The sequence below is a fragment of the Argopecten irradians genome, chromosome 16 (genome assembly GCF_041381155.1).
Source record: "Argopecten irradians isolate NY chromosome 16, Ai_NY, whole genome shotgun sequence".
Taxonomy (NCBI): Eukaryota; Metazoa; Mollusca; class Bivalvia; order Pectinida; family Pectinidae; genus Argopecten; species Argopecten irradians.
In genome coordinates, this window is record NC_091149.1 from 3,400,316 (window position 1) to 3,472,404 (window position 72,089).

Genomic DNA, 72,089 nt, shown 5'->3' on the forward strand with positions numbered 1-72,089 from the left:
GCCCTATAATCTCAGACACATCAACAGGTCCCAATGTTGGGATTTCCAGACCTTCAAACTTGACAAGAAGCTTGGTTAACTGATTAATTGGTTATTTTGCCCATGCGACCATCCCATTGAAGGTCAAGGTTATCTTATAAAATTACAAACTTGGTACCTGTTGTATCAAACGCTACAGCGATAAATATTAGGTCTCTAGAACCTTTCTATGAACTTCATAAATAAAGTCCCGTTTGAAGATCTTGTGTTTTTTTGGATCCTGTGAGTGAGTTTAATTTTTAGTGTCCACCAAAAACATCATATTCCTAGAAAGATCGATGAACAAAGAAATATCAAATGCATGCTTATTTAACTTTTTAAAAATCAAATTATGGCTTTGCTTTTCACAGCTTTTTCACCAATCTTATGGTTTTCAATCAATTAACGAAGTAAAAATAACATGTCAAAATTTTCGCTCAGTTCCGGGACACACAAGTTTAATTTATTTAGTCACCAAAAACAACATATTCTTAAAAGGATAGAGCTACAAAGAAAATATAAAATAATTTCTAATGAACTTTTGATAAATCAATATGACCGGGATAAAGAGTGTATTTATGTTTCTGATTTAGGGTATAAATAATGATGGTCAAGGTCATTCATATAAAACAACTTGATAGCCCTACATCTCAACATGCTATATGTTCAATATCAGGTCTTTAGATCTTCCAGAACTTGACAAGAAGCTGTTTTATGAAATAAGGTTATTTTTGCCTATATGACCTTGGATAATGGTCGAGGTCATTCATATTAACTAATTTTAACTTGGTAGCCCTATATCTCAGCACACTACAGGTCCAATGTTGGATTTCGAGACCTTCCAGAACTTGACAATAAGCTGTTTAATGATTAATTGTTATTTTGCCCATGCGACCTTCAATGAAGGTCAAGGTTATCTATACTAACAAACTTGGTAGCCTTTTATATTAGAACGCTACAGGGCTAATATTAGGTCTCTAGACCTTCTAGAACTTCATAATAAGTCGTTTGAAGATTTTGTGTTTTTTTGATCCTGTGACCTTGAATGAAAGTCAAAATCATTAATTCATATTAACAAACTTGATAGCCATTTATTTCGTTATGCCACACCCTTAATAACAGCTAGGTATCCAGGCCTTTCAGAACTTCGCCCTTGTGACCTTGAATGTAAGTTAAGGTCATTCATATTAACAAACTTGGTATCTATTTATCTCAGCATGTTACATGCTCAATAACAGATCTGTGTCTTCCAGAACTTGAGAATATCTTTTATGATTTTTTGTTTTCGAAAAAATTGCACTTTTAAACTTTTACCCTAATTTGCAACCAGAAGTTGACGTTTTACAGAAACGTTTTACATTAGTTGTTTATTCCATTTTTTAATCTAGTCATAACATATTCAAAAATGAAAGAAATTCATCAAGCCGTTCACGAGATATTGCTTTAAAATAGACGTGAGGACGTAGCGGCCAAATTGGATTTTTTACCAACATAAAAATGTTACTGTCACACCTTCACCTTACAATATGGTGTCACGCACATTGGCATATCTCTTATCATTTTGGATATTCTTTGAATACAACTTTGAATGCAGAAGAATAATAAAAAAAAAACAGAACAAAAACAATAGGTCTTTTCACCAAGTACTAGCACGATATATCAACAAATGCAATTTTTGCAAATTTCACTATACTATATATAATACGAAAGTTAAAGTTGTCACACCGTTAACGGTTGACACACATTTAAGTCAGTCTAGTGAAATTGTCCTCGTTACAAAGCGATATTAATACAATGTCGTGTGGTTATTCCGTATTTGCATATTACAGAGTTATCTACCCTTGCGGGTAGCTATTGATTGTGACGTCTTGTGTTTGCGAGCGTAACGTCATATTTTTCGGAGAAAACGACATGAATTGCGCTCGCAAAATAATGACGTAACAATCGATACCTACCCACAAGGGAGCTAACTCTGTAATATGCAAAGACGGAATATGTCTTTACTGGGATCACATCCCGATCACAAGGAAAATTAATGTGAATTCTTTTGTTCATGCTCGATCTATTGGGGGCGCTTGGGCTGTGTGGAAAATATACCAATTATGTAATATTTTGCAACTTCGTAAATAATTATAATCAGGATAATTCATATTCTAACCATCGTACATGGTCATGTATACTACCCAGAGTAACGATCTTTTCACTAGTATGGTTTTCCAAAAATAGCAGTAAAGATTATGCCCCCGTGTTAGGTGCGGTGATTTTTTCGTTGTGGCTATATGTGATTACAAAATATGAATTATATAGGTATAACGTAAATGACACAATTGTCTTCAATTTGAAATATTACAAACTCCCTCTAACATTTTTTGTGAAGAGATAATATACAGTACGATTTAAAGCCAGACGAATGTTTATCTGGACCTTGCCCCAAACACGGTCAGGCCGTCTTGACCACGGGTGACCAGCCCGTTGTTTACGACCATTGAGATAACGGGATGTCAAGGTCATGCTTGTTATTTTGTTTGTTTGGTGGTTTGACACATAACAAAGGCGAATTCACCTGTATATCAATAACTTCAAATAATAGATGTACGTGTACGCATTATTTCTAAACAGATTATGAAGTTCAAATTCAAAGTTCAAACCCATTTTCCATGCCAATAAAGGAAAACGGGCTGTGTGGTCAAACTGGTTCAAACCAGAGAAGGGGAACCTGTTTTATGTTGGGTTAATTGTGTATCGGGACATATGTCGCCATTTGTAAACTGGTTATAGGACACGATCGTCATTTGTAATCATGGTTCTGATTGGTTGTAGGACAATGTCACCATTTGTAAGCATGCTTCTGATTGCTTGTACTTTGTAGGTCCATGTCACATTTGTAATCATGCTTCGCTTGGTTGTAGGACAATGTCACTATTTGTAAGCATGATTCTAATTGGATGTTAAAAAAGATCATTTGAAAGCATAATTCTGTTATCCGGCAAGGTCGTCATTTGTAAGCATGATACTGATTGGGTGTTATATAAGGAGGCCATTTGCAACCATGGTATACTGGTTTGTTTCCGGGCGAAGTCACCAATTTTAAGCACGAATCTGATTGTTTTTGGACAAGATCACCATTTCTAGGCATGACACTGATTGGTTATCTGGCTTGCAAAGTTATCACTTAGAAGCGATACTGATTGGGCGTTCAACCACAGATTGCCATTTTAAGCATTTGTAATAGGGCCTATGTATGTGGTAGGATGGACGTAGGTATTGATGTCCCTCTAGATCCATATCTTATTCATACAAGATAGTCCATTATCAAAATAAATGTATTGACATATTTGGAATTTCAATTACCCATACGTTTTATAAATTGTCTGCATGGATGTTACATTCTCCTTTTTTTCTAATTTATGAGCCAGACAACATCTGTTTTACGACAGCTCGCGAATCCTATACACGAATCATTCTTCCTCTTCTTCCTGGTTTCTTTTCACTTCCTCTCGTGATTTCTTTTCTTTTTTCGCACACGTGCTTTGTACGATCGTTCCTGATATGTATTTCATTGAATTTATCTTTATAACATAGATATCTAATGTTCCTGTGCAATGTTCTCTTTGTGTCCTAAGAACCTAGAGTAACAAGAATTGGCCTGGTCGCAGTAGTTTTATCTTTATCTGGTTTCCTATCGGTATAGTCATTGTCGTGTATTCTATAAGAATGATATTGATCGGTAGTTGAAAAAGGTCGTCATTTGTAAGAATGATATTGATTGGTTGTTGAAAAAGGTCGTCATTTGTATGAATGATATTGATTGGTTGTTGAGAAAGGTCGTCATTTGTATGAATGATATTGATTGGTTGTTGAGAAAGGTCGTCATTTATATGAATGATATTGATTGGTAGTTGAGATAGGTCGTCATTTATATGAATGATATTGATTGGTAGTTGAGAAAGGTCGTCATTTGTATGAATGATATTGATTGGTTGTTGAGAAAGGTCGTCATTTGTATGAATGATATTGATTGATTGTTGAGAAAGGTCGTCATTTGTATGAATGATATTGATTGGTTGTTGAGAAAGGTCGTCATTTGTATGAATAATATCTATTGGTTGTTGAGAAAGGTCGTCATTTGTATGAATGATATTGATCGGTTGTTGAGAAAGGTCGTCATTTGTATGAATGATATCGATTGGTTGTTGAGAATGGTCGTCCTTTGAAAGAATGATATTGATTGGTTGTTGAGAAAGATCGTCTTTTGTAAAAATGATATTGATTGGTTGTTGAGATAGGTCGTCATTTATAAGAATGATATTGGTTGGTTGTTGGGGCGAAGTCGTTATCTGTATGCATGACTCTGAATATTTGTGGTCGGCAAGATCGTCGTTTGTAAGCAAGATACTGATTGGTTGTTGACCTATTCTGCCATTTGTTAGAATTATATTGATTGGTTGTCCGGCAAGGTCATCATTTGTAAGTTAGATCCTTGTTTGGTGTTGCACATGGTCTGTGATTGGACGTTGATCAAGGTCGTCACTTGTAAGAATGATTCTGATTGGATGTTGGATTAGGTCACCACTTGTAAGAACCGTACTGGTTGGATTTTGGATTAGGTCGCTATTTGGAAGAACGATACTGGATGGTTTTTGGACTAGGTCGCTATTTGGAAGGTCGCTATTTGGAAGAACGATACTGGTTGGATTTTGGATTAGGTCGCCATTTGGAAGAACGATGCTGGTTGGATTTTGGTCTAAGTTGCCATTGGTAAGTTTATAATTTCGGTAACAAAGGAGAAGATATTCACTTAAGGAGGGCATACAAATTGTATCCCTGATTTGTAAATTTAAATGACATTGCATGTCTTAACTGTAAATTCTGATCTCTAACGTAACATTAAAAATCGAGTCTTCTTTAATGGGGAGTAACAATTTAATAAGAAAAAAACATGTTTACTGTTTTCCTAATAAGGACAAAAACAACCTTCTTCAAATTATGGTACTAAGCCTCGCGGGTGGCACATGAGCACGCGGCCGATCAGTACAGAGCGTCATTTGTATGAATGATATTGATCGGTTGTTGAGAACGGTCGTCATTTGTATGAATGATATTGATTGGTTGTTGAGAAAGATCGTCATTTGTATGAATGATATTGATTGGTTGTTGAGAAAGGTCGTCATTTGTATGAATGATTTTGATTGGTTGTTGAGAAAAGTCGTCATTTGTATGAATGATATCGATGGGTTGTTGAGAAAAGTCGTCATTTGTATGAATAATATCGATTGGTTGTTGAGAAAGGTCGTCATTTGTATGAATGATATTGATTGGTTGTTGAGAAAGGTCGTCATTTGTATGAATGATATTGATTGATTGTTGAGAAAGGTCGTCATTTGTATGAATGATATTGATTGGTTGTTGAGAAAGGTCGTCATTTGTATGAATGATATCGATGGGTTGTTGAGAAAAGTCGTCATTTGTATGAATAATATCGATTGGTTGTTGAGAAAGGTCGTCATTTGTATGAATGATATTGATTGGTTGTTGAGAAAGGTCGTCATTTGTATGAATGATATTGATTGATTGTTGAGAAAGGTCGTCATTTGTATGAATGATATTGATTGGTTGTTGAGAAAGGTCGTCATTTGTATGAATAATATCTATTGGTTGTTGAGAAAGGTCGTCATTTGTATGAATGATATTGATCGGTTGTTGAGAAAGGTCGTCATTTGTATGAATGATATCGATTGGTTGTTGAGAATGGTCGTCCTTTGAAAGAATGATATTGATTGGTTGTTGAGAAAGATCGTCTTTTGTAAAAATGATCTTGATTGGTTGTTGAGATAGGTCGTCATTTATAAGAATGATATTGGTTGGTTGTTGGGGCGAAGTCGTTATCTGTATGCATGACTCTGAATATTTGTGGTCGGCAAGATCGTCGTTTGTAAGCAAGATACTGATTGGTTGTTGACCTATTCTGCCATTTGTTAGAATTATATTGATTGGTTGTCCGGCAAGGTCATCATTTGTAAGTTAGATCCTTGTTTGGTGTTGCACATGGTCTGTGATTGGACGTTGATCAAGGTCGTCACTTGTAAGAATGATTCTGATTGGATGTTGGATTAGGTCACCACTTGTAAGAACCGTACTGGTTGGATTTTGGATTATGTCACCACTTGTAAGAACGATACTGGATGGATTTTGGACTAGGTCGCTATTTGGAAGAACGATACTTGTTGGATTTTGGATTATGTCGCTATTTGGAAGAACGATACTGGTTGGATTTTGGACTAGGTCACCACTTGTAAGAACGATACTGGTTGGATTTTGGACTAGGTCACCACTTGTAAGACTGATACTGGTTGGATTTTGGGTTAAGTCACCACTTGTAAAAACGATACTGGTTGGATTTTGGACTAGGTCGCTATTTGGAAGAACGATACTGGTTGGATTTTGGATTAGGTCGCCATTTGGAAGAACGATGCTGGTTGGATTTTGGTCTAAGTTGCCATTGGTAAGTTTATAATTTCGGTAACAAAGGAGAAGATATTCACTTAAGGAGGGCATACAAATTGTATCCCTGATTTGTAAATTTAAATGACATTGCATGCCTTAACTGCGAATTCTGATCTCTAACATGACATTAAAAATCGAAACTTCTTTAATGGGGAGTAACAATTTAATAAGAAAAAAACATGTTTACTGTTTTCCTAATAAGGACAAAAACAACCTTCTTCAAATTATGGTACTAAGCCTCGCGGGTGGCACGTGAGCACGCGGCCGATCAGTACAGAGCCTGACTATCGATCCGGCGGTCAGGCGATGAGTCATAGTTATGACGTAAGCGATTCCTGATAAACAGTGTTGTTGATTACAGTTTCTACTCGACAATTCTTCATTTGTTTTGCTCTCCCGGAATTCAAATCAATCTTTTTGTTACAGAGCATTTTCAACTCCAATAACAAGTCTACTTTGCGAGCGTACTTTCTATTGAAATTTTTAACATAGTAGTTTGAAAAGCATGAAAACAGAAATATCGACCTTATTGACCTAGTTTGTTGCGATGATTTCCCGGCGCTGTCTCTCAATTCCTGCTGTGTAAGCATTTTCAGTTAAATGTGACTTCAACTAGTACTAGTAATAGTAATTGTTTCTCCGTATTGCTGTCGTTATTCTGATTCAAGACTCATTCTGGTTTTTCTGATGAACGAGACTTCATTTTCATCAAAAATATCTATCAAGAAATATACAACGCAGCACTTGAAAATAGTTCACCAAAGAATCGACAATTTTCTTAAAGTTGACATTTTAGAAGCTATTGGTGCCAAATGTGATATGCTGGCATATTGTTTTCGGTCAATTTGAAGCCAATTAATGTTCCTATCGAATAACTGCTAAAAATGTTTGCTAAAAGTTGACACTGCATGCGCTTGTGTCTGATTAAACTTCTTAGTGATACATAGACTGTCAATTATTATATATACTGGCTCAAGTAATTACTCCTGTGTTGGAGACTCTACGTCGATGGTCTTTCTCCGGGTACTCCGGTTTTATTTCATCTCCCTTAGCTTTTAAACCAAACATTTCCTTTAATGAGCCAAGCAGATACGTTTTACAGTTCCCATGTACTGACTTTAGGTCGATGGCCTGTATATGGGTGCTCCGGTTTTATTTCCGCTCCCTTAGCTTATAAACCAAACATGTCCTTTAATGAGCCAAGCAGCTACGTTTTATAGTTCCCAGGTACTGACTTGAGGTCGGTAGTCTTTCTACAGGTACTCCGGTTTTATTTCCTCTCCCTAAGCTTATAAACCAAACATGTCCTTAAATGAGTCAAGCAGCTACGTTTAATAGTTTCCAGGTACTGACTTGAGGTCGGTAGTCTTTCTACAGGTACTCCGGTTTTATTTCCTCTCCATAAGCTTATAAACCAAACATGTCCTTAAATGAGTCAAGCAGCTACGTTTTGTACTTCCCAGGTACTGACTTGAGGTCGATGGTCTGTATATGGGTACTCTGGCTTTTCTTCCTCCTTATAAACCTAGCACGTCCTTATATGAGCAATGTTGTTAATGAGACGTTTAAACAAACAAATCAAGGCAAATATTCAAAAATTATTATCTTAGTCTTGCTGATGTCACCAGAAAAGGCATTATGGCGTCATTTGTGTAACGAGGCGGAACGATAACAGCTGCAGATCGAGCTGTGGCCTTCACCTTGGCGATATTTGTTTACACCTATTTACAAGTGTACATAAATTGATGTATTTGCCGGTTTGTTTGTAGTTCCACCTAAGTTGCACGTGTCTGTTAAATGTATATATATATATATCATCTCACTACTATTACATAACTTGTAGAGTTCATTGATTGATGAACACGACACATGCTATCGACAGATGCGTCGGGGCAGAAACCAGATGACGTCATAGCTAATCCATTTCTGCGACCTCTCTCTGACAGAAGCTCACTCCCACGCGACATTGTTCCTTAGATCTATTGTGACGTAATTAATTACTACCGACATCTACACGACTTTTACTTCGGTATTACCGTGTATATATTACATAACTCAACAGTCGATGTGTAGTGATATCCTCATCGTCTTAATGTACAAACAAATGGATTAGTCAATCATTTGGTCACATCACGTAAACCAAAAGTACAGGTATTTGTGTAGGTACTCTAAGACGTATAATGGCCATACTTACGTTTTTCTGTTCTGCGTCAGAGAGCTGGCTGATTTTAGCATCCGAAGAGTGAAAAACAAACATGGCCATTTTTTTGGAACAAACAATTTTTAGAGTATTTCATCTCAACATACGTCCACTATACTCCAGGGATTAGTATCGCTGTCTTGATATTCATCCCTGAATATTTCATAACAAAACTGAAAGTTTCAGAGAAAAAAAGACCAACCGCAGGCCTACACTTAACAGTGACTTTCTTTTGAAGATGACAGAGACAGTGATGCCCAATTTCAAAGCCACACAGTCAACCAAAATACACATCAAAGTACCAAACTACCTTCTCATCTGTAATCGCAAATGGAATATTCAAGGGGTGGATATAATGCCAGTGATAGTAATCCCTGGAATAAGGAGGATGCCAAACATCTAAGATGTAAAATATGATTGATTGTAATAAAATAATCTCTATTGTATTTTTGGTGAAACTCGTTAGTTCTAATAGGGATTTTTTTGTGTCGAATTTCTAGATAGTAAATTTCCGAACTATAAAAAGAACGCAAAACAAAGTAAAACACTGCCATGGCCTAACGCGCCGAGTGTTCTATCAAACGATTGACTCATCAGAATTTCTTCCCGGTGGAAGTATTGTCATCTAATTTTCGATTATCTCCACAGAAATAGTAATGCACGTGTAAATAATCATCATGCTCATTGTCCTCATGAAGTGAGGTTTAAATAAAACAGGAACATCCATCAAAGAGATTGGAAACTTTGACATTGTGTGTAGATTTTGTCCCATCTATTCCTTTACTGTACAGTTACATATCTGAGGATATGTAATCAAAAGTGTGTTTTTAAGATTAGTTTTGAAAGAAAAAAATTGATGTATAAAAAAACGGACTTCCGGTTTCTAATGCATGATTTAAGAACAACCATGGTGGTATTATGCCAAAAATCACCTTTAAACATCTTAATTGATAAAACTGGAAATATCAAGCCAAAAATAATGTTTAAAGTTAACATTTAAGAAAAAACAGTTTAAAGTGATATTTTAGAAAATTTTACAAAAATACTTGTAAATCGGAAGTCGCTGTACCGTCGGTTGAGTTTCCAATCTCGCTTACAAGCTTAAGAGTTCGCTACCTCCAAGGAATGAATAAACAATGAAATAACAACTAAAAGTACACTTTTAATTTTTTTAATGAGAGACAAAACTTTAATGATTACTCCAATGTTACTCACATTCTCACTCACTCTCATGGAAAACAACAACTTTCACATCCTTCTCTACTCCACATTCCAACGCCATCTTACTACAAAATCCTGGTCACCGAAATGTTTGGCGTCATTGTATTGTAGCGAATAATAACAAACATTCCGATGACCAAGACTAACATTTTTTTTAATTTTTCCCCATCACAATTGTGCGTAGAATTTTAACAAGAAAACATTGAATAACTGTTTCGCCAGAGGTCACTGTTGTCACTATGGTAACACCTTTCTTACGTAAAGTACGAAAATTAACTATATGAATAGACCTCTATACGATATACTCGTAGGCACAGTGGATGCATCTGGAATGAATGCATATACATGTAAAACAGAAGGTAGGGTTATACATATATGTATATATATATAATATATATTTATAATCTATTAATGAAAAATAGCCTCTGCAGCCGAAGTCTGTTAGTTGAACGAGTTAAACATCGTACGCGACCTAAGGGAGGTCAAAACCATAGCTGCACTATATTCGTCGAATCGCGTATCGCCTGTCTTCTCCCTATCAAAGAAATAAAATAAAATAAATAAATTGATTAATAAATTAGTGTAATCAATAAATCAAGACAGTTTTAACGATATAATTTCTAAAATGATAAATGGTAGTGAGTTTATAAAGAGAATATATGTGATTGTTAATACATGTACGAAAGCAACTTATGGATTCAGATGATAATCAAAATGTTTACGACGGGATCGGCAGCTTACATAAAATACGTGTATAGTTGGATAGTTAGTTAGTTACATGTTTATCGCCTAAATGACTCTGTCTATCGCTATGATTTATACAGTATCAATTCTAGTATAAAATGGCAGTGTACGGAGACATGAAACTTTATTATAAACGCATGTTTGACGGTTTTGACGTAGATATACAACGATTTCGGTAGCAGATTACAGTAGATATACACAACGATCTAGGTAGCAGATTACAGTAGATATACACAACGATCTCGCTCGGTAGCAGATTACAGTAGATATACACAACGATCTCGGTAGCAGAGTACAGTAGATATACACAACGATCTCGGTAGCAGAGTACAGTAGATATACACAACGATCTCGGTAGCAGAGTACAGTAGATATACACAACGATCTCGGTAGCAGATTACAGTAGATATACACAACGATCTCGGTAGCAGAGTACAGTAGATATACACAACGATCTCGGTAGCAGATTACAGTAGATATACACAACGATCTCGGTAGCAGAGTACAGTATATATACACAACGATCTCGGTATCAGAATACAGTAGATATACACAACGATCTCGGTAGCAGATTACAGTAGATATACACAACGACCTCGGTAACAGAGTACAGTAGATATACACAACGATCTCGATAGCAGAGTACAGTAGATATACACAACGGTCTCGGTAGCAGAGTACAGTAGATATACACAACGATCTCGGTAGCAGATTACAGTAGATATACACAACGACTCGGTAACAGAGTACAGTAGATATACACAACGATCTCGTAGCAGAGTAGTAGATATACACACATCGTCGGTAGCAGAGTACAGTAGATATACACAACGATCTCGGTAGCAGATTACAGTAGATATACACAACGACCTCGGTAACAGAGTACAGTAGATATACACAACGATCTCGGTAGCAGAGTACAGTAGATATACACAAATATCTCGGTAGCAGAGTACAGTAGATATACACAACGATCTCGGTAGCAGAGTACAGTAGATATACACAACGGTCTCGGTAGCATAGTACAGTAGATATACACAACGGTCTCGGCAGCACAGTACAGTAGATATACACAACGATCTCGTTAGCAGAGTACAGTAGATATACACAACGATCTCGTTAGCAGAGTACAGTAGATATACACAACGATCTCGGTAGCAGGGTACAGTAGATAGACATCAAAGTAAATAACCATATTTTAAATGTCATTTGTAATAACATCTACATTTGTTATTGCGTTAAAAAATGGCGACTGACACCAATTTGAAGTAATTACGTAAATAATCTGTACCTATCTCTAGACAATTACGTCCTATTAAGTCTTAGAATTATCGTTTAATGACCGCAGTTACTGTCAACACCCAAAGTTCATGGCTAGTGCTCCATCTCATTACACAGAATTAACTAACCAGTGAACGCCATTAAATCCTCCTCACGTTTAATACGTTCCACTTTAATGGGGTCGATTAAGGTTCCTTACTTGTCTGTTTGTGTTTGTAAACATGATAAGGTCTAGTCATAATGTCTTGTCATTCAAGGCCTTGTCAGGTTTATGAGGCAGAGGAAAGCCGGAGTATTCGAAAAAAATAGCAACGACCTACAGGTGAAGGATTAGTGGTAATATGTCAGAATCCTTAACTATTCTGGTATTGCGACCCTTGATTTTAATCGAGTCTTATTTAAACGAGGTAGTAGAACCACGAATTTAAACTGCAAAATTCAATTGTGAAAAATTCGTGAACCCGCGAAATTGTAGTCGCCCTAAATATCACTGGGCTTACAGTAAGCTGTACTTTTTTCTGATGGCTTCATTAGTTGAAATTAATTCTTCCAAATCTTATTTTCAAATTTCGTTAATTAAAATGTTTAGATTCGTTAGATACTATTAGAAGACACTTTCAGTGACACTCATCGATCAATTCCGGAAAAAAAGAGTCCTTGGCACACTATCCTACCCGGCAATTAGTTGTAACTAATCGAATTTGATGAGCACTTTCTTTATCTGTACATGTCGTTTTCTAACCACATGTGACGGTTACAGAACTCGTCATTTCCAAAAAAGGTCGTTTTATGAGTGAAAATCGATATTTCTACACTTCGTATTTCCGAGTTCTAAAATTCACAATTCTGTATTTTCGTATTATAGAGTTTGTAAGATTATTTGTAAAGTCATGCTATTTGTGTGAGTGTTACGTATTTTTCATGAAAAATGACATGTTCACCGACAGAATAATGACGTAACAATCGAGTTCTACCAGCAAGGGAGATAACTTTGAAAAACGCAAAGACGGAATAGAAACATATATATTAATTTTTACGAAATATATTATGCCTTGTAGAAAGCGAAGATCTCGTGATTTCTCTGTGCAATACATTTGTAGATATGTCTATTGAATAAAAAAATGAAGAAAAAAAAAACCATTTGTATATATGTTCGAGGCTAATTAATAATGTTGCTTTTCTTGGGTTAATAAATTCATGTATTAACCGAAGCTTAACGCAATAATTGTTTTATTGTTTTTCTTTAATGACAGTACACTTTTTTTCCTTGAAAGCCTACAATAACAAATGCAGAATGTAGAGTCTTCCAAGTTTATTACACTTTCATAGATGGAAATTTAAATGAGGGTTATTGAATATTAAAAAATATAGAAAAACAAACAGACGAACTTCAAACATTACGGACAATAAAATCCTACAACTTTTCGCTGTAATCTTCCATTTTATCACTAAGTTTAGTTCTCTTAACTCTACGGAAGATAACTTATACGTAGTTTAGAAATAAAATTTTAAAGTGTACATTATTATATATTCTAGACTCATGGAAGAAATGGATCTTTTTTTCTGTTTTGATATAATCAGCGAATACAATCAGATTGTACGTTGTCCCTTATCTATACTAGTGCATAGCTAACGGCAGGTGTTTCAAGTCGAATTTAAAATTTAAATTTCATTTGATTTTAACACTCACTCTAAACCCTGCAACTTGAATATGATTTTTAACGTTTAGGAGATACAAATGTTTAAAAAAAACACGTGAAAGACATCTGAAGGTCACACGTGAATGTCAGACACATAAAACAGGTTCGATAGATGTCAGATGAAGGGTATACACAACAGAGGCATTTTGTATTACGTTATAAGAAGTCAAATTCTATGGGACACAATATTTTTAATATTTACGCGTATAACTAATTTTGGTTTGATTTTTTTAACGTTTTACCTTTCTGCTAATCTTTACTTTTATTAATACTTATACAGAAGCGTGAGCCAGTATATGTTTAATGACCCTTGCAGGAACAACAGTTTCAAGACTTCATACCCATCGAAATTATCATTATCTCACCATCATCATACTTCACCCCTAAAAATCTACAATGAACTGGTCTAGTCTCTGATTTAGAATAGTCTAAATGTGTCTTCAGGGGTGACTTGGTCAAGGGATATGTCGGTATCGTAAAATACAGACAAATGTCGGTTCTAATATATGTCATGTCATAACTGTTATCATACGTGTATTGTCATAGATGTAGTTAGTTAGTTCCCAGTTTTATCGTCTACATGACTCCGCCTATTACTGAATTTTATCTCACCGAATAATGTCAGTATTCTGTCATCCTCAATACTGCAGGGGTTACGATCACTAACAATCTCTACACCCCTGGACTATCTTATAGTAAAACTGGAGTTCAACAGAACAAAACAGGTAATTTAGTCCTTTGTTGCACATCATTGTATAACGGTACAATGTGGCTGACTATGTAGCTTTGAAGTTGAGTGCTCTCTCTAGTCTTCAAAGAATATTTTTGCTGGCCTGTGATTGGTTCAAATTCTTTCCTCTGAGTTGCCTTCAATTTTACTATGAGATAGTCCAGGGGTGTAGAGATCGCAAGTGATCTGAACCCCTGGAGTATCGAGGATGATATTCTGTCGGCGTGCCTCGTTATCGAAATCCGAATACTTTTTTGTACCAGCTGTTTCAGAAAACATTTTCTTTGTTTAATTTTCGAATACATACACTGTACACATTATACAAAATCTACAGTGTTATATCCTTATTTTGATTTAGTTGACATACCATGTGTTCCATTTGCAGATTCGTACCAGTTGTATCGATACGAATCTGCTGTATCTCAAATGGAACGCGCCGTACCAGCAGATCTGTACCGGTACAAGTGGTTCGTTTTCAGAAGCATACCATTTGGATTCAAGATGGCGGACTCGAGATTTTTCATTTGTGATCGAAATGATTTCTTTGTTGAAAACAAAACAGGGGATACTTATATTCGATAAAATTACAGGAATTATTTATTTCAATGTATGCCGAAACTATTTAGGAATTACTTTTATACCACTTTTATCGTTAACAACGAACAATTTTTGGCTTTTATATTCGAAGCGTATATTTCATATGGGTGCCGCCATCACGGAAAAATCCAAACGCGTTCCATTTGGCTTTGCCGTATCAAGTTAGTACAACTGGTTAGAATCCGCAAATGGAACGCGCGGTTAATTATCCTGCCGTCTTTTTATATACCATGAAGGCCTGTACACAGCCATTTTGTCTCTCAAGGAAAATCGGATTATGTTGATTTTAAATGTCCTAATTTTGGATAGATTGGGTCTCCGCCTCGGTTACCTCCCTTCGGACATTAGTGTTCGGGGCGCAGTCTGGCGGCGAGCAGAAATCTCAATATCTAACAGAGTTATCAATCTTTTAAACTTCGCACTGAACTCTGGGATAAAATGTCTTACCTAAGATTTGGAAAGGGATGGACGCCACCTAGCGGATATAATAAGTGAAAGGGAGATAACTTTAGTAATTACCTGATGTCTCCAGAAATTCTTCTGCGACGAGCAGCTGCCTCCAGATCGTCGATACCATCTGCGGACACAGTTAAAATAAAAGTTATTCCACCAGCAGCAACAATACATATACATCCACCAATCGCGACATCTCGGAGAAATTTTCGGCAATCCTCGGAGAAATTTCCGACAATCTCCGGAAACAATTTATTTCCGAAGATTGCCGGAAATTTCTCCGAGATGTTGATACCCACATCATCATCATCATCATCATCATACATATAATCATAATCATTTGTTTTTGTTCTTGTAAGAAATGACTTTCAAACATCATAAATGCTTTAATACAATAGTAAAGGTCATATAAGTTATTAAATGGTATTTCTAGTCACGTGATCATAACACTATCCGCGTCACATCAGTACGCCGCCATCTTTAAGTGCTGTCGATCTAATCTCAACTCGTGACGTCACCAGAGCCAAAAATGTCTAGCCCTGATCACTCGCCGGATAACGCCCGTTAACAAGGAACAGTGTCCCATAAAGTGGGTCAACCAGTGACAAACTTCAACAGTCAATTAAGGAAGAAAGAAAGGACAGCTAAGATAGAAAGAAAGAAAGAAAGAAAGAAAGAAAGAATGAAAGAAAGAAAGAAAGAAAGAAAGAAAGAAAGAAAAAGAGAGAAAGAAAGAAAGAAAGAAAAAAGGACAACTAGGAAAGAAAGAAAGAAAGAGAGAAAGAAAAAAAAAAGAAAGAAAGGACAGCTAGGAAAGAAAGAAAGAAAGAAAGAAAGGACAGTTAGGAAAGAAAGAAAGAGAGAAAGAGAGAAAGAAAGAATACTATTAAAAATATTTAAAGACACATTCATGCTTTACATACAAAATCATCTTCCAAATCTCACATTTTTTCATACATTTTTAAATTTTTAAGATTCTAAATATAGCTTATCTCATTTTGAATAACAAACATGCCAATTAATTGTTAATTAAAAAAAATAAACAAAGGGCGAATCCTCATGAATATTCATATTTCCACTGGATAGCTAGATAATACGTGAAAAGTATGCGATATCGTCTATCGATCTGTAGACCCCGGATATAAATAATGGATTTACGAGTCTCGGATGGCATTATATCATTATTTTGTATGATACAGGTCATAAATCGATGACGTCTGATCAGAAAGATTCTAGTGGTACAAGTTTGGACATATATTATGGATAAATTGCCGGGGCAACGAACGAGGCCGGCGACCTGAATACAAAAAAGAGCTGGTTGCTGTCGCAACATGAAACAAGAGGACAATGACCTTAATATCCAAACCGTAGTCCGATATAATGGATAACCAACACAATTATAGATGATACAAGGGGACGTAACCCTAAATAATTCGGCATATTCCCAATATTTTAAAAGGGGATTCAACTCTGATAATAGGACATAATACAAGGGGACGTAACCCTAAATAATACGGCATATAACACGGGGAAGTAATTCTAAATAATCAAACATTTTCAAAGGGCACATAACACTAATAATTCGACGTAATACAAGGCGACGTAACACTAATTAATCCAACAATTTAAAAGGGGGACATAACTCTTATAGTACGACATAATACAAGGGGACGTAACCCTAAATGATTCGGGATATTAAACAGGGACATAACTCTGGGACTATAGTCCTGAACAAATATAAAACAAGGGACTTAACTCTAAAGATAATTTTTCTTACCGTCAAACACTGGTAAATGATGACTTTCGTTCATTGAAACCCCTGATGACGTAGACATTTCTTCGTAATCACGTGACCCGATGGATCCCGAAGGTTTCCGTGACCTTGTTTTGTTAAATGGTGTCATCTCCATGGTATCCAAGCGGTGATTCAACCGCTGGTCCAATCGTTGACCGGCGTTCCTGTTACGATAAGTATCTGAGAGATATCTTTGTAAAATTGTTTGTTTATAGGGTTTATTTTGAGATCCTGTGTCTATTGGAGGTTTCAACTGCGTAAGGCTTGGATAAAACTCCATATGGCCCATTGTCGGGGTTTGAGATCGCGAGGGCACTAACTCTCTGTCGTCATCATCGTCCTGCTCCATTGGCTCTGACGTCATTTCCGATGGATTCGAATGTGACGAATGGAAACGACGGCTTTCATCTGAAACAATAATTGAAATCAATTACCTTAACAGACAAGATAATTTTAACACAGACTAATCAACCCCCATACTTCCGAAAATCCCGCTCTCTTGATACTAGTATGGACCTTTTCCTATCATCATCAGAACCTTTTGCCAATCCCTATTGGATTTGCATTGCCCGGATTGATCAAACCTTTCGCCAATCCCTGTTAGATTCTCTTTACCCAGAATGATCGGAACCTTACGCCAACCCATAATGGATTTGCGTTGCCCGCATTGATTAGGACCTCATGCCAATCCCTATTGGATTTTCTTTGCCCGGATTGATCAGGACCTTATTGCTATCCCTACTGGACATGCTTTGTCCGGATTGATCAGGGCCTTATGGCCATCCCTACTGGACATGCTTTGTCCGGATTGATCAGGACCTTATGACAATCCGTATTGGATTTTCTTTGCCCAGATTGATCAGGACTTGTTCCCATTACTTATAGAAATTCCCGGATCGGAACCATGAGCGAACCCCTATCTTATTGTTTTTGGTGATCATCATCAGAATGGTGTCTTTATTCCACTTACCTCCCCCCTCACCTCTCAAACTACCTCTTACCCCCTCACCTCTCAAACTACCTCTTACCCCCTCACCTCTCAAACTACCTCTTACCCCTCACCTCTCAAACTCTCTTCCTCCTCCCTCCCCTCCCCTACTCTCAACTCCCTCCTACCTCTCAAACTCCCTCTTATCCCTCCTCCCCATCCTCTACTCCCTCCCCCCCCCCCCATCCTCTACTCCCCCCCCTCCCCATCCTCTACTCCCTCCCCTCCCCATCCTCAACTCCCTCTCCTCTCAAACTACCTCTTACCCCTCACCTCTCAAACTACTCTTACCCCCTCACCTCTCAAACTCCTCTTACCCCCTCACCTCTCAAACTACTCTACCCCCTCACCTCTCAAACTACCTCTTACCCCCTCACCTCTCAAACTACCTCTTACCCCCTCACCTCTCAAACTACCTCTTACCCCCTCACCCTCTCAAACTACCTCTTACCCTCTCACCCTCTCAAACTACCTCTTACCCTCTCACCCTCTCAAACTCCCTCTTATCCCCTCCTCCCCATCCTCAACTCCCCATCCTACTCCACTCCCCCTCCCCTCCTCCCCATCCTCTACTCCCTCCCCCTCCCCATCCTCTACTCCCTCCGCGTCCCCATCCTCAACTCCCTCTCCTCCCCCTCCAAACTACCTCTTACCTCTCAAAACTACCTCTTACCCCCTCACCCTCTCAAACTCCCTCTTACCCCCTCACCCTCTCAAACTACCTCTTACCCCTCCCTCTCAAAACTTCCCTCAACTCCTCTTACCTACCCCGCCTCCCCATCCTCAACTCCCTCTCCCTCTCAAACTCCCTCTTATCCCCTCCTCTCCGATCCCTCTACTCCCTCCCCTCCCCCTCCCCATTCTCTACCCCCCCTCTCACTCCCTCCCATACTCTCAACTCCCTCTACCTCCCCTCCCCATCCTCAACTCCCTCTCCTCTCAACTCCCTCTATCCCCTCCTATCCCCTCCTCCCCCTCCCATCTCTACTCCCCAACTCCTCTCTCCAAACTCCTCTTACCTCTCCCATCCTCTACTCCCCCCCTCCTCCCCTCCCCCCCCTCCTCAACTACCTCCCCCCTCCCCATCCTTAACTACCTCTCCCTCCTGATCCTCAACTACCTCCCCACCTAACTGTAAATCCAACACTTAATATATAATTGTGAACAAATCAACATTAAGCCATGAAAAGCCCTGACCGCGACCTAAAATTAGATACTGCATTAATCCATAGGAAAGTAAGTGAAGGGTATGACAGTTTTCTATCTGGCTTCTGGCATTCTGCCCGTCTTACACTCTGATTTAGAATCTATATATAAGTTTGTTACTAGGCTATTGCCGAACTGGGCAGAAAACCGTATCACGAATCAATAATCGAGACATCCCTCCGCACGAAGACCTATATTTTATGTCTAAAACAATAGATGAGTCATACCCCATAATATAGATCTATACCTTATTACGTTTATTTCTGAATCGATCGGCTACCTACTTACGAAGCCATACAACCATACACATGTACAATGCGTGACAGTGGTTCAACGCTTAAACCAGTCATTTGGTTTTAAAGCATGTGAATTGACAATGAAATGTTTTTACGTCAATGTCAGTTGGTTTCTTGTTTTTCATCCTCTCCCTTCATATCGCTTTCTTGTTTTTCACCCTCTTTTTCAACCTCTCCCTCCATCTCCATATCCCTTCTTGTTTTTCATTCTCTCCCTTCATATCGCTTTCTTGTTTTTCACCCTCCTTTTCACCCTCTCCCTCCATCTCCATACCCCTTCTTGTTTTTTCACCTTCTCCCTTCTATCTTGTATAGGATTTACGGCGTATCAGCCTGACATCAATGTTTTACATAAAGGTATTGGTTCAGATATGAAAGTTGTAAATAGACAAACCGAGATCGGTCTTCAGTGTAATGCGACCGGGGTGAGTGCGTTGTTCGGTATCTTTGGTGGTTAGCTTCAGCGTGATAACACTATAAAAAGGTAAAAGACTTCCACTGTTACACAGAGACAGAATACTGATATACAGGAGCCTCCCAAAACTTAATTGACATTCTCAATATCAAAATGACCTCAGCTGACCAAAAGCCAACCAATTAACCAATCAGCGACCAATGTCAACGGCGAAAATTTCTCTCTTTGGAAAGAGGGAGAGATGATCCTCTTTTAACTAGTTATCTAATTAAGTAATCTAAAGAGATTGCGAGTTTAATATAAAGCTCACAATAAATAAGGTATATACATCCTCGATTCTTCAGGGGTTGCTATCACCTGGATATAACGTCAGTGATAGTAACCCCTGGAGTATCAAGATGAGGTAGATATGATATGATAATGGAGGGAGAGAATGAAACGTTGATAAAGTCAATCTGGTGGTAAATATGGTGGTAATACGATTGTTAAAAATAATTATACATGTACAATTGTATAATTGTAATGTCTGCTCTTCGTATGTTGTGAGTTGTATTTTTTCTGCACATCTGATTACGGATATGGGAAGTTTCTAACTTCAATGATTTGTATCGCTTTCGGGTGTCGGCTTGTTAGTGTATCGTGTGAACATCGATATCCGGAATTCAAGCTCCGGATCCGACTCGTGTTTATCAGGTCAAATTTTCAGAAAAAAACCGGATATATATATTCGAACTCGGCAACTTTGTGTCGACAGTTCGGTGAAATATTACGGATTCGATTTTAGCCGTATCATCATTCTGATCCTATTTTCTGCACTCTACATCTACTGCACACTTAATACTGACTGTGACACTTATGGCTGCCCGTCGTCTGTTTGACGTTTGGGCGAAGAGGAGTTTCCTTTTCAACTTCAGAATGACACATTCTGACATTATTGTGTATTACCTAATTAACTTTTTGAAATCCACATTTTGATGTGCATACAAAAAGATGACGCGCAAAGAAATGGGAGGAATGTTGTTGTACAGTGAAACCTGTTTTAGCGACCACCTCTATATAAAGACCACCTGCGTAGACTGGTCATCAGACCTTAAGTTGTTGATAAGACTGTCTCAGCACAGTTGTAATACTAGATTATCTTCCCTAGCTCGAAACAAAAAAATATTTAAGACAAATAATGATGTTTTAATGACTGGGATTACCACCTGCTTGATAAGACCACCTTCTCAGCGTCACAAATACCAATTTTAATATGATTTGACATTTGTTTAAAGGGCCACTACCTTTCCAAACGGGTTCTAATTTTTAAAATGAAAATGTAAAACGAGGTCGATAATTTTGTAGAGTCGCAAAAATTATTACCTAACGGTTAATACTACACTTATCATCATCTTCTGAACTATTGAATTAAAATAAATAAAATCTTAATTTTCATACAAAGGAAACCTAATACAGTAAAGGAAAGACAACAGACTAAATTAGAGCCATCGGGTCTAACATTTTATTGGTCCTGTTTGGTTCACGTAAACACGTACAAGTTATAGTTCACGTACAACGTTATTTTGTTACATTTGTACCTGTCAAAGAAAATAATATTATTGATATTTCCCGATAAATTTTTTTCTTAAATTTTCACAGTAAAACCCTGATAAATGTGTACTTTACTCTTTTTTTGAAAATCGATATCAAAGACGAATTGGTTTCATTTGATGCCACAATATACATGTTTTTTTTAGGTTATGCATTGATTAATATCTAGAACTTACAGATCGAGTACATCCTGGATAAGGTTAAGGTGCAGAAACATTAGTTTTAATTACGATCAATATGCATGCTATATTCAAATAAAGATCCCCTGATAAACACAATCCGTCACTAATCTTTCCGTCATCTACTCTGTGATTAGAATGGCTTCAGGCGCCGTAACGCTATATTAAACCAATATCAAACTTTATTCATATTTCTGTATAATAAATTACAAATAAAAATACAAAAAAATCTCCTTAATCATATTTCTGTGTTATAAATTACAAATTAAAAATTAAAGAACGCGATGAAAAGTACAAGGAACCTAAGTTTGATTTACATAGGTTATTTATCAATTTAAAATCTTAACAAACCCGTTTTAAGTTACCCCGTGCATGAGTTATTACATGTATAACAAATTCTCTAAAGCGTTTGTAGCCTGTGCCTTTTCTTCATAAAAAGAATTTATATAACTCTGATCAATAGCGGTTTATCTAATTTCAAACTCAACTCAATGTCCGGATCTATTCTATTCTTTCCAGTTAAAGTTTTCATGATATTTTTCATAGTCATTCTAAAATTTAATAAAAGTAATCTTTACATTTTTACCTCAGTCACATGTTTCCGTACTCAATCTTTAATAAAATAACAATCTCAATATCTTTGTCGTAAAATTAGACATTCCCTTTTCGATAAGGCTATACTTTATGTTATTAAAAGTCAGTATAAAATATTATTTCTATCTCATGTCTAAGCTTTTAAAATATTGTGAGAAGGCACTTAAATCCGGCTCTAACCACAGGGTATCTGATACATTTGAAACTGATCGATAATATTGAGTCCGGTTCAGAATTAACTCTTATATCCGGGTGTCATGATTCTAAATATTCATTAAGATCGCAGTCATCGCTATATTCATTTAGATCCTAGTTATCAAATAAACATTCAGACGCTATTTACCGGTACATTAATCAGCATATTAATTTTGACTGTATTAACCGAAATATTCATAAAGACCTTTTAACCGAAATATTCATTTATACCCCTTTAACCGATATATTCATTATACCATATTAACCGGAATGTTAATTTAGACACTTTTAATCGTCATATTCATTGATACCATGCATTTAACCGGGTTATTTATTTATAAATACATTAACCGGAATAATTATCTAGAAATATATTAACCGGAATATTTATTAAGAAATATGTTAACCAGAATATCTATTTAGACAATATTGACCGAGATATTCATAAAGTTAAGGTACGTATGTAGGAAGACAAGGCGTATCCAAGTACCGGAGGAATACTCGGGTTTTTGTCAAAAAATATTTTAATTTGATTTAAATTTAAATTTTTGGTATTGTTATTGTAGAAATAGAATTAAATCTCACGAAGCACCGCTATAAATCAAGGAAATAAACGGATGAGTTTTGACGTCATGAGCTTGGGAAAGACCGTTCGGAAGGCCTCTAGGTATTCATCACCTTTCTCCTGCTGTCAGAACAGTACGATAGTTTTTTCTTTCTCTTGTTCTGCTGGTATTTTTTAACCGTAGTAAATGATTTTTTCTTGACACGGCGCTGTAACAGACCATATATTAAACACACTTGTGTGTCAGCAAAATTTCCATTTTAACGCAGAATCAATATGTTATGGCAATCCACGCCACCAGATCACTCCGCGACGCCTCACGCACGACAGCCCATGAAAAATAAGCTTCCGCGGCGATAATAAAGATCGTTTTCAACACGTTACTTAATTGAAGAGTTTGGAGAGTGTATCGCCGCTGCGAGTTCCACAACGGCGGTTTAATGCGCTACTGTCTGTTTTGATCGAATACAAGCTCTGATACGGCCGTAGATACAATAACCAGGTAAAATAATTAATGGACGTCCATGTACTGTATTATTCCCTTTGTATGATTGATATATAATTTCAATTTGCCCTCTGTGTACAATTGAATCGATGCGCCGAGCGTGAATAATGTTTAACATGTTTGAAGAGCAGAGTGGACAACCAATAAACAAGTCGGGAAAACTCAAAATCCGGACGGAAATGTCTGATAAGTTATTGACCTTACTACAGTACAGAAAACAAAAGTCGCCATCCTTGCGGTTTTGGCCGGGAGCGTAAGTGTCCGGATTATTGAGGGTTCGGTGTATTTGTGATGTGGAAATATTGTTTAGATTATGGAAGTGATGTCATGTTTAGACACAAAATGTATTACGTCACTTCCTGTCAGTAATGAGTCAGAGCGGGTAGAGGATAAACCCAAAACGGCCAATTTAGCCAACCCATTCACTCAAGTCACAAGGTTTGCGCTTTTTCTTCTAAACTTTTTTTTAGACTTCTTGAAAAGGTTTTTATAACACTTTAACTGATCGGATAGATCCGAATGGGGTCATCTGCTCGACCAATCTACACAATAGTTCCATCTTGTATACCAAATATTTATAGAACATGTACCTGTTTACATTCAAGAAATACAACTGTGCCGTAGACGGTTGACAAAAGAGGACGGATGAAGTCTAGAGTTAAGGTAGTCGCCTTAATTTTAGACCGGATTGCCTGCCGTAGTTATGTTCCCTCCGATAGGCTTCGCTCCGAAAATACCAGAGTATTTATGAGCGCAGCCTAGCGGAGAGAATTGGTACTAAGACAGGTAACCAATTTTACCTACATTGTAACTTAAAAACTCCAAATCGGCCAACACAAAGAGATACAGACCTTCGTCGGAATCGAAGAGACTGTCGTCAGAACTGACACTCAACAGCTCGGCGTTTCCTGTGACCCTACTGTTGTACAGCTTCACGCGCCGCGACCACGTGACGTCATCACCTTTCACAGTACTCTTCAGCCTCCTTCTCGCATTTGCAAACCAGTTGGAGACTTGAACGAGAGACATACGAGAATCTCGCGCTAGGATTTCCTTTTCCGGTTTAGAAGGGTAGGGGTTCCCTCGGTGATCACATAGCCACTGTTTTAAAGGTTTGGTCATGTTCTGCATTGTTTGTCGCTTTTGTCGAACTTTCATTTGAAATTTGATGTTACTGAAAAGACAGAAAATATAAAACAAAGATAAATAACGCATGAAAAATAAACCATGATAAATGTCATTATAACATCAAAGTAATTACATTTTCAACATCCACACTTCCGTCTACGTTCTATATACGCCTACACTTGTAATGAAAGTGTTCAGTGTTAAAATGAAAATGTCCCTTTAAAAAAATAGTGTTCCGAGTTACAACGAAAGCGTTGAGCGTTACCAGTTACAACGGAAGTGTTCTCTGACACAACGAAAGTGTTCCCAGTTATAGACGAAAATGTTCCCAGTTATAACGAAAGTGTTCCAAGTTATAACGAAAGTGTTCCCAGATATAGACGAAAGTGTTTCGTCTTACAATAACAGTATCATCCGTTATGGAGAGTGTTTCCAATTATGATAACAGCAATTACGCTGTATATTCTGATCCATCAGAGTTACTTCCCTTCGTTTCCTTTTCTCAGTACTGACCGATTGAAAAGAAGGGAAGTAACTCTAATTAATTTAGACACCCAACCCACGAAATAATCTAATGAAGATTTATACCGTTAATATCACAGGTAGAGAAAAAAACAAATCTGAGATAGAACGTCTGGCGATATTGAGGTAACTCCGTACTATAATATAAATTTGGTTTATGATCTACTTCGACATAAAAAAAAACTTCTAAACGCTAAATTTTAAAATTCAAACCAGATAGGTTTTTAAGTACTTTGGCCGCTTAGGTAATTAATCCCGATGGAAGTCTTAACCTACAAGTTCGCAATAAAGTGCAGTTCTCGAACTGCCTTTCTATCCGGAAAACTGAAAAAACATTAAAGTTAAAAATATACTCGTTCACTCTGTATATAATAGGCTTTATAAATGTTTTCACTTGGAGTTCTGCCATTTTCGTGTATAATTATCTTTGCCCGTTGCGCGTGTGATCTGTATTACGTCAAATTGATGTGGTTTTAAGTGGAGTTAGGAAATGAAACTCACTAAGCGGCTCCGATAATCTATCTGAACGCACGGCTTACAAAGATCGACGAATGCAAATTATACACAATTCGAGGCTATGCAATCAGGTACAGAGCGCTTTCGTAGTGTAATCATTTGAATACATAACTAATTAGTTGATTTTTAAACGTAATAAAAAGCATCATGAAACCAATGAGGCATGGATTAAATAGTCAAGATTTGTATCGCTATTGTAAACAACTTGTATCATCTTACTAAATGTTACAACAAGAAAAATGAATCTTCAAGTTAGTATGTCTGGTGTTTATAGAAATTACTCTCTTCTCCATAACCATAAGTCCTAAAGAACTACTCTAGCGTCTGTCACGTGCCCGGATGAAACAACGGTTCAGTGTTGTTTGTTGCACTTCATATACTTTCATTTATTTTTTTACTCCTGTTTTGCTCTGTCGTATGACAACTAATGTTATACATTTATTCCTGTAGAACATGTACAGAAGAATGAACATCGCTTCCATTGTGGCTTCGGTCTACATGTCTGAGAGAGACACAACGTAGACCTGATTACCTGCCTTAGTACCTCTTATCTCCGCTAGGCTGCGCTCATAGATCTTCGAAACGGTGCCTGGCGGAGAATAGCAAAACTATGGCAGGTAATTATAATCCAGTCTGTCCTCAATGGCCTATGCCTTGGTGACGAACTTCCAGAATAACCTTTCTGTACCTACGAGTGCCAGGAACTGTGATATATGCATCATCTGTATATGTTTCTGTCAATGGGCACAGAACAGCTGTATACAATTATATGATGTTTAAGGACGTGAGCATGTACGTTTTATCCCGAATTAATTAATAGCCATTAAGGTAAGTGCCATTATGTTTGGTGTTTCACTCCCTCAGTACAGAAGAGTGAAGCAAAGGGAAGTTACTCTGCTCGAATGGGTATACATGTATAAGTGCCCAATTTGTGGTTAGACTGCGCAAAAATTCTCAGATCTAAAAAAAGTGTTTCTTTGTTATTTGTCTCATTAACCGAAGGAATAAACACCGATTTATACAATATTTTACTATCTCTTTTTTGGACTATTTGCTGTAATATTTTACTTCGCAGCCAATCGGGGAGGCGACCTTGTGAATGATGGCATAGTTTCCTGTAGTCATTTGTCGATAAGGTTATTTTCGGCGATAGAAAATACGTTTGTAAACAAAACAAAAATAAATATTATAATATCAATATTTATTCAAGTTTTTTTTATCCGGGAATGACCGGGAACTCGGCTTAGGTAGACAAAATGGCGCATAGCACCGACAGGATTATACTGTTATGGCAACACATAATCTGTCTTTCAATATTATGTGTGGTATAATTTTACTCGACAAATCACCAGCTATTTACCTGCAAACTTTGTATGTTTAGCTTTCTGTAAACATGTACAGTGCCAGTCTCATACAGTACTATACAGGATACTGTAATTAAGTTAAGAATTCTTCAATTGTGCAACGTATATTGCGAACTGAAGGATATTGTGAAACGCATTACGTACATTTGGAATTTAGAGCATTTGAGCTTTTAAGTACATGTTTCCTATACAAACATGTAATCAAGGTCTTTGGAGAGGCGGAAGATGTAATTTATATATAATACCTGGACCCAAAACCGGGAATTTAAATCCGGATCAAATGTCATAAAGATTAAGAGAACTGATGCTATTTGTAGGGAAGTCAGGCACGGTGTAATAAAATTGTGGATAAACCGAATTAATGAGAATAGAGCTCTACAGCTACATTAACATGATTCGTTTATTGAATAGGGAAGAAACTCGATATCGTAAAATTAAGAATGACATTATTTCGGGAAATAAGAAACGGTTAGTTTTAACAGTTGTATATAACTTTGAGGACGCGTCAGATAGACTATGTTTTAAGTACTTGATGTGAAGAGGAACTAGACACATACTTATTGTGGAATTTTGCTTATTTATTATATGACCATTTACGTAAATGGTCACCGAATAAAGGAAACACGCATCCCGCCGATAACAACAAGTTACCTCCCTTTAAGTAACACAATGTACAACCAAAGGGACATAATTCAATGATATATACTGGTGGGTATGTAAAAGAACACTGGAAATATACGTTTCTTTCATGTGTCCAGACAAGAATCGATGGGTCTACAGCGTGAAAAACCAACGGCACAACCGACAGTTAGGCAAAGAATCAGAGTACCCGCCTGGGAGACCGTTAACACTTGTACTGGAAGCAACACCAAATAAACCGACCAGAAGGAAATGAGGGTGCAGTCAGCAGGAGGTCGAACACGTATCCCCGGACTTAGTGGTCTGCCGTTCTTCCGACTGGGCTAAAGAGACATTAAAAGCTAGAAGGCGAAAGTACAGTATTTGTACAACTAAATCTTACATATTCGTGTGTGGTCCGTGGGTGTGATATTGGTAGAATTTCCTTAGTTCAGTTAAATACCATTTTAAAGCATGCAGATTATTTGTAAGCAAGAGCAAATTCAAAACTACCTCTCGGAGTCCTAGATAGTGACTGGAAAGCACGAGTTTGTATAAATATCTAATTGTTTGCGGATATGACGACAACCCGACCGTCCATAGGTTCCCTTGATAAGAGGACCAAATTGTTTTACAATGACTCGCAAAATAGCTTGGTATTCAGTCCCGAACACGTCCTAAAGTCATTTATTTTGATAAGTACGGGACGATTTATCTGGAAGTCCTTGACCTTTGACCCGTAATCCCCGAGTTGACGGAGATTGAACCCTCCACGTGAAGTGTCAAGTTCGACAGGTGTTGTACACTAACGAGTCAGTTTCAGAGCATGCGCTTTAGACGTTTTAAATCATGTTTGATGAAACTCTCTAAAGGGAAGTATGATCACCACGAATTTATAATACACAGCTTATTTTGTTTGTTTGTTTGTTTGTTTTTTATTTGGGTTTTTTTCATGATTTTCATTTTGATTTTATTTCCCAATCAAAGCAGTTTTAAAGCATGCCCTGTTCGTTTTTAGTCTCTATTTTAATGAAATTCTCAATAAAGCAAGAAAGAAGTAAGTTTATCATAAAAAACATAATAATTTAGTTTTTGATAAGCATTTTAAACTGCTATTGGTGGAATGAAGTCACTATACATTATACACGACATGAACCAAGTGGTTGTCTAAAACATGTAATTTATTCAATTTTTCTTTTAAACGACAAATTACATGTACCATTTTCATGAACACCTGAACTGTATACAAGCTATTGAATTCGAAGAGAACCTACATATATTTAAACCTTATATATAACATATGGTTTGAGGTGTTTCAAATCACCAGTTAAATGGTATAGGAACAAGCACCAATACACATATGGCCTTGACTTGTAAGTACTGGGAAGGTTATAGCTGAGTCAGCCCGTATACATGTACGTATATACACATGTGTCAATATATATATATCGGACGTGAAAGCCTCGGGGTGGACGACCGGAATGACCACTGGTCAGCTGGCAGATCGATTGGCCAATTTCTCTACAGCAGATAGACTCGTACATCTTGTAAGTCAGGCACACACGAACTATATAAATGTGTGGTAGGCCGACCGTAAGATTAAATCTCTCGGGATTTCAGAACCAGTAATGAAGGACTTTGATTGATTAATGACAGTAACAAATGTAGTAAATGCTGTAGTTAAAAGATCCAATTGTTTGAAAAATAATGCAATGCTTTTACGTCCTGTGCTAACAGCTCTGGCGCAGATGTGGTGCCTTTATTTGGACATTAATGGTGTTTTGATAACGTCGACTTATTCAGGCTTGAAGGAACACGATCGATTAACGACATTGGCTTTCATTAATATTCAGCCCTCGGTTTCTGGTAATTGGAAATCCGTACAGAGTTCGGTTATATCATCTGCTATCGTGGTCCAATCGGAAAATTTGTAGTATCGCACAAATAATTAACAATTGTACCAAGTAGAACAGCTTACGTTGCAGTTCTGGTGACCTTTAAATTTGAAGGTCATAACGGACTGAAATCAGATTCACGCACAAGTTAGCATTCAGTTACAATCTACTGACTTTAATACAAAATCGACATTGTTCACCATGTTGAAGGCTCGCTCGAACGCTTTAAAGGTCGTTTACTGTATTGCTTATTCTTGGTTTTTTTTTTCACAAGCGATTTTGAAGTCATTGTCATTGGTGACATTATGTCAATGATACCTTGGTAATTCAGGATTCTTAAAAAATACATTTTGAGAATACATCATTGTCTATTGATCTGCATCTACCGACACTAAAAGCAAATTGAGTGACCCGCTTTTCGATATTTAGTAGCGAAATTGCCAAAAATACATTATTTCCCTTTAAAGCCCGCTGAACAGCACAACATGGATTCCCTTTGAAGCCACCCGAACAGTTCAAAAGTCTGCAAGCAACCCCTGAAATAAGAAACAGAACTTCCGGAGCAAAGTATACTTAAAACCACATCGACGTTCTCGGTTCATTGTCAAATAAAAGCCACCGGAAGAGACGACATAATCTCGAACCGGAGGTTATTATGTATCAATGTTCCAGAACGGCGTTGATTAGAGGGTACGTCACCATGGTTACAAGAGCTAGTTCTGTGATCGTTACCAATTGATTTCATTTTGACCTTGTTTTCTCGTAACCAATCATTGATTAATACTTGTACGTGGAGGACCGGACGAGCCCACAATACACGATATTAAATCTAAATCTACATATACACTGGTACATAAATACAATTACATACACAGGTGTAGCAATTACCCTGCGGTAGTGCCTGCTCACATATGTTGATTCACGACAAACGTGTACGTTTTAGGAGAAAGGGACATCATGACAGGTTGTTTCGTTATTACATGTTGGTCAAAGGTCAAATCACGTGTAGTTCTTGTGAACCTAGCTCCCATCCGACCTCTTCTTTTTGCGGGATAACTTTCTATCACTTTTGATGAATTTGCATGCATCTTCAATCATCTCTGCCCTAGTTTCCCTAATTTTGATAGTAGATATCACGTTAAGATTCTATGGTGATTTACAAATCCATAAACGTGTGCTCGTCTCACATTTGCAAATACCGACAAGCGAGATTGATGTCTTGTAATATCTGACTGAATGTTAGATCATCTAAATACACTACCTTGTAGATGTATATCTGACTGAATGTTTCATCTAGGATATGGGCAGTTTTAAGTCTCATCCATCATCTATCTAATGCATCATAGAAACCATGAATTCATCATCCTGCTCAGCATGACTAAACATATCCCAACTCTCGTTCACACGAGATTTGTTCAACGACATTCGATGTGTTTTGAAAACTTTCTATATCTACTCTAAGTTGTTTATCTTAAAACAACTACATTATATGTCTGAAATCGTCATCAATGGTTCTCACGCCAAATTCGTACGTTTTTGAGCGTTTCTACCAACAACAAACATCCCAATATACATGTACCTCCTAAACGCCTTACGAATGTCTAATATGTCTAAAACCTCGTATAACCAGACCCATCTAAGTACAATGTACGTCACTCAATGAAAATATGAATCTACAGCACGTGTAACGAGTCTGTTTTCCTTTGATTCAACGAGGTTAGAAACCTGTGTGAATGCATTCCATTTTCACCAAGAACACGTGCACGCCGTTATATTGCATGTGCATTGCATGTTCAGTTATTGCTTGTATACCGATAGCAGTATGTAGTCAGACAAACATCATTAACACCTTTTTACAAGACTTTCTTTAATAAAGCTCAGCGCCAGACAATCAAAACAACTCGCAGTACTTAATTATCCCGGATCAAAACCGCCACTCCACCCATTTGATAACTGGGCTAAAATGCTTTATTGGGGGTCATAGGAAATTCTTTTTAGTACACTGTACAGTTATCTAAATGTCTGGATCTGGTATTAGGGTAAGAGGATATTCGGAATACATCGTACAACAACCTGAATGTCTGATTCTGATATCTTTATCAGGGAATATAAGGATTATACACTTACGCTGTACTACGTATTAAATGCGAAGGGTTATCTAAAGGTACACTTATTTAAATGTCTTAGTCTGGCATCAGGGACAGAGGAAACTCGGACTACACACTACATGGATTAAGTCTGAGTCTGTTGTCAAGGTCAAAACTAAACAGAAATTATTGTGTTCGAATGCGGTAAGCATCAAACAAGCTTCGGCACAAACTCCATAGTTTTATTGCCAAGTTTTTCAATTTGTAACATTTAAGATGATATTTTGCTTCTCCAAATTTTTGGCAAAGCGTACCTTCCCATTGAAGTGTTGAACTTGCCGTGCTTTTCATGTCAAATTTATAGTTAGTTTAAACCTTATACTAACAAGACCTCGAACCAAGCATCACATCTGTCTTCTCTATTTTCAAGAATGGAATCGACCGTGTTAATTGATCGCGAAAGAGGCGATTCTATTTTAAGGGAAATAGTTTATTTTGTGTATTTCACTTGCCAAAACATAAGAAATTAGGTTATTATTATTTCATTCTGGCGGAGCCAAGATAACTTCCATTGACGTATTCAGGACTTGTGTAACACTGCTCGGTGTAGATATGATAAAACTTATATGTATATGTATATCCCTGATACATTGCGAACATCTGTCGCGGCTTAGCCTATTACCATCTACCTAGCGAAGTTTGACACCGACATATAGGTCAGAGATATCACTTCCTCTTTTATACTATTTCCTTTCAAATATACAAGACTAGTATTTAGCGTGTACAAGGCTTGTATTTAGTAATGTACAAAGCTAGTAGAACATAAATATAGCAAATGTGAACGTACAATGCTAGTAAAGCAAATGTACAAGGCTAGCAGAGCAAATGTACAAGGCTAGCAGAGCAAATGTACAAGACTAGCAGAGCAAATGTACAAGGCTAGCAGAGCAAATGTACAAGACTAGCAGAGCAAATGTACAAGCAAGGCTAGCAGAGTAAATGCACAAGGCTAGCAGAGCAAATGTACAAGGTTAGCAGAGCAAATGTACAAGACTAGCAGAGCAAATGTACAAGGCTAGCAGAGCAAATGTACAAGGCTAGCAGAGCAAATGTACAAGGCTAGCAGAGCAAGTGTACAAGGCTAGCAGAGCAAGTGTACAAGGCTAGTAGAGTAAAATAAATATACAGGACTAGAAGAGCAAATATACAAGGTTATAGTAGAGCAAATGTACAAGACTTGTAGAGCATAGGAGACGAGTTGAGCAAACGAAGGGAGCTTGTAGAGCAAATACATGTACACAAGACTAGTAGAGCAAATGTACGAGTTGAGCAAACGAAGGGAGCTTGTAGAGCAAATACATGTACACAAGACTAGTAGAGCAAATGTATAAGTCTAGTAATTGTGAAGGCTAGTAGAGCTAGTAACACCATCAGCCTCAAATTTCTATAAAACCAAGATGGCTGCGAGCCATCTACTGCCAGAATGTGGTCGTGGCCGCGCTCGTCGCCAGTTAATGGGACTATTTTCTGCCCAATTGGCGGTTATTGAATTTCCTTGCAAACAATTTTTCCGAAATATCTTTCCACAGAAATAATGATTTGCTCAATTAAACGAAACCGCTCGCTGTTTATAATTCTAACGAATTTCCACAGGTATAGCAAGTCGACGGAAAATCTATCACGGAGATTTAAATACCCAAGTCTCTTCTGCTTAATCATTTCGCTAGGTTTATGGTCAAACAAGCAATTCTATAATACACGAGGAGTGATTAGAATGAAATCTGGAGGCAAAATATTTCAAATAGAAAGCTATTAGCGGTGAACAAAATTCTATTCGGGAAATGAGAGCAATTCAACCATCGATGGAAATATGAAACTGACAAATTAGCGATAATTCATTCCTCGCAAAATATGAACATGTTGATTTTTCGCTTTAATGGATCCTATTGGATTTAATTAGTTAGAGATAATTAACGATCGAAATTGGAGCATTGATTGATGGTTGGTCTGAACAGGGTAGAAAAGTAAACAGTGTTATTGTTTGTTGAGTACATAGAGACAGTGTTGGCATCTTTTACTGGGGAACTCTAAATGGGCCAGATTCAGACCAGAGTACCACGAAAAATAATTCCGCTTTATTCAGGTAGAATGCATTAGTACCTGAAAACTTCGACTGGAACCCAAAAATTACTTCTAATTAAGCCAAGTCTGCGAGTTTTTCGAAAGTTCAAGTTAATGTGGAATCAGCCAACAAGTTAATATGATAAATCAAATTCCGTGTCAGTAACTCTTATATTCGAATTCGCTATTGTTTTTTTCTCATTTGCATGAAATACACTACATCATCAGCCTTAATTAGAAAGGGTCATTAATGTTTCTGAAGCGAGGAGAAGCATTGCCATTACACAAACCTAGAATGTTTGAATGGATTCGTACCAAACGTAAAGTGTTTAATTAATGAATATACAGAATATTGTATCTGTATTAATAAATGTAGCCATGAAAAATAACTTTATCATTCATATGTGGAATGTTATTACGATAATTTCGTATTTTGCCAGCTCTAGCTTTTCTGACTCACAGGTGACACCAGGTGTCGCGGAGTCCCCTAGAAAAGTTCCTGAGGACAATTCGACTTCTCAGAAGAGCAAGAAAAGGGGTATTTTTCCTGATCCTCCAACGTCTGGACAGATGAGCTTCCAAAAATAGGAGAGCTTCAAATAGAGTGATCAGAAGCCATATTCAACAAGCAGAAGACGGCAGATTGAGTTTTAGCACAGGGAACTCTGCGAAACATTGGCGGTGAGTGAAGCAGATCGGAGCTGTCATATGTGCTATATATATCCCGTTAGATCTACGAAACTAATACCATCGCCTCTCGTTTACTAGATAGCTAATCATCCAAGGCCATTTGGTCAGACTACGGCCAGTGTCTGGTCAGGCAAGATTTAAACCTTTTGGCACAATGTCGGGAGAAAATAAAACCGTAAGCCCGTGCCGTATCGTGTTTAGCGACCTTGCACTCCACCACAGCTAATAAATCCCGTTTAAATCTGCACGTGATTCTCCTCGCAAACACGTGTTTCTAGATAAATTTCTCCTGGCATGTTTCATACAATAAAACATGTTGAGACAAACGGCCTGATCGGACTGGCATTGGAGAAATCTGGATTATAGGGTAGTTAACTAACTCATCCCTAAAAATAACAATGGACTGATCTAGTTTATGATATAGAAGAGTCGAAATGCGTCTTTAGGAGTGCATGGGTTAAATAACGCATATGATATGCAAAGTGCTTGTATACCGTAGAGATGTAATACGATAGTAATCCGTAGAGAAAACTTGATTATCATGAGATAATCTCCTGTCTATAATAGATTATTCATACCGCACGTGTTGCTAAATATAACAAGACTATATCGTCTAGTTATTACCGGTCGATATACAATGTATATATAGTTGTATTGGTCAGCAGTGGTCAAGCCGGCCATTCAACTCTAGCCCCTGTACCGTGCTATACATGGCTGGAATCATGACCGATCCCGAAACATGCTTAACAACACTTTATTTGTAGCATGGCGTCATTCCTAACGTGTGAGAAATGTAACGTTACCATAGAAACCGCTGACCAAGTCTATATTACATGTACACTATAAATAACCCATAGGTGTGAAACCTTAACATTTATTCGCATAGGCAAATACAAATCGGCAATAAAAGTAATGGCGGAAAGAAGAAAACTAAAGATCTTCATACTGGACTTGAACTTAAAGGACAATGGATAATGGCAGCCGGTAATATCGGTACGTCACGTGTAGCAACTAAGAGGACAAGGACACTGACCACAGACGGGTTTATTTAACCCGGACAATGTTCTGGTCACTATTGGTCAGTTTAATGTTCTGCCAATTAAAACACATTATCATAATAAGAGCTCTGAACCTTTTTGTTCGATATATTAGGGATATCACAGCTAGCCACAGGGCATTGGACACAATAAACGTCTAAGTGGTGGCCAGAATCGTGATGGTCAATGTCGGCCGGACATTCACTGGCCAGAGTTCACTGACCCTTGGCACCTGGTGGGAGAGTTGCCACATATCGGGGCTATTCACATCCAACCTCTATTCAGACCTGACCCGCCGTCCCGGACAGGACACAACCGGGCGTTGATACCGTTTATCAAGGTTATAGTTAATAAAGGAATCAATCGCTACTTCTCACGGATCGAAATCAAACGATATCCAAATCAACTCCCGTTATCACCAATATTTATCCTCGCGATTAGAGGTTTTAATTAGGTACAATACTAGTGTATATGTCCCTTTAAGTTCGTCCCTCATTCGTTCATTTCTTCATTCCCCACTTCATTCCTTAATTGGTGATACGTGGTTTTACAAGGAGCATCCTCGATTTTCCAGGGCTATAGTTTAAGCAGATAAGTAAGGCGAAAACACATACACCACAAATAATTTCACTTTTACAGTACATGTACTATGTGGAGGGAGTCATTGGAATCGGTATATCTTAAACTTGGATATTGTTGCTACCAGACTTTCATATGATCTCGATATCGTCGTATGTATGGCAGGTAACGTTAACGAAAGACGCCTTGTCCTGATGTCCGTGTACGTTTAGACTCGCGAACAGATTAACACTATACCCTGGTACATTCCACACACAATTTTGTACCCTCCCTTCGCTCATCCTCCACAAAAAAATAAATAATTGAAATAAAAAACCGACAAAAAATATGACATCGAGGTTACCGGTGCATTCCAAACCCCACCCCCTCCCCTTTCCCCCGGTGTCATGGGAAATAAATACCCACGTTATTACGTCCATGATTACTAATCCTGTCACCCCGTGTTATCAGAGAGACGTCATGCAGAGAATGTAATCCTTGGTATGCGCACTGGAGTGTCAACAGGTAAAACATACCACAGTCGTCAGGTAAAACGGAAATAGATTACAGTAAAGATACGTATGTAAATGATTCCGTATTGAAATAAAGGCTATTAATACTTCAAGACTTGGGCTATGGAACTCCCTAGATTATCGATATAAACATTCCCCTGGTAGTATGTGGACTCCAATACACTGCATACGGGGACCGCGGTAGCTAAGTGGTTAAAACTTCTCAACATTATACCGCAAGCCCGTTTCTGGGTTGCGAGTTCGAATCCCACGTGGGACAGATGCCAAATACTGACCGCTGGTCGGTGATTTTTCTCCAGGTACTACAGCTTTACTGCGCGAGCATACTTGGCATGTCCTTACTTGACCCTGGCTATTGATAGGACGTTAACCTTATAAAACCCCAAACTTATTTTCGAAATCTGGCGGCACCCTCACCACCTAGCCCCCAAAATATAAAGGGCGTGCTCTGGCGGTATTTTGACCAACTCACAAAATATCAAGGGCGTGCTCTGGCGGTATTTCGACTAACTCACAAAATAAATGGGCATGCTCTGGCGGTATCGTACAAATAACTACACCTAACTCACAAAACAAGCAATAAAGACAACTTGGCCGTGTAATTACTTCACACACAAATAAGTGTATACCAATCAATCTATCGATTTATAAGTTTACAGGGCGTTACTGGACACACTGGCGAGGGGGTCAAGCAGAGTTCAAACTAAATCGAGTTGATAGACTAATGTGTGTGCGCACGAGACGCTCGGCTGGATGTTAGGGTTTGAGAGATCGTACTTAATCACACATTATAACTGATTCTGACACTGGCTCATCTGGATATCAAATACACACAAATTCAGGGATTATAGTGGGCAGATAACCGATGGGATTTTGTTTTGTCAAACAGCGATCATAAATTGGCATTTGTTTAGATCATGGAACCGTGAAAGCATGACGTTCATGAACACATCATGTGTATTTACTTTGTAGGAAGCAGAACGGGGGGAGGGGGATACGCATTCCTGTCGAGTGTCCTGACCAGGAATCAAACCCGGGTCTCCGGTTTGAAAAACTACGTTTCTACCGACTGAGCCAAAGAAGGATGCTCCGTCAGCTGACTGGAGTGACAGGGATCGTATTTTAACAGTAACGATGACACCGTGATAGCAACGCCTGCACGTATTAATTACACTAATTAGACATGCACATGAAATTAACAACAAATTCGAAATATTCTGTAGGCTGGTATATATTATCGTTTTTTACGCATCGGTATGGTTAAATCTTAAAAGTTGTGCTGCCCACGCTTCATAAGACAATGCCTGGCGATACTCGATATTACAACGAGCGAAGACAATTACGCGGCGTTCTTTGTGACGTTTGACCTTGTACAGATATACACAGAGCATGACTAAGGCCCGAATCAAGGGCGTAGTTCTTAAGTCCCAAACCACAACTTTGTATAGGTCCTTTAAATTTTATTGAAATCTATAAATAACTGCTGACGACATTACGTTTATGAAACAGTTTGGCGACACAGGTTACTGAACTGTCACAGAGAAAGATAACATATTCCATGACGATACATATATTTACTAATACGGGTTTATATAAGTTCTTATCGCGCAATCAAAAACTTATTTGAGATGAGGAAGTAGGCATTAAATAAACATTCGGATGTGTGTATGAATACATAATGTATATATTTATACATATATATGTATTTATTATTTGCAGTTCATTTGCAGTTCCATTCATACTACAATGTTATATAAATAATATAAACAAAGCGGTGAATACATGCACATACAGTGTAGTTCACAGTTCAGTAGATCTAATTGAAAACCTTTTTAATGTAGATGTTTGTTGAAAGTCGGAGTACAAGGAGAAATACCATCGATTTATTGCTAGTTCATTGCCATAATGTGGGCATCGGATGCAGCCATGGTGTGTACCAACGACAGTTCACAATGACAGGCCATCTTCCCATAGAACCTTTATAAAGAACCGAACGATAGGCCAACTTCCCATAGAACCTTACATAGAACCGAACGATAGGCCAACTTCCCATAGAACCATTACATAGAACCGAACGATAGGCCATTTTCCATAGAACCTTTACATAGTACCGAACGAAGGCCATTTCCATAGAACCTTTACATAGAACCGAACGATAGGCCAACTTCCCATAGAACCTTTACATAGAGCGACAGACCCAATATCCCAGAGACTTTACACAAATCAGATGAAAGTTCATGGTAAATATTTTGAAACGTTCTCGAATGGCCAATATTGAAGGTAAAGTTTCTCCGAGTTAGGGGTTGAGTTTATTGTGATCTATTAATAGCATTTACTGCATTATGAAGTCAGCATTAGATCTTTATCTACACTGTATGTAAAAGTATAAACTAGGACAGGACAAACTAAACAACAAAACTCGAATTCCTCCGAGTATCACCGACGTATTTTAGAAACTTTATCTCGGGTCTCAAAGTCACATGACAGGAGAGTTGGCACTGACAAACCAGCACATGTCACGGCATCTATTTTCTTTCTTTAATCAGCCAGAAGTTTGTACGAATAAACGACTAAATTACACAACTTCACGCTAAAAGTTCGGAGGAAGAGTTCAGAGGTGAGAGTTGAAGTTCAAAGTTCACTATCAGAGCGTCGAAGTTCAGAGGTGAGGGTTGGATTGCAGGGATGCTATCACAACGAAATCTACCTAAAATATATAATAACTCGCCGAAAGAAAGCCATGTATGTGTCAAAGGGAATTCACTTAATGTAAAGGATATTGCATTTAATATTTTTAGCAATATAAATTGTATATTGCACACAGATTTAGTTTCAACGGTCTTCAAGCAGCTTTGAACAATCAGCATCGAAAATGCTTCCAACAGCAGTTTGCGTCCGTACTTGATATAAACTTAATTTCCGAAATATGTGAACGTGTGCATTACATATATTATTAGGCGTTTCTTCATGTTTCCTGTGTCGAATCAAAGTAATCAAGCTAGCTATTCTTTAGACCTCGATTTTATTGATCTTCTGAGTGTAACAGTAGGTCTCTAATTTATCGGTACACGCAGAATCGAGCAAATAATGACACGCCGTATTAACAAATACGAGTCCGTGAATGGCAGGTCGATGGTTGTGTTTACATACGAGAGAACAATCTAGACCAAAAACCTTCAGAAACACACCCAATGTCCTGAAGGTAATCCAATTTAATGGTCTGTCACAGGCGCTTGCAGTTCATCTATAAAGTTGCTTTGATAAAGATATCGTGATAGGGCTATATACTTTATATGGTGAAGGCCGGTAACTCCGACATACAGATAAATTCATACACTGTCATAAGAATAAATCTGAACACTGTCTAAAAGACAAATCTTATTCCGTATTGGCATGTTACAGAGTTGTCTCCCTTGCAGGAGGTATCGATTTTGTGTGCATGATTTTCTCTGAATCTTTCACAGGGTTCATTTCGCTCCCTCATTAAGGGAACTACACAAAATCTCCCAGAGTTCAGGGGACCGCAATGAACTCTGGGAAAGATATGGGACCGCAATGAAGTTTTGGAGAGATTGGGGACCGCAAAGAACTCTGGGAGGGATTTGGGACCACAATGAACTCTTGGAAAGATCGGGGACCACAAAGAACTATGGGAGGGATTTGGGACCGCAATGAACTATGGGAGAGATTGGGAACCGCAATAAGCTCTAGGAGAGATTAAGGACCGCAATGAACTCTGGGAGAGATTGGGGACCGCAATAGGAGCAATGAACTCTTGGAGAGATTGGGGACCGCAATGAACTCTTGGAGGGATTGGGGACCGCAATAAACCCTAGGAGAGATTAAGAACCACAATGAACTCTAGGAGAGATTGGGGACCGCAATGAACTCTCGGAGCGATTGGGGACCGCAATGAACTCTTGGAAAGATCGGGGACCGAAGTTAACCCTGTGCGAGATTGTGGACCGCAATGAACTATGGGAGAGATTTGGGACAGCAATGAACTCTGGAAGAGAGCCTGAAAAATTTGACGTTAGTTGTTACTTTCAACACGACATCACAATCAATACCAACCCGCAAGGACTGATATCTGTAACTAAGAAGGAATAGTAATCTATACACTGTTCTCCAGAAATACTGTGTATGACATGTTAAAATTGATTTTAACGTAATATTAGACTATTCAGGTCAATAATGGTGTCTCTGCACCAGCCGTCATAGATGGGAGTGTTGTTGACACACACAAAACGCTCATTACAATATAAATGGCTTTTTAATGATACGACACTAATTTAATGATTTTACTGCTATCAGTTACATCTGAGCAGTTTCACGTGTCCCGATAATGTATATTATATGTATTTGCATATTACAAAGTTATCTGCCCTAGACTGTGACGTCATTTGTTTGCGAGCGTGATACCATATTTTTCAGATAAAAAAAAACGCGCGAATTTCGCTCACAAAAATAATGACGTTACAATGGATTACAAACCCGAAAGGGGGGTAACCCTGTAATAGACAGATACGGAGATGCGTACCAGGAGAAGTCAGACCGGAGTTTGAACGCAGGACCTCCGAAAATTAGCTGGATATTGCTCCACCGATTCAACTGTACCTGGGCATCGCAGCTGATCGACCCAGTTCCGCTACATAAGCATAATTTATATTATACGTCTACAAACCTATGGTATAAAGATTTTAATCACAAACTTATAAACTTTGCCCTGAACTGATATTGGATTTTAAACAATGGTATTCTCTGTCGATTTTAACACGTGTTATGGACCAGCTTAACAAGCGTTGAGATACAATCTGCTGTTTGTGTATTCTGTACAGTGCGTTCACCCCCGGGGCACACACCACAAACTAAACATCAGCATTATTGCTCACAGAAAGGCGATATTTTTCACGACCTTTTCAGGTTTATCTCTATAGCCAAGAGACGTTAACTTTGACAAGTCTGCTTGTTTTGTACACCACACAACAGCGATACTCTCGGGAAAGACACCAGCGGCTCAGACTTCAGCTCAAAAATCACACATAATATGTAATAGATAGAAATAATCTTAATAACATTCATCCCGGTATCCAACTCCTTAGATATCAGTGTAGGGGTGGTCTCAAAGGCTTTTACGAGTTTGCCTTCTGAGACCAGCCCTTTGTTTTGATAACATTTGTTTAACGTTCCAGTGTCATCGTATGTCATGTCAGATTAAGATGGCAAAGGAAAGCCGGAGTATACGGATAAGAACCATCGACCTACGGTCAGTACAGGTGTGGCAACTGACACTCGTGACTCAGAGAGTGGAGGCTAGTGGTAACCAGGGATGACGGAAGAGATAAACAGCATAGCAACTATACTATTATGGGTTTTCTATTGTAAAGATTCATAAACTCGCATCCTCTTTACACAAATAAAATGTTAATACAAGATTTAAATTTAAATCTATAATTATCTAAGAAACTGAAGACTGGTCTGTTGCTCATAGCTGACTAGTTTTGGTTGAAGAAGGCAAATAGTTGAATTGCTGAAAGCTACCAGTGAGTGGGCGCCTTTGTTAAAGTTTTTTCTATTATACGTATACATGTAAATCCTTTGATAAGTCCGATAAATATCTATAATAAATCTAAAGCGCAGGCCAAGGCCTAGAACAAAAATGTCGACGCCAAATCGTTTCAGGTGTCGGTAAGGTAAAATGTAAATTACAGGTAAAAAGGATTCTGTTTAACAAAAAACAGGGACACGGCAGCTTAAACACTGGGTGTCAGATTGGGGACAAAGGGTAATCGATATGTTGTTTTGTACAGTTCATCCAAAAGTGCGAAAACTAGGCCAATAAAAAACGAACGGTGACGTCATTTCTAAGCACAATGAAGGACAATGAGAGATCGAAAGACTGGTTTATCCGAACTCATTTTTTGCATTTAGTCAACATCAACGTCTTTTCCAGAATACTTTGATAAATTTTTTTTTTTTATATATATCTCAGAACTTATTTTCGGAAACTTGATTCTAGCGAATTTTATTTGGTTGACAGATTAAGAACATTCTCTATCAACATGGTACATGTACATCTAGATCTGGATGAGAGTCGGTATTTTCGTATTTTACACTGCAAAGCCGCAGTTTCGTATCCTACATTTTGGAGCAATGAACGAAACATTTGTTCATCTTTTATTGTATCTTTGGAATTTGAAAACTAAACAAACATGCGTCGTACACGTGTACTCATAGAGGCCTGTATGTTATATGAAAGTTTTTAAGAATCGAAATATCATGGAAAGAAATTTAATCAAGCATTTTTTTGTAAATTAAGCAGAAAACAACCTGTCGCTCACAAAGACAAGAATTAAAAACATTCCTTGTTCGTTAGTGAGTGTTATAAGAATCTGGGATATTGCGGTATAATCTCTTTGTTAGAGCTGACAATAGTTAGGGGTTCATGACCCCTATCTGATGACTAAGGAGAGAAAAGGGAAAAAACCTTGACCTTCGTAACGCCGGGCTCAGGGACACACACGCTCACCACCGTATAGGATACACACGTGGTTCATAACTGAATGGGATACACACCGTCAGATATTTTAAAACTCCTCCTTAGTCGGTCCCAAACCCGTGTCGAGAAAGGAGGGGGGGAGAAAAAACACCTGCTGCTAACAAGTTTTAAGTAGACGTAAAACCTACATATGTAAATTGTAACTGTAAACAACCCAGCCAGTCCGCCTGAGCCAACCGTCAGAGTTCTGGGGAAAACAACACTGAATCTTGAAGCAGCGAGGAGGAATTACAAAGATTCTTTTTTTCACGTGTAGATATTTAAATTTGCATGGCAATGTTGAAATATTACATATAATACCACTGAAAATGTACATAATCTTATTTAAACATTTAGACAACGTGTAAAGTCTAACTGTCATGAACATGTATCGAGATTGTAGAAATGCTTCGTGGAAACGTCGAGACAGCGTTTTAAACGAAATATAAAATGTATAATTGACACACGTAAAGATTGTAGAAAAAAAGTAAAATGGAGACACAGAAACAAAGGACATTCCAACAATAACCACGCACCCTATCATGAGGACAAAGGAATTGGTTTGGTTTGTACTGCTAACAGTCAGGTTAAGTTGAAAGAGGAAGCTAAGAATGCCGACGTACCCACAGGAAAACCACGAACCTTCGGTCAAACCCTTGCAACTGCTCAACATAAGTTTCGAATTCTCGACCCAGAGGTGGAGGTCTTGTGGAAATATAAATGTCGGAACATCTTCACTCGACTGCAGCCCAAACATTTAAAGATGCTCCACCGCTGACAAATGGTATTTTTTCACTATTAAAAACAGGAGCAGACGATTTAGTATTTTTCTTCCGTTACAAAAGTTACTAGTTTGAGCTTCTAATTTCACTTCAAGATGAAAATATAAAAAAAATAATTAATTGCATCCCGAAAAAATTCCGTGGCACTATATCCTATATGGAATTAAGTACTGATTGCTCATGCACCAAAGGCAAAATAAACAATTTTGTATTATTTTTTGTGTTAATTAGACATATACATACACGATTAAACACCAATTATTGTTCAAATGATGAATATTATTTATGCACTGTCAGCGTTGGAGCATCATTAAATGAGATAGTCGATTCGCTATACTAAACTTTTTGTTGGATTAATGCATGTCACTAATTATTTCATAATACAGGGATTCTTGTATCGTCATCCTTCTTACATGTCATCGTCTAAACGACAGATTATAACCCCTTCTGATGTGTATAGGTAGGTATAATGACAACATATGTTGACAATGTTTTCCATAATCAGTATTAAATCTTCTTGGCAGGTATAATGCATATCAAATAACACACATTCGGGCTTGATGCATTGAAATACGAAATCCTGAAATATAACCACAGGAAAGGGTGTGTACATGCGTCTGATGAGTCATTAACTCAAAAGACTAATTACTTAAATTGACATTAGCTCATGTTAACGTATATAACTGTATAAATTTTAGACTGTAACTTCTCTGTATTTGTATATTAGACAGTTATCAGCCATTGGAATTATATGAAACGTCATGGTTTTGTGAGCGTAACGTCACGTTTTCCAGAGAAACTGGCGTGATTTTCGGTACCAAAATGATGACGTCACAACACCATCGACAAGGATAAATAACTCCGCATCCGTAATTTGCAAGTTTGACAAAACCGAACAAAAGAAAACATCAGAAATTTAGAGAAAGAAAACCGGAGTTCGTGGCTTAAAATCGTCCGGTTTACTTCAACTCTGTTAAAACGGTTGTCGTGGGGAATAACTTCGCGGTGGCTACACAATGACCGCGAAATTAAATCACAAACGAAAATCTTTTTTTTTTCATCAACAACCACCATAAACTGTGATTGCTTTCAAACGTCTGAAAAACAGGCTGCTCTGTGCAGTGTCATATTCATGTATTTTTTGCTCTTCCCCAATACACATAACCATAAATCTTACTAGAAAACATTTTATAATCACAAATGTCACGGAAAGACATCTCATTGTATATAGACACCAATACATCAATTACTATACCACGGGAAAATTTTATGTATTCTTCATCAATTAGATAAAAGGTGATTTATAAAAAAAACTAATATAGACCTGTTTTTGTTTTCAAAGCGCTCAGTTAAAAAGTTCGGATGATGATTTGAATTTCATTGTATATATACTTACGTTAAAGTATACTGTTTATGCATAATAATACACTTATATTTAATATTTTATAAGCAGGTTATCAAAAACTAGCATTAACCTGTTATTCTCGCGTCGACTCATGTATAGTTTATGTTAATTATCGTTAACCTAGAGTTTAGCGCTGAATCAAATAAATATTTCTGACTAAATATTAATAACATTGATCCAGACAAGTGATGGTATGATAAGTTTTGACTTTAACATATAGGACTTACAGAGCATACGCCCATTCAATGAACAAAACAATAATATATTTTATAAAACGCGTAAAACTTAACCTAGAGGTAATTGCAAACAGACAAATATGTATTCCTTATATGTAAGGTTGCGTATACGAGATACAATTACATATTGTCATGAAATAAGTCCATTAGCTCGAGAACTTTAATATCATTTCATAACTAAATAAGTTAACGTCGGCTATTGAAACGTTGTATCTGATAGGGTGATATAACCGCGTAGCGATATCTTAAGAGAAAATAGTCCATCGACAAAATTGGAATTTTGCCGGATGGTATTGAATGAGAATTACCTGAATGTAGTTTTAATATATCTTATGTAGCTATAACACTTGTATATTGTATTTAGTCTCTTTGCTAAGTACAGTTTAAAGAAAAACATATTTACAACATTCAGCGAATACAATGAAATAGACGCTCCGGGGTCTATTTAGATTGCGCGCTGGTTATTCTGTTATATATTAAATTAATCCTTAATTTCTAACCCAGTTAGTATGTTAGATTCACAAAATGGGTCATCAGATTAACTTGACATATATAGGTGTATATAATAAATATCCAATACAGTAAAACTTAATCGCTTATATAGGCCACACACAGTGGGGATGAAAACCAGAATGTTGATAGATCATGCCCCGTCAAACTGTGGACAATCCTGATAGGGAAAATGTCATCAAAACTTCTTTCATACGCCCGAGGCTAACGTGATTCCCGGGCTCATAAAAGTTTTAAAATGATTTATTCAATGTCTAATTAGTCGGCAATTTGGTCAAATCTCAAAACAGTTAATCGATCTTGTAAATCGAATCTATATTGTTTCTTTCGCATGTGTTTGAATGATTACATATATATCTTTCAGAGTAAATGCAGACATGAAATCAAGTTTATTTTTTCTACTTTTTTTTTCTTGTTTACTTGTTTACTTTTTTCTGTATGAAAGAAATGCAGTAGCCTCCAGGGAGCTGATGCTTGGTTGAGTTTGGGATAGTCGTCATAATAAAACTAGTGCCATCAAATGACGGACTCCCTTGTATGTGATGTTTTGGGAGGCTGCGGTATTTTGAGCGTCATCCAGGAACAGAACTGGGCAAAAGTGAGAACAGTTGAATAACAATAGAAGAATGACGGTCGCCCTAACCGCACAACAACAAATAAAGCTATGTGCTAAAATGATCATGATTGATAAATCGTCCATAAAACATTCACAGAGCTTCGATAATCATACCTGACCACTCAATACGCCAGTCACACCATACCACCTGATCTAGACGTTTTAGTCCTTTGTGTGGTAGTAAAACACCTTATACCCAAAACAAACAGTGTCAGTACACTAAGAGTACCTCTATCTCAGGAAATCCGTCAGATACATCATAAAAGTACGTACTTTTAAGCCTGGTTTTATCTTGTTTCTATTTATAATTATGATGAAACCAACACTCTATTTATAGACATGACGAAATCATGTATCAAAATGACTTCCTGGCATGTTATTGCTTCGGGGTAAAGATAAAAAGTAATTTACGATAATGCACGGAAATGTTTTCTGGTAGATAGATGAAGCGACATCTACAACTGTAATACTTTTGGTTTATTCAAAGTTAATCTCATTTAAGTATGATTAAAATAAGATCAACGTTACCCTTTGTGTTGTTGTTTCCGTATAAAAATGTTTAAACATGATACAGGTATCAATATTGAATATTTTCAGATAACATATTGAATTTTCTGAACAAAAAGTCACAGGTAGCTTTGATTAACAGTTGAACAGTTACCAAAAATTAAACAAGAATTTTATAAGATTAGGATTTAAATAGTTTGAAGGAGATTATCTCCGGTGAGATTACTTGGGCTGATCACCAAACTCCAACAATCTCGTCATGTGGATTTACGGCGTGGGAATATCCGTTCAATTCTTAAACTTTTAACTAAAATATTACTCGGGTGTGTAAATTGCTTATGCGACTGTTTTTTCCTTAATGCGATAATGCATCGCATAAAAGAATCAATGCCATTAAGTTTTAATCCTCGATTCGCATGGAGAGAAATTGCGTAATGGCGAAAATAGGATTACATTCTTTTTAATATAAAATAACAGTATGCGTTTTCTAATACATTAGATAAACCTGGAAGCTTTATAAAATTTAAGAGTTGTAATCTTTAAATCTCATAACTTAAGTTTATTTATAACGATTCACTCTGAAGTGCTATTTTCAGCGCAGAAAAGAGCCCGAATCAATATGAATTGTTTGATGAATGTGAATATTTCTAATTTGCGCTGCAGAATTGATTCTCCTTGTGGCATGTTTAAAGATCGTCGTTTGTCGTGATAGGTGATGAGGTTTTGAGACGTATCGCTCCAAGTAGGATACATCTTGTCAAGATGGTGTAATTTTATTTCTAAGCCAGTGTCTTTAATCAACCGTTTTCTGAATGGTTTTTTTTTCTATTGTGGCAGACTGTTTGATTTATGTCAAAGCATGGTTATGTGGTATGCTACACCGTGGCGTTGTAATCTCCGAGGAATTCCGGATTTACACAAACCTAACGAACTAGGGTTTGAAAACCTCATAAATGAAACAGTTACATTTGTAAAATACATTTATGTAAACAAACACCTAATGAATAAAACAGTTTCATTTGTAAAGTAAACAGATACCTCATAAATAAAACAGTTAATAAAGTGGAAACAGTTTTCAGGAAACTCAAATAAAAATTTTACTTGTTCGTTTTCTATCTTGTTTTTCGATTGCATAGACAGGCTAATTATTATTATGAGAACAGATTTAACGATATCATTTTATGAACGTTTTATTGAAATATAATTTCATGACACTGAAAAACCTATTCCTCAAACCGTCCCAAAGCATTAGTTCTTGATTCCAGATATCGAGTAAATGTAATTGCCTTGAAGCGAATAAATCCGTCCTTATAGGTTTTGGTTCATGTCGAATACATTTAAATCATGTAAAAAGTGAATAGGCCTAAATATCGTTGATATATCAGTGTAAGCTTATTGGCTGAAGGCGAATAAGTCTAGATCTGTTTGGAACATGGCGAATAAGTCTAGATCTGCTAAAGTTGTATCTTTAATATTTCAGCGTAAGTTCGGAAGAAGGCGAATAAGTCTAGTTTAATTAGATAGAATGTAAAAAGTCTAGTTCAGTTAGATAGAATGTTAGTAAGTCTATATCGCGATGTAAGTTGAGATGAAAGCTAATAGGTGTGAAATAGAGCGTGCCATGTTACGTCACCAAACTGTTAAACTGTTCAATACACAGCCCATATTCAACCAACTCTTGCCATAAACACATATTTCTCTCTAAGTCATTAATTTGATAACCTGCACTTGTATTAAAAAGACATGAAACGAAATACACACGACAATAACCAGATCGTTAGTGCTGTACATGTATTCATCGCTGTTGACGAGTCGTGATTTACCCAGAACTAGGTCAACTGTACACGGTGTCTTCCTTTAACGCCGAGCAGGTGGTGCGCCTGGGAAGTCCGTCATCAAATTTATACAAAAAACTCTGACAGGTGATGCTCCTGTCGGCCTACGTGCACATTTTACACAAAAAACTGCTGACTTCAGGGAAAATGCCGGTGAATGTGTGTATCATATCACGTGACTCTCTAGTCCGTGTACCTGAAAGGAACCTTGTCTATATATGTAGAAGAAACTATACAGTTTTGTACTAAATATAGTACAACCTGCCTTAGCAAATACCTCTGTATAAAAACCACCTGCTTCATACGATCGTGAATACGATCTACAAATGTAGATATTGTAGTAAACAGATAGGAATTTTATTTTGAACAAGATAGATCCATACATTTTATGACAGGGAAACATGACCCAGTGGTATCGCCTGTCGTCCAACTCAACAAGAACAACATCTCGAGAGGTCACTTACTAAAAATTTCATAAACAAAGAATGCGCTTAAATATCCGGAAACATTAATTCGTTCACCGAACTGTTGGTATATGGATTCTGAGGTTAAAACATTACCAAGAAGTGCATAATTTCAACTCGATCATTAACCGCCATTAGAAGATCTAACCAATAACATGTAAACCACAACAAGGTCATCGTTATGTTGACTTTTTTTTTTCTAAATAAACACTAATGAAGTAGCTATATCCGGTGTCACTTATTACACGAGTGCATTCGATAAGCAAGATGATACAGCTGATCGTTCTATAATCTGAAGTTGATGTAATGAAGTATTGGCCAGTTGAGAATCAGAACATATGTGCAAGCAACGTTTTGAATCTACAGCCGCAAATAGGCAAAGGCAATTTTAATCACACATTTGGACTTTGGTCTGTACCAGCCTTGGGCTGAACTTGAAAAACGCTACAATCAAGGCAAGGACTATTCGACTGTATCGAAAGATCGACAGTTTTGTCAACAAGCTGGACATGCTGTAAAATTTATTATTTTCGGTGGGTCAAATTTTCGTCGATCATGATTTTTTTACCGGTTGGTTGACACTTAATTTAGCTTTATTTCATGGATTTGTGTGGACGAACGATCAAGTCAAAAGAGAAGTAATATGTATTGAGTTGCTGAATGCCTTCATATACAGTAAGCGTCTCTATATTCCTTGGGGTTGAAATAATTAAATTCTACTTAAGTTGTATCTTGACCCATCCATCTCTGAAAACGAATTTAGATTCGTCTAATTTAAAGGTTGGAATAGTCCATTTTGGAATTTCAGGGGTGAATGAGTAAGCATGTGTTCGGATCCCATACAGTGACACTAGTTACACTCCCACATATTCCACACAGTGACAGTTTTATACATGTACATCTCTGATTGTATGCGTCTACGTGTACTGACCATCTGCCTAAATACTATCCACGGAAGGTGAAGGTCATGCATAAGCATCCTGCTCCTGAAACACATTTGGACTCTTCTACTTAAAGACTTCAAAATACATTAACCATCGTGGAAACCACTTTGATCAGTGGGAATAAAAGTATGGTACTAATAAATAAGACGTTTATGATCTTTTATGCCGCCATTGTTTCAGCAAATTTCATTTGAAGAACATGATATCATGCATATAGACACAAACTCTTTAATTATGAAACACTCTCGTGTTACACCCAAAGAAAGTTTACCATGAAGACAAGCAGTGTAACTATTGGATCTATTTCGTGCCAACTTTTAATCGGTTTTATTCGAGATCGTCCCAGGTAGTAAATTAGGAGATGAGATGGATATGTTAAACCTTTAAATTGAAATACGAAACTAATCACATATTTTGCTCAAACAACATCTAGACAGATTAAAGTACGAAACTAACCACACATCTATCGCTCGATACTATATGACAGATTAAAGTACGAAACTAACCACATATCTACCGTTCGATATTATATGACAGATTAAAGTACGAAACTAACCACACATCTACCGCTCGATACTATATGACAGATTAAAGTGCGAAACTAACCACATATCTACCGCTCGATACTATATGACAGATTAAAGTGCGAAACTAACCACATATCTACCACTCGAAACTATCTGATTGATTATATTCGAAACTAACCACAAATCATTTGATAGATTAAACTGCGAAACTAACCACATATCTACCGCGTTCCAATCATTTATTACAAAACGGAAAATTTCACTTTAAGATTTTTTAAAAATATGAACTAATAGGCCTATTTTCTTCATTTTCCCCAATTGTATGTGTGTATGCAACGAGGCACATTATTTAGTTTCGAATTTTGATTTATTTTCTTTTAAGTGTTTACTTTGATAAGTTGATGAAAGTCATGGAAATATGACTGCCTAGACAGACAGTTCCGTTCCTCACATCCAGTGATATATATACAATCTGTGCACCGTAGACTGTGTGTAAGGCCAAATAAAATGATATATTTGTTTCCGGTTATACCGTATAGCCTAGAAGGGTTTGTTGGTCGGCAATTTTAATTAATTTTATCTTAATCAGATTTTTTTTCCAATGAGACGTGAAATTAAAACTCCATCTAACCTGATTCAGATTGAATTTAAGTAATACAGTTGGCCTGGTAACCTTTAAAGAAACATAATATGTATTGGATGTTATTTTTGCTGGATGATTGATTGCCAAAAAAACTCCGGAAAGGCAATATCCTATAGGGTCAGTAATGTTACCGGAAATGATTTTTTGGCATGGCCTCATTCCTTTTTTTGCATCGCACCAATTGAGTCTCGAAAATAGTCTTCGAATCTCCAAGTTGATGATACTAGTATTTATCCAGACAATTGCAACATCTCGGAGAAATTTCCTGCAATCTTCTGAAATTAGGTTTTATATTTCCTAAGATTGCCGGAAATGTCTCCGAGATGTAACGATTGAGATTCTGGATGACCAATAGCGATATTTTGTACGATAAGGTTAAATAACAGAACACAAGCCTTTTATCAGTCTGTTGGTAACAACACAAATAAACAGAGACATTATGTAAACAACGCTCCGGTAATTATTGGAATATACCGCATAGTTATAAGATAAATAAAACATGAATTTGTAAATAATTCAGGAAAACTGGCGAGTTGTTATACATAGTCAACGGCGAGTTGTTTATGGCTTGCAATTTTATATATACTTTGTGTATACAGACACACGTGTATATACGGATAAAGGCCCATAAAGGTCGTTTGTCATTACGTTGCATACACTGTACATGTGACAAACGATCGACCTTGAGTCATTAAGTCCAATAGACAAAAAATCTACACAAGACTTGATAACAATGACTTATTCTCTCAATCGTACTGGCATAATGGCAGCCAGATCGATTTGAGTTGTTTTGTAGAGCGCAACCTTAGCTCGCCCATTGTGATTTAGCCGATATCTAATACGTAACTATACACAATTTGTATATCGGTAACGTTCCTTCATATTATTCAATGTTTTTTAATCCTCAGTATCGTAATGGTGTGAATTTGTGCGGAAGAATCCGATGGCTTTATATAAAGAAGCTTAAAATTCCCTATCCATCGTCACGTACCCCTTCTCAAGGACTTTAGATTATCACCTAAACTAGGTTTTTGTAATACTGGTCGCTCAGACATGTCGGATCGCCACTGAGAAGATTCAAACTAGGTAGATATTATCTTTTTTTGTGAACCCCTTGTATTCAAATTCAGATGAACAAAATTTCATCCGAAATTTCAGAGCTAATCGGAGCGTTATTGGGTATATGAACGTCTGATGAAATAGTAAATCTATTCGTGGAAATTATGAAATACGGTTGTATATTATACTGAAATAGATCTCAGGTAATAACTTATATTGTAATACATTCATGTATAGAAATCAACATGCATGTTGGTCAAAGAACAACCTTGGGTCCCAAAACAGATAATTATGTCAGAAATGTAAAATCCACGTTGATCATTTCAAACGCTTAATCGGTATTATAATTTGGGAATCATGATAACGTAATGATCCCATTAACAAGTCAATCTGACAAAAATATACTTCCTCCTCTCTTTAGAAGTGGCACCCCAGATATTCCAGGGGTTACTATCTCTGTCGTTGTATCCATGTATAATAGCCACAGAGTTATGGAAGATGTTACGACGTCGAATCAATCTTACAATTTAAAAGTAGACCTATGCCATAGCAATACTCTCGCTCTTATTTAGATAATAACTCAGCTTTTTTGTTGCCATGCCTACCTTCGATATCGATCATTTAGATCAAGACATCAGAGAAATATAAGTAATTATATGTGTTATTTTCTGCTATATATGTCAACTATTCCGACTAAACTATAAATAGACTTGCCGTCCTCATAACGCCATATGACAGCTCTCAAGTAGGATTCGCACACGCACTCCATGTCTTCCATTACGTAAAACTTACGCAACATAAAGTTAGACATGATCCTCTCCCCTGGGGCATTTTATATCTACATTAACATTCGACATAAACAACCAACATAGTCCCCTCCCCTGGGGCTTTTTATATGTGCATTAACATTCGACATAAACAATCAACACAGTCCTCTCCCCTGGGGCGTTTTATATCTACATTAACATTCGACATAAACAAACAACATAGTCCCCTCCCCTGGGGCTTTTTATATGTGCATTAACATTCGACATAAACAATCAACACAGTCCCCTCCCCTGGGGCTCAGTCCCCTCCCCTGGGACTTTTATATACCTATACCATAACATTCGACATAAACAATCAACACAGTCCCCTCCCCTGGGACTTTTATATACCTATACCATAACATTCGACATAAACAATCAACATAGTCCCCTCCCCTGGGACTTTTATATACCTATATCATAACATTCGACATAAACAATCAACACAGTCCCCTCCCCTGGGACTTTTATATACCTATACCATAACATTCGACATAAACAATCAACATAGTCCCCTCCCCTGGGGCTTTTTATATGTGCATTAACATTCGACATAAACAATCAACACAGTCCCCTCCCCTGGGGCTCAGTCCCCTCCCCTGGGACTTTTATATACCTATACCATAACATTCGACATAAACAATCAACACAGTCCCCTCCCCTGGGGCTTTTTATATAACTTCATTATCATTCGACATTACAATCGACATCCCCTGGGACTTTTATATACCTATACCATAACATTCGACATAAACAATCAACACAGTCCCCTCCCCTGGGGCTTTTTATATAACTTCATTATCATTCGACATTACAATCGACATCGCCCTCTCAAGGACATTTATATAACTAGTTGCAATTCGATATAAATAATTGATAATTAGATCTTATCCCGCCTCAAAAACTTGTGACAACGATGAATATTAATAGTTGATGTCTATATAATATAGTACTTTAAATAAAGCATAGATGTACAATAAATTAAGATAATTAATTTATATAAATAAGTATGCATAACTATCTAGTAATAGTAGATTTCGTAAATAAGGCGTACGCAAATGTAGGATTCTGGAGTCTGCTTCGTATTATACAACGTACATTGTATGTAGTTTCTGTTGACATTGCACACGTTTTACAATCGTTATCTAATTAATGTGTTCAAAACAATACGAGCAGACTAGGCTATATATCATGTGATGAAATGGTGATGTAAATAAAATTTAATTTGATAATAAATCATTCACCCCTGAAGACACATTTAGGCTCTTCTAAAACAAAGACTTAACATTTCCATTGTGATAATTCAGGGGTGAATGCAAGCTTTATTCCCTTGAACTTTTTATTAAGCGAATCTGTATAGGCAATATGTAAATACGGAACAATTCAATACCAGGTGCTAATATATGTAAATGGGTTACCGAGTGACCTGGATTTAGTAGGATGCCGGTTTATTTTCGGCGCCAGGCAGAAAACCCAGGAAGGTTTGAGTTGTAGCCCGAAGGCTATACAAGGCAAGATTACAAAAATGTGACACGCTATCTTTACAAATATCGTCTTCGTTCACATAGTTCAACCAGCTTTTAAGCTCCTCTGAGCACAGTAGTACATTTATAGACACGTGTGCTATATAGATTTATGTATGCTTTCCTCGTACTTTCAATTAACTCAGAGAAAAGCTTACACTTCTAGAGAACTGTCACTGAACTTAAAGTTCACATAGAAAGCGCACAGAGAAAAGCATTACTGAAACTTCACTAAAGTTCGCACACACAGATCTAGAGAATAGTTACACTGTAATTAAAGTTCACCCACAGAGAACTGTTACATTACTTAAAGTTCACCCACAGAGAACTGTTACATTACTTAAAGTTCACCCACAGAGAACTGTTACATTACTTAAAGTTCACACACAGAGAACTGTTACATTACCTTAAGTTCACCAACAGAGTACTTTTACATTACTTAAAGTTCACCCACAGAGAACAAAGTTCACCAACAGAGAACTGTTACATTACCTTAAGTTCACCAACATAGACGTCAATGTTTGTATGAAGCTTACATAGACGTCAATGTTTGTATGAAGCTTACATAGACGTCAATGTTACTGTATGAAGCTTACATAGACGTCAATGTTTGTATGAAGCTTACATAGACGTCAATGTTTGTATGAAGCTTACATAGACGTCAATGTTACTGTATGAAGCTTACATAGACGTCAGTGTTACTGTATGAAGCTTACATAGACGTCAATGTTTGTATGAAGCTTACATAGACGTCAATGTTACTGTATGAAGCTTACATAGACGTCAATGTTACTGTATGAAGCTTACATAGACGTCAATGTTACTGTATGAAGCTTACATAGACGTCAATGTTACTGTATGAAGCTTACATAGACGTCAATGTTTGTATGAAGCTTACATAGACGTCAATGTTACTGTATGAAGCTCGCACAGACGTCAATGTTTGTATGAAGCTTACATAGACGTCAATGTTACTGTATGAGGCTGACTAGACGTCAATGCTACAGTATGAAGCTTACATAGACATTAATACGAAAGTATTCACAGTTCATAGAGAGGGAAGTGTTAATGTATTAGGCTTACAACAGAAGACACAAATAGTCCTATTATCGCCGCTACACCGACAGTACTGTGCTAAACTCGTAATGTCACCAGCACAAATAACCATCAATAAGGCCATTACACTTGATGAAGATCTGTAATGTTTTGCTGGGAGACCCGGATGTTCTATCACAGTGCCCTACCAGAGGTATACCTTAGAATGCTTCCTAAATTTACATGATAAATATTCGCATCCCTTTTTGTGTATCGTGTTGGTGTAAGCCGCCAATAATACACAGTTCCACTCGGTCGACTCTATTGCAGTTCGTACAATATACCTATTCATATTATAACTGATATAGTATGTATAATGATACCGTATCTATTATATAAATGAATGTGGGTATACAGCATACTTCCCGACCCGAAGACAACGCTAAGAAATAGATATAGAATTTACCATACGAAGGGAAACCTCTCATATCTACGGTGGATATATAGTTCCGGTTCGTACTGTGGTTTGATGTTTCTACAAGTACATAAAAACATATCTACATCTGTGACGTCAGAACTTACCTGCGAGACCGCGTCCTGAGATTTAATCTAGATAGGGGTGGAGCATCCACCCCCGGGACGGAAAACGCATCTGTCCGTCGACCCGGGGTGTCCGAGACACGGTAGTCGGTGCTAGCCATTTGATTGTTGGGTTTTAATCCGGGTTTGATTGACGGAATACTTTCCGAATCCGACGCACATTTCCCAAAATCATATTTTGGATCTGCCATGGTTCCTGGTATATTTTCCACAGAATATCATATGGCGGTTAATATCCACATTTATACCACTCAACATATAGATGGAACATTTGTATAAAGCATACTTTAAAAGCTTTATTTCATCACGACACTAACACATTATACATTGTATTTATGTAGTACACACACAACTGCCGGCAATACCACCAGCCAACATAACTCGCATGTGTTAGTTTAAATATAACCCACAGTATGTATTCACAACCAATCACGAAGCAGGTTACATCTGACTCTCGGCCGAGAACAAAGAGAACGAGCCGCTCGTTGCAACAACCAATTCTATTGGTGCACATTCACCCTTAGCACGTGGCAATACACAGAAATATATATAGCTATCTTAGCCCAACAGCAAGAATGACCTTGCCCTTTATCGGCGAGCTTTATTGCGTAGCGAAACGTGTTCAGCTTGAAGAGTGAGCCTCGCTTTATTTAAAGGGTACAGGTCGTTTGGTTTCCATGGCCTCTGAGATAGAATTAGTTCATTTATCACGGAACATGAGCCATCTAAATTAGTGGTGCGAGGATTGAGAACACGTATAGGCGGTTTATTTACCAACATGTAGTCCCAGTTAGGGAGATCAATCAGGTGGTAGCACAGTCGTGTGTGCGGACGGCCGTCATGTGTGTATCAGCACAGAGCGAGAACTAGGACAGTACACATACTACACAAACTACGCCGAAATTTGCTACAGCCAAAAAATCTCCATGGCATCGTTAATAGCTCTAAATAAATGTCAGTAGATAATGCGGTTATCTTATAATACAAGAATGCATCTGCTCAGAGCACCATCCGACAGTGCAGTGCTCAAACATAAAGCAAAAATACAGTGCCCACAGAACAATCCGAGAGTGCATTACTCAAACACAAAGCAAAAATAAAGTGTGCAAAACAATTCGAGAGTGCATTACTCAAACACAAAGCAAAAATACAGTGTGCAAAACAATTCGAGAGCGCATTACTCAAACACAAAGCAAAAATAAATTGTGCAAAACAATTCGAGAGTGCATTACTCAAACACAAAGCAAAAATACATTGTGCAAAACAATTCGAGAGCGCATTACTCAAACACAAAGCAAAAATAAATTGTGCAAAACAATTCGAGAGTGCATTACTCAAACACAAAGCAAAAAACAGTGTGCAAAGCACAATCCGAAAGTGCAGTGCCCAAAGAAGCAAGAATGCATGCAATAATCAAAGTAAAATGCGATGGTGTTAAATACTTAAAACACAATGTCAGTTTGCAGTGATAATTTTGTAACAATGTGAAAATTAATACAACACTACCGGGCTAATGTCAAATTTCAGTGATCATACATGTAGTATAATATGAGGGATCAGTATTCAAAGCACATTGTAAGAATGCGGTACTTAAATCAAAATGCAGGGGTGCAATAATCAAATCAAAGTGCGATGTTATAGTGGTTCAATGCAAGGATGCAGTATTTGAATCAAAATACAGGGGTATAATACCCAAAGTATAATACCCAAAGTGCAATTTTCAAGTTGAACTGCAAGGGTGCTGTGCTAAAATCAGAATGCGAGTGCAGTTATTCTTATTGCAATTCGAGGGTTGCAATGTTCAAAGCGAAAGAATACAGTGCTATAAGCACAATGTGAGCGTGCTTTGCTCATTGCACAACGAGAACGTGCAACGCTCAAATTACTATACAAGAAAGAAGTGTTCAAAACAAAGCGATTATGCAGTTTTCAAATTGCAATTCGAGGGTGCAATCTCCAAGGTACTATGTGAGGATACAGTTTTCAAATTACAATGAGAGAGTGTAGCGTTCCGTCAGTATATTCGGAGCACCTTGGGCATTATCCCAAAAAAAGACATGTGCTTGACGGAAAAGTCCGGAGATGTCCGATTGTCCATCAGAACTGGCGTAACGAAGGGAAGTAACTGACGAAGCTAATCGAAGGGAAGTAACTCTGATCGATACAATTTACCTTTTAGATGCATTGGAAACTACCAATGAATTTCATTCGTCACAATTATAAATGGTTTTACTGTGTATATATTAGCACATATTTCCGAACCTTTAAAGGGCCACTACCTTTCCGAAACGGCTTTTAATTTTTAAAATAGGAATGTAAAACGAGATCAATAATTTTGTAGAGTCGCAGAAGTTATTAACTATACGTTTACTAGCACACTTATCATCACCTTCATAACTGTTTAATTAGAATAAATAAAATGTTAATTTTCATAACGCGGGTCGTTTTATGTTTCCCGCCGTCGTCCTAAATGCCGCGCGGTAGTTGACTATCACTGCGCCAGACGGCAAAACAGCGAAATGCATATCCACTTTTATCGTACATTAGACAGGAAATCTTGCATATGTTTGGTGTTGTAACCTCATCTTAAGCCATCGATATATATTTTCTTTTGTTATTAATGTTTTTAAGAAACCTTTAAATTTTGCTCCGGAGTGGCCCTTTAATATTTATACAAAGCTGCATATAAATTTCGTTCTCGCTGCACTGTTCTGTTTTTGGTAACTTGACACAATTAAGTTGTATAATACTGTGTTCTATTTACGTCTGTTAGGCATGTTAATGGTATGACAGAAAGTATACATTATAGTTATATCACACTTTAAACTGACATCGAGACAGCTGTATTCTCCTACTAATAGTTAAATTAACTGTTCAAGTGGAAACTTAATCGCCCTGTGGCCCAGACGCTGTTTAAAGAGTTTTAAATATTGCGTTTTGTGTAACATGCGGTCAGGGAATTAAATACCCATAAACAAAGGGTGTTGTCAAACATCACGCAAAATTTCTCGGATGTTGTATAATATTTAAAAAAATTAATATTTAGGATTTTAAACTTTGGTCACAACATTGTCAAATACAAAATTATCCCCTTCTCTCTAACACAATTGTACTGCATGATATAAACTTCGGTGAAAGTTGACAATAGGATTGACTTCGTGAAATATGATAAAATCTTGGATTTCTTTTGCTGATGTTGTAACGTTCAATTAACAGCCAGTGTGGTTCAACGGCTTACTAGGTTTACGAGGTGGAGGAATTAGGAGAACCTGGAGAAAAAACATCGACATGCAGTCATTACCTTCGATGTAAGTTGGCAATTTTGTGAATACAGTGATATATATCAGTCTGGAGTGCTTCTACAACTATTCGTTTATTTGGAAAACGTATTTATTTATTTATTTACAACTGGCTTATTTCAAACCAAACTATTTTTATGTAGGTAGACTGGCCACCAGTCTTTATTTAGAATATTGAACGAAAATCACTAAAATTTGGCTTGATTATTTGTGTCTCTACTACATGTCTGATTCTAGTTTCAAACTAGGGGGAGAAGAACTCTACTGAGACTTAACGACAACTTAAGATCTGGTGGTCAGTCTATTATTTTAGATGCGGCACTGGGTAAGATATGTTTGGATACCAGTTTCACTTAAGTTATATTCACCAGATAACTATCAAATCAGTTAAAATCACTATAGTAATAATAAAAAGAGCGCCTGGATGTGTATTTATGCTTCTGGTCAACAGCGGTCAAACAGATGCTGGTCAAAAGGTCGAGTTGCTCAGTGCTCATGCACTAAATCGACTGACCAGTTGGCTGCCTATACTATCCGCGAGTGTAGAAGAAATCAAAGAATGCCATCCTGTATTTTATCGATCGTTCTTTTCATCTGTTCGATAAGAGATGAAATATTGCATTGCTTCCTGTATGAAACCTGAACTCTTGATGATGGTTATGGCGATGATGGTGATGCTGATGACGATCTCACCATCTCACCAGTCCAACATCAAATTGAACGCCTATTGGCTTGTTAAAATATGTTTAGTATTACATTGTATTTTCATTTATGGTTAGAAAATAATGATGATGATGATGATGATGATGATGATGATGATGATCATAATGATGATGATGATGATGATGATGATGATGATGATTGTTTACAAATTAAGATGTTTTTGATGCTGATGTTTGTTATTGGCAAAAATAAACAAAAACAAACAAACGAAACCCAAAACTAGAATATCTCCTATTTATACACAACTGACATCACAACAATCCTATTATAACATCATGTTACAAAAAACAGAAAAGATTACTAAACAAACACGAGAGATATTTGTAGAGTTCCACGTGACCCTGTTCTTCGTTGACTATAAATAGAATAACGTATGTGTGTATACACCTCACTACGTAACAACTGTATACATAGGTACTGTAAGGTCATCGGATGGAACTCCGTCGTCAAGCCGCGGTCTCAACTCGTGTTCAAGTTCAAGTTATTTTTATTACTTTAAGCCATTTGGCTTATCAGTTTACATGTAAACATCTGTACAATACACGTGTGAAACAAAACAAACAAAAGCAAACAAACTCTCTCACGCATTCACTCCTCACCTGGCATACAGTGAGAGGAATCGTTACATACTAATTAACTAATATTTAATTAAGTTTCCCTACCTGTTTCTGAAAATAAGATATTTTAATATATTTTGAGAGGTTTGTTTTTATTTTTATAACTTAAAAAGTAAACTTGTTAGGTCTTACATAGTAATATTTCATAATATATTGATAATAATATGTATATGTGTCACAGCTGGACGAAAATTTTAAATGTTATTTTCTCTTAAGAAATCTATTGAAAACCATAAATTAAACTGTGAAAATCATTAAAATGCACAGACAAAAAATGTACCATACCATATAAACATTAATTACAACACAGAAGTTTTGCATAGTTTTTGTTTTTAATTAAGCTTTATATGTGTTTAGTTAAAAAGAATATCTGTAGAAGCCGCGGTGGCCTAGTCGTTAAGATGTCCCGACATATTACCACAAGCCCTCCACCTCTGGGCCGCGAATTCGAATCCCATGTGGGACAGTTGCCAGCTACTGACCGCTGGTCGGTGGTTTTTCTCCGTGTACTCAGGCTTTCTCCGCCAACAAACCTGGCACATCCTTACAAGGACGTTAAACTAAAAATAAATCCAAAAATGTCCGTAGAAGCCATTACACAACCACTTATAATATTGCCATGTGCGATGGAATGAAGGTCGCAACCTTCATTATTTGAACATACATATATATACTCATTTCACTGCACTGTAGGCAAAAATAATATGATTTTTGGCAGAACCACCAAACTCAATTTTAGCTCTTATTTGTCTGTGTACATTTAAAACATGTGTATTGTAAGTATTGTAATTCTCAAAATGTTGTTATTTTTTTTTTTTTTTTTTGGGAGGGGGGATAACTTATTACAAGCTCTTCTTGATTCGCGAGTATGAACATTATGGCACACAGAACTTTGTTTTCTCAATCATAGAAAAAGGCTAATCGTATCTCGAAGCACAGACATGCAGATCTAGAGGATCAGTGCTCCAAGTTATCTTTGATTATTTTGGCGCCATATCTGAAAGCTACTTGTATATACTAAAACTGTAACTTTTAGACAATTCTGACCTGTTGTCTTCAAAATCTAAGCCACTAGATAGTGCAAAATCTAATTGATGGCGCCATCTACTCCCAATCAAAAAAAAAATATTCTGTAACGTAAAATGAAGCGACTAGACCGGGTTCGAACCCGGGACCACTAGACAGTAGCCGGACTCTTGACGGCTTCCTTCATCCGTCCTTTCTTCTACAACGACGGTACAGTCCTTCGAGGGTCAAGATTTTAGACAAGCAGGAAATGTACTAACATCCGACTAGAGTTCGATGACCCAGGTCTCGAACTCGGGTCTAACTGCTACATTTTCTCCTCTCCTGTTACAAAATGTTCATTATTTATGCTCTACCAATGAATGACGGATTCGTATAGTGAATATTGTAAACCACCCGGAACCCCCCGGGGCATGAGAGAGATTGTCGAGGATTGCCAATTGACCTTCAACCTCACCAAATAAAGTCGCAATCTCATTGTTAGGGTGCTAATCTCCCATGACACCGTTTGACAGGCTTATACAGTAGTGTTTCTCATACTGAATTGAATATGATTTACATCTCAGTTAGCTCAAAAAGAGAAAAAAGGTAACTGCTTTAAACCATGATAATGAATAGCGTGAATCATCGACGAAAGAGTAGCCAACCTTCTCTGTGTGTATTTTGTTGAATAAATAAAGTTCATGAACTCCGGGGATGAAGGAAACCCTATCTGCCTGTCGAGGGGAATTCTATAGCCTTTAGCTTTTGTGATTTATAATAGAATTATGTAAAATAAATGCGGTTACAGATCAGTTGTGAGTACTAAATAGATCGGCTATGTCTAAAGTTACACATATCAAGGGACAGGTGCTACAGTTATAGCACGTGTCACGTACAGGTAAACAAAAGAGAAATCAAACCACGTCACAAAATGTTCACGACGATTCCAACATGGCCGACAGAAGCAAGTGGAATAGTGGTGCGGGCGTGCTTCTCGATTGCAGTTGAACCTCATTCACTCAAACTTATAAAACTCCAATACTCTGTTTAATTCCATTTGAAAGTACATTTTGTATTTTGTTGATTCAGGCTACTATTTTTCTTTCATTTAAGTTTCATTAAAGTGAACAGTCGGGCAAGGGTGGCTAAAGTCGGTAAAAATGATGTGAGTGTATCCAGAAGAATTTCTTATGGAATAGAAGAATAAAATATCTCGTCAAAATCTGTCTGCGTACGAAAAAATTAATTTAAAGTACAGGAATCCTAAAACGTCCTCCCGGCTGACTATGTCCGTGGTTACATTTCCACGCAGCCTCGCTTTCAATGTTTGAGAGAACTTTTGGAAGGCCAATGAACGCATTTAGACTGAATTTCTTTGCCCGACTATTCACTTTAAATATTTCTGGAATATATTATGTTCTTATATATAGATTTTTGTAATTTAGGCATTTCCAACATTGCCATGCATTTCCTTACGCCTTCCGTGAATGCATTCACCGAAACAAACCCACGCCATCCCCCACCATCCCCACAACCAACCCACACCATTCCATGCACTGGGGTTGCAATCCTTGACATTCCTGGTGTAGCTATAACCTCAGGGATTATCGAGGAAGCGCGGATATATTTGAGGTTGAAGGGTGGACTTCGAGTAGACGTGTTTACGTATAAACATATATAAAATACTATGTAACAGGCGCCATCAAATGTCAACGGAAACATACTGAGAAATTGTTCATATAATTTTGTTATTAATCATAATGCTATTATTCATATTTCTTTTCGTTATTGAATTATTAAAAACATTTACTTTATTACATTTACATGTATTTGTGGTTGCAGAAGTGCAGTAACAGAACATCGATACGTGATTGGTCAGTACAGAGCAATGACGTCACAAGCACTTGTTAACCAGTGTTCTCAGTACACAGAGTTGGTTATTTATAGACAATAAAGAATCGATATACTTTCATGCAGTTTGTTGTGTAAGTTTTGATGATAGCATAACAAATAAACGACAAGGAATATATTTCTTATGTATAAAAACCCACCAAGAAAAAAACGGAGAAAACTTTTAGGTCTTAAGTGATCCTTTTAAGCTTCCCAATAACACGATGTTATAACGAAATCATCATCTTTGTATGAAACGTCTTAAAGAACTGTTAGCTTGTCCATTTAACAAAAATAGGGCACACAAGATACTTCTAAAATATATTATGAAGTATTCATACATTTTTTTTTATAAAATAATGTCATGAAACAACCGTTTAACGTTTGATTTAGTTGAATTATGTATCGTATTTGTAGTCTGTATATAATAGAAGTTTTGGCCAGTACACGAGTTTGTGGTCTGTATTTGGGATGGCGGTATACGGACGCCGTAACCTTAATGATCTCCTTATCAAAAAACAGTTTACGAATTAGGCTCATAAAGTACTTGAGTAGCGTTGTTGAGTGTTTTGTTTGGGAAGATTTTCATTTTAAATAACGTTAAGTCGACAATACAGACGTCAGCCGACATTTCATCAAAACTTTTCACCGGGCCTTGTAAAGTATTTGGGCGTTACCGTTCGCTTGGCGAAGCACACCAACATCTTGACATCAGCAAAAATGGCTATCAAATGAATAACACTGCAGGTCGTGACGAACGCTTATGTAAATGTCGATTATTTAACTTATCATAGCACTGGTGTTTTTTGTGTGAATTCAGCTATGTTTGTAGGATGACGTCAAATGCCGAGAACTTTAAGTTATTCATTGGTTTTTAAATTCCTGATAACTTGTTGTGTTACGTCATATGTAAGTGTGGTAACCCAAACTGGAAATAGTGAAAGATATAATCCTATCTATAATCCACTGTCGAAATAAACAGCGCAAGCTGACAGTCAGTGGATATAGAGAAATTTGTGATCGGCCCAGAGACCAACAGTACAATCATGAGACCAGGGGTTCCGGAATAAACTCTCCATCTCTTGGCATTGTTGACTTCTGACGTTACTCCCCTCGGAGTAGGAACTGATACTATAGTTTGGAGCAAACGAAATTGGGAGCATATACAACGAGCTTCAGTTAACAGTTGCATCACTATGAATATCATAATATAGTTTAATGGTCGACATCCGTCTAATCACTTTTTCGTGACATCAGATCCAATTTGTTCTGAATTTCTTTAATTAAGTTGGTTAAATACACAAATCTAGGTTAAGTCAATGTCAAATATCCAAATAACAACTAAAGCCAATGTCAAATATCGAAAACAAGGTGAGATCAAGGTCAAATATTCTGATTTTGCACTGCCGAAGACACTGAACTACACACCTCATCCGGTCATATCATACCAACGGGTAAACCATTTGTCCCAATCTCTTTATAATGAGTGCTAAGCAGGAGCAGAAACTACGTACCACTTTTATAGACTTTGGTGTGTCTCGGCCAGGGGACAGAACCCAGAGCCTTCTTCATTGGAGCGAACGCTCAACTTAATGCCAAAAGAGAGGTGGTGTGAGATGATGATAACTTATAATCTTTGTAACAATTTTAACGCTTTACCTATTCTCAATATCAAGTTTTTATGATAAGATTAGGGTAAAACGTCCAAATCTCGGGAAATCTATATTAAATATCCAAATTTAGGTTACAAAGATGATAGCTCTAAACCTAGGTCAATTGAGGGTACCTTGTATAATTGCGAAAACCTATACATAAAGTGCGAAACGAAAGCAAAACGAAACGAAACGAAATGGAAAGAAACGAAAAGAAATGAAACGAAACGGAATAAAGGAAATGTTCAATATCAAAAGTAGAATCAATCTAAAATTATATTCCGTATTTAAAGTAAGAATCAGACACAGATTAATGCATTAAGCGCATCACAATTAACATAGGTAAAGGATTTATACGCGATTTTTTTTTTGTAATTGAACAGACGCCAACAGTTGGAAGTATAATTTCCGCTGAACTATGGCAAACGAAACCGTGTGATCATATCATAAATGTTATGTATAATACGTAAATGTCCTGTTCACTTTCGTGGCCCGGTGTGAGTATCTAGGATGAATGATTTCTCAATGATATACCACTTATAACACATTTATTCAAGGAAGTATTTCTTTCGACATAAAGAGTCGTCAGCAGTTTTATTTTCACAACCCGTTATCAAAATCACATGATTAGAGAAAAGCTACAGTTTATGTAAACAATGAATATATTGACCTATCCTTGTATCCATATATCAAAATTCGGTACTGTGAATTGCATTCAAGCATCCGGATTGAACTCAACCCCCACCCAAATGTTTTAGCATCTCGTAACGAGAGAAATACATACAAGGGAGTATCTATATTTTGTTTAAAAGGAGAATGATGAAAGGCGTACAACCGCTGTTTACCAAAACTTCCCTCGGCGTCAGATAGCCATGTTTGGGTATGAAGAGTCTCGGGCGACGGAATATCCTATAAAACTTAGACTGGCCACCAGACACTAAGTTGTTGATAAGACTCTCCCAGCAGAGTTCTTCACTTGATTATCTCCCCCTAGACTGGCCACCACACCCTAAGTTGTTGATAATACTTTCTCAGCAGACTTCTTTACTAGATTATCTCCCCCTAGACTGGCCACCAGACCCTAAGACTTTCTCACCAGAGTTCTATACTAGATTATCTCCCCCTAGACTGGCCACCAGACCCTAAGTTGTTGATAAGACTTTATCAGCATAGTTCTATACTAGATTATCTCCCCCTAGACTGGCCACCAGACCGTAAGTTGTTGATAAGACTTTCTCAGCAGAGTTCTTCTCTAGATTATCTCCCCCTAGACTGGTCACCAGACCCTAAGTTGTTGATAAGACTTTCCCAGCAGAGTTCTTTACTACATTATCTCCCCCTAGTTTGAAACTTAGGAACAGACATGTGGTAGAGACAAAAGTAATGAAGCCAAGTTAAAGTGATTTTTTTTCAATATTCTATAGACTGGTGGCAAGTCCATACACAACTGCACAAAGCGCCGTCATTCAATTAAACTTGTATACCACATGAAAAGTATGGCTTTTGTACCTTTTTTTCCCCTATATTAACCCTTAAAACGTCTAAAATTGTTTATGAAAACTTGATAGAGTACATTTTGTATATAAAATGTACACAATCCCCAGACCTTAACATGTATTGAAACTCAGCATAAACTTTCTGCCGAATGAACTACAGTTATTATTTTTGATATCATTACTATTTGACGTTTATTACACGGCAATTGTTGGTCTTGTAAGGAAATTGCAAACATTAACTTTAATGAAACGTCCAAATTGGTGATATTATGGACAAACTATCAATCTCTTCACTTAATGTTTTCATGAGCTTTATAAAGCGTCATTATAGAAACCGAAGCAAGAAAATAATATAAAAAATCTTCTCTTTGAAGAGTCCATATATACAAACCTTTTAAGCTCATTATGTCATCATCCAGAATTTGAAGTGACTTTAAATCGAGTCATAAAATGCTCGTTAAAGTCGGCTCATGTCTGCCAGAGATATTTGTATATCGAACACATGTGACATAACTTCAGTTAAAGTTATATGTGTCGTATTTTTCATAGTCACGAATCAAGAAGAGCTTTTAATATGTTATTCAACTCCAAAAGTTACCAACATTTTGAGAATTACAATACTTTCAATGTATAGGATTTAATTTTATAGGTACAAAAAGGACTGAAAATGATTTTTGGCAGTACTGCCAAAAATCATTATATTAACATCTTCAGTGTAATGAAATGAGTACATACGGTCAGACCATGAAGCCATCTTGTTGTCCACAATTTCATTGCACATTTTTACAGTATTATTAGTAATTGTAAAGTGATTTCTGAAGGTATGTTTCCATCTAAACATGTATAAGGCATAAAAACAAGAATTTCACAGTACATAACCAATGTATTCTAACTAACGTTTATAAGGCATTACTTATGTGTGTCTGTCCATTTGAATGATTTTCACAGCTTTATTCATTAAAACTTATGGTTTTAAGTAGATAATTGGAGAAAAATTAACATGTCCAAATTTTCGGCCAGTTACGGCACATATAACTTTAATACACTTGTATAATATAAACATATCTTTTGTTCAGTGAAACATGGTTTAAATGAAAGGAATAATGAGTCGAATAAATGGCTACCACATCAACTTTAATATCTGCTGACTATGTTTTGTGATATTCCCATAAATCCATACAAAGGACGCCGTCTATATATGATCTTAGCTGTTTATATGACGATACAAAAAAGCCCTAGCATTATTAACGAATTCAGGTTTTATTTCTCCCTTACATTGCCAATTATTTCGCTAAAAATATCGAATAGCTAAATGCTAGTTAGATGTAGAAACATTTCACACATACCTGAACGTTAAGTTCGATTGCCTATCTTAACAGCTACCAACTACAATATATGAGTGATAGGACTGCGCGAGACCACATGGACATAGGCAGGACAGATGCTGTATTCAGGTTGCACACAGAGAGGAGGCCTAAACGTAGAAAGTGTATGAATGGATGCTAGTACCGAAGTAACACCGTGCATTCATTGCTTGGGAACCTTCTTACTCCCGCATCATCAAGATCAAGTTCTCTACCAAGAAGAAAAGCATCAAGCTTAACGTCATCCAGTGCTATTCTCCTACATATGACGGGGAAGAAGAGAAGATATATGACTTAATTAATAGACAGAGGAGAAATAAGGATATGACCATAATGATGGTGATTTTACCACCATGATAGAACATATTAACTTAGGTTTCGAAGAGATCATGGATGAACATTGGCAAATGAACAAGGGAGCACTTTGCATATTTTTGTTCAAGTCCAGCTGCTATAGAATAGGATAGAAGATGTTGAAACATGAAACAGACATGAAGACAAAGTGGCAGAACACAAAGAAAGTCCGATACTACACACGTGAAGAAGTTTTATGGAAGAAGTAAGCAATTGATATCTACGGATATCGCAAATTAGATGCAAGGAAATAAAGGAAGTCAGGCTTAAACAGGAACAGGAAAAGAAAATTCAAAACAGGATCTCAAGAAAAATAAACAATAGCCTCCTAAGAGGTGAAAAGAAACATCATTAAACATCATTAATTTAAATATAAGACGTTCTATACTGATAGTTTGGGAAGCAAAATCAGTAGGAAGGGGGAGCCTGAAATACCTGTACCAGGTCATGTGCACCAGTTTGTTGTCAGGTAAGTTCCAGCAGACACACAAACCACTAAATGACAAGGATGGAAAAACACTTAGGACTGAGGATATGCTAAAAATCGACGGGCATAACACTTCCAGGAACTGCTAAACCGATATGTCAATGAAATTCCACCAGATATTCCACAATCAGAGAACCAGCTTCATATTAACTGTGACAAATTAGAGATAAGGAAAGTGATGATGAAACTGAGGAACGGGAAAGTTGCAGGAACAGACGGGATACCTGCTGAAATCATCTAAACACTACAAACTTATTCAGCAAAATTTGGGAGAAAAATGGAAAACAGGAAACATACGACGACCCGCGTTATGAAAGTACATTATTTTAATTGAACTTTCCATTACGGAATGAAACTTAAGCCCCGGAAGTGCTTACTTTTCCAACAGGAAGAAGAATTTCTCGGTAGAATAGTGGGGAAGGACCAGATAGCGACTAGTGATTTCGCCGAGATAGCTTAACCCTTGTACAGTATCACAGGAAAAAACCTCATCAGCAAGATTTGGGTGAAAGAGAAAATTCCAGCCAAATGGAAAATGGGAAACATACGATGAACTGCGTTATGAAAGTACTTCATTTTAATTGAACTATCCTCCAAAAGGTGATGAAAAGTGAAGTATTAACTGTAAGCATAACTTTTGCGACTTTACAAAATTATCAATCTCGTTTTACATTCCCATTTCTAAATTTAATAGTCGGGCAAAGAAAACCAGCTAAATATATTAATTATCCGTCCAAATATCCTCATATATCAAATCGACGGTCCATGCCTCCTTTTGACCATTGGAATTTTGGAAAAGCCCCTCGTAAATTTACCACAGTTCGAAAAATAACTTCGCCTAATTCTTTGCAAGCGAGGTTTCGTGGAAATGTCAACACGGACTTAGTCAGCCGGGATGACGTAATTTCTTCGCATGCGATTTTATTTTTCTATTTCGTAAAAATTTATACTGGATATATATACACTATTTTTCACTTTAAACATGCAAACATACATATTTAACGGTAACAACATCATACCGCTATTCTTGTATGGTTGCGTGGAGGGCGTTTTCTGTATGTCATATTTCTTATCTCTCTAACCAGAACTAAATAACTTTGCGCTAAAATTAAGTTACGTAAAATAAGTTCATTTACAGTAATCTATGTACATGTGTCTATATATTTATCTTTGTCTTTGTATGGTTCAAATTTGACGACAAAATTCTAAATCAATAATCGTAATATTTTAAAGCTGACAAATATATAACAGAACGGTGATGTAATAGTATGTTAAGTGTGAATTCTTGCCGTTAAGCTGACAGGGCTTTCTCAGCCATGTTATGCGACATGAAATTGATATAATTTTACACAACACGAAGCTGACTGAACTCTGTCATTTTCGACCTTGTCGACGTTGTAAACATGTACATATGTCGATATCTGGAGGGGAACAGAATGACAGGTGGCTCCCGCTTGGGTAATAGGATACAGAGCGCTGAGTGGTCCTTGAAGCTCGCCAAGGTCAAGGTCGTTAGAGCTGCTGACACTTATCATCATAGCCGATAAACCGGCGATATCTATCTGTAGCAGAAGTTAGACTGTTTACGCGGCAATGATAACAACAGCTTGTGTATAATTTAAATTTTAGGTAAGGGATCCAATATTTGTTTACTTCAAATTAAATTTAGTAGAATGGCTCCGTTAATATTGGCGGGAATGATGTTTTCGCGATTTTACGAGAGCTTGTATTAGTTATTGAGATCGCAAAAATAAAATATCCTATGCATAATTATTAAGATAAAACTTACAAAACAAATCATGAAATTTAAAACGAAGTTGTTAAAATGTTTTTGATTCCTCGGCTGATGTCAAAACCGCGAAATGTTTGACCGGAAACAATATGTACTGTGCATTGTACAAGCTAATCACATCACAGTGAGTCTCTTTGTTGTAAGGCTTAACCAATAGTAGAAGAAGAAACGTCAATCGTAGTCACAGACTAATGGTATGACGTTGACAACGGTGAGTTAACGGTGAGTTCATACGCGTTATCAATTTGATACGGTTTTTGCTAAGTACTCGCGCAAGTAAGACGTCAGAGAAAGTTGAGAATGACTCTTTCTAACTGTATGAATAACGAATAATTCGAGATAATGCTGTTTTTATATTTCATTAATTATCGTACAGTTACAACAAACACGTGTGAAATTCTTTAGACTACGAGTGCTATCAAAGTCCAAGGTCAGCGATACGCTAGCTATCTAGTTGTAGATTACAAACGCATACATAACTCAGACTTGGAATGTAGAAAGGCGAAGGTCATAATGGCGGCCATGTTTGATA

At 37.1% G+C, this 72,089-nt stretch overlaps 1 protein-coding gene across 1 annotated transcript; it reads right to left on the reverse strand.

The window, feature by feature from the left end:
- Nucleotides 1-9,877: 9,877 nt before the first annotated feature.
- On the reverse strand, nucleotides 9,878-57,267 carry LOC138311096 (homeobox protein Mohawk-like). The gene is made up of 5 exons (XM_069252537.1): nucleotides 56,858-57,267; nucleotides 24,628-24,950; nucleotides 17,226-17,651; nucleotides 15,515-15,572; nucleotides 9,878-10,478 (listed from the first exon to the last, which is right to left on the reverse strand). Exons 1-5 carry the CDS (start codon nucleotides 57,064-57,066, stop codon nucleotides 10,385-10,387), a joined length of 1,110 nt encoding a protein of 369 aa, XP_069108638.1. The 5' UTR covers nucleotides 57,067-57,267; the 3' UTR covers nucleotides 9,878-10,384.
- Nucleotides 57,268-72,089: the final 14,822 nt, after the last annotated feature.

Coding starts and splice junctions, on each gene's coding strand:
- LOC138311096 (XM_069252537.1), bottom strand. CDS start 57,066: ATGGCAGATCCAAAATATGATTTTGGGAAATGTGCGTCGGATTCGGAA. Junction 15,573..17,225: donor TCATTTACCAGTGTTTGACG/GTAAGAAAAATT, acceptor CTGTGTCCGCAG/ATGGTATCGACGATCTGGAG. Junction 10,479..15,514: donor AGAATTTCTGGAGACATCAG/GTAATTACTAAA, acceptor TTTCTTTGATAG/GGAGAAGACAGGCGATACGC.